The sequence below is a fragment of the Equus quagga genome, chromosome 7, assembly GCF_021613505.1.
Source record: "Equus quagga isolate Etosha38 chromosome 7, UCLA_HA_Equagga_1.0, whole genome shotgun sequence".
NCBI lineage: Eukaryota > Metazoa > Chordata > Mammalia > Perissodactyla > Equidae > Equus > Equus quagga.
In genome coordinates, this window is record NC_060273.1 from 22052586 (window position 1) to 22108277 (window position 55692).

General features: G+C 53.2%; 5 protein-coding genes across 11 annotated transcripts; 3 read left to right on the top strand and 2 right to left on the bottom strand.

Moving 5' to 3' along the window:
• Positions 1 to 497: 497 nt before the first annotated feature.
• YPEL3 (yippee like 3) lies at positions 498 to 2590 on the top strand. The gene is made up of 4 exons (XM_046666448.1): positions 498 to 614; positions 720 to 763; positions 977 to 1085; positions 2501 to 2590. Exons 1-4 carry the CDS (start codon positions 498 to 500, stop codon positions 2588 to 2590), a joined length of 360 nt encoding a protein of 119 aa, XP_046522404.1.
• Positions 521 to 8312, top strand: TBX6 (T-box transcription factor 6). 2 transcript variants are annotated; one of them, XM_046668142.1, is made up of 10 exons: positions 521 to 614; positions 720 to 763; positions 2501 to 4248; positions 4334 to 4559; positions 5495 to 5762; positions 5844 to 5990; positions 6068 to 6138; positions 7269 to 7342; positions 7425 to 7608; positions 7691 to 8312. In XM_046668142.1, exons 3-10 carry the CDS (start codon positions 4131 to 4133, stop codon positions 7899 to 7901), a joined length of 1299 nt encoding a protein of 432 aa, XP_046524098.1. In that variant the 5' UTR covers positions 521 to 614; positions 720 to 763; positions 2501 to 4130; the 3' UTR covers positions 7902 to 8312. The 2 variants fall into 2 exon arrangements, with proteins under 2 accessions (XP_046524098.1, XP_046524099.1); XM_046668143.1 differs by lacking the exons at positions 521 to 614; positions 720 to 763 and adding an exon at positions 1026 to 1162.
• A 393-nt stretch (positions 8313 to 8705) lies between these two features.
• Positions 8706 to 16457, bottom strand: PPP4C (protein phosphatase 4 catalytic subunit). Of its 2 annotated transcripts, XM_046668235.1 has the most exons (9): positions 16364 to 16457; positions 15969 to 16129; positions 12140 to 12191; positions 11550 to 11600; positions 11229 to 11330; positions 10454 to 10627; positions 10235 to 10361; positions 9223 to 9412; positions 8706 to 9139 (listed from the first exon to the last, which is right to left on the bottom strand). In XM_046668235.1, the coding sequence occupies exons 2-9, from the start codon at positions 16064 to 16066 to the stop codon at positions 9010 to 9012; spliced, it is 924 nt and encodes a 307-aa protein (XP_046524191.1). In that variant the 5' UTR covers positions 16067 to 16129; positions 16364 to 16457; the 3' UTR covers positions 8706 to 9009. The 2 variants fall into 2 exon arrangements, with proteins under 2 accessions (XP_046524191.1, XP_046524190.1); XM_046668234.1 differs by having other exon boundaries at positions 15969 to 16445.
• A 2081-nt stretch (positions 16458 to 18538) lies between these two features.
• Positions 18539 to 24163, bottom strand: ALDOA (aldolase, fructose-bisphosphate A). 5 transcript variants are annotated; one of them, XM_046667395.1, is made up of 9 exons: positions 24013 to 24163; positions 21100 to 21226; positions 20803 to 21014; positions 20271 to 20325; positions 19981 to 20141; positions 19586 to 19669; positions 19292 to 19466; positions 18933 to 19132; positions 18539 to 18843 (listed from the first exon to the last, which is right to left on the bottom strand). In XM_046667395.1, exons 2-9 carry the CDS (start codon positions 21209 to 21211, stop codon positions 18748 to 18750), a joined length of 1095 nt encoding a protein of 364 aa, XP_046523351.1. In that variant the 5' UTR covers positions 21212 to 21226; positions 24013 to 24163; the 3' UTR covers positions 18539 to 18747. The 5 variants fall into 5 exon arrangements, with proteins under 5 accessions (XP_046523351.1, XP_046523353.1, XP_046523354.1 ...); XM_046667397.1 differs by having other exon boundaries at positions 24017 to 24106; XM_046667398.1 differs by having other exon boundaries at positions 24073 to 24094.
• A 19462-nt stretch (positions 24164 to 43625) lies between these two features.
• Positions 43626 to 48753, top strand: TLCD3B (TLC domain containing 3B). Its single transcript, XM_046665204.1, has 5 exons — positions 43626 to 43750; positions 44671 to 44754; positions 47383 to 47614; positions 48062 to 48157; positions 48466 to 48753. Exons 1-5 carry the CDS (start codon positions 43626 to 43628, stop codon positions 48751 to 48753), a joined length of 825 nt encoding a protein of 274 aa, XP_046521160.1.
• The last annotated feature ends 6939 nt before the right edge of the window (positions 48754 to 55692 follow it).

Consider the following 55692-nt stretch of genomic DNA (forward strand, 5'->3'; position numbering starts at 1 on the left):
CTGCCTTCTCCAGGTGAGGGACCCTCTCCCCAGGTGAACTCCCTGTATGAAGCCCCCCCCTTTGCCCAGCAGTTCAGATGAGGTCCTAGGGACCATCCAATTCCTAACCCCTCCATGCTCCCCCTAAACGAAGAACTGACGGCTCATCCATGCTAAAGCCCCTTCCTCCGACTTCAATTGCCAGGCCAGCAGGGGTGGGGCTGAAAGCAGGTGGGTGACTCATCCTGTGCTCCTCCTAGCCTCAGTTTCCCTATTGATGCAACTCCAGGCCTCCTCAGTGAGTCAAAACGGAGATGGTAGTAGCCCCTGGAGAGGCTGCTGGCTCTGGGGAGAGGAGACAGCAGCCAAGTGTGACAGAGTCCCAGTGGCCCTGGGTGTGCTTGTATGTGTGTGGCCCAGGTCCTGACAGCCCACTCACTTCCTCCCTGCAGGCACTGGGCTCCCTCTGCTCCCCTTGGGCTGCTCCCCGCGTGGGGCCACTGCCCCCGGCCCCCGCCATGGTGCGGATTTCAAAGCCCAAGACGTTTCAGGCCTACCTGGATGATTGTCACCGGAGGTATAGCTGTGCCCACTGCCGCGCTCACCTGGCCAACCACGACGACCTCATCTCCAAGGTAACCAGGTCACAGTTGGGGCTGGAATGGGAGGCTAGAGGGGCTGCCTGGAAGCTCCCCACCAATAGCCTTGACCCCCCCTTTTCTCTCCCTCCCCACCTTTAGTCCTTCCAGGGCAGTCAGGGGCGTGCCTATCTCTTCAACTCTGTGTGAGTATTTGGCCTCCCTTCTTTCTTTCCTTGACCTCTGTTGTGACCTGTGACCCCTGGCATCATGCTAAGACTCCTAGAGTCCCCTGGTTCAGGCAGGAAGCTGTTATTGCCCTTTTCTTGGATGCTAAGGACAGACACAGTTGGATACAAGATAGAGGGGGGCCTTCTGATGGCGGGACCCTCCCTGGGACTGCCCCCATGTCCCCGCAGGGTGAACGTGGGCTGCGGGCCAGCCGAGGAGCGGGTGCTGCTGACAGGTCTCCATGCTGTCGCTGACATCCACTGCGAGAACTGCAAGACCACTTTGGGCTGGAAATATGTGAGTCAGTGACCTCTGACCCCAGGCTAGCCTTTGACCTGACCTCACATCACCTCCTCATCACAAGCAGTCATCTGGTAATCTTTCAGAGTGTACAGGCCCAGCTCACATGAGTAAAACTATCTTTTCATTCTCTGACCATGTTCTCTTCTCTCACATCCTGCAAGGGCTTTTAGAATTTTTCCTTTAACGCATCCCTTTCCTCACAGACACAAGCATCCCCATTTTAGAGATGAGGATATAATCAGAATTACCACATACTGAATGCTTATGTGCCCTGCACTGTTATGTGCTTGGCATATATTATCTTATTCAATCGTTGCAACAATCCTATAGGTAGAGTCTATTCTTATCTCCACTTTACAGAAGAAGAAAGGAATGCCCAGAGATGTTAGGTAATTTGCACAAGGTCACACAACTGGTAAGTAACAAAATAGGGACCAGAATTCTAGTTTTGTTTTTTAACTCCAAACCCTTGACCCCCAGCTTCTATTGCCCTTCAGATGATCAGAAAAATTGCCCAAGATCCCACAGCAACCTGGAGTTTGGGTCTCTGAGCCTCCATTTCCCCTGCCCTCATTGCCACTGCTGCTGTCCAGGGTCTGATTTCTCTTTCCTGAGTCTCATTTCCTTATCTGGCAGTGGAGGATACAGCCACTACCTGGCATCCAAGATTGTTATGGGGATCAGATTAGATGGCACAAAAGAAGATGCTCTTGAGAAACTGCAAGGGACAGGATTCTTGAGGTGTCACTTGGAGCTGTGATGCCTCTGTGAGGCATCTCTGGATGCCCCAGGCAAGAGACAGGCAGATAGACAGCCCTGACCTGAATTCACCCCTATCCCTGCCGCAGATTTGCTTTGTGTCCCCAGACAGGTGGCTTGGCCTCTGTGGACCTCTGTAAAATAAAGAGGTGGCCTAATCCAGAGGTTAAAAACTCAAGTTCTTGCGGGACCAAGCAGATACTGTGGATCTGCAAAAGGGGCAGCATAGACCTGGGGAGGACGGATGGTTGTGGCAGACTGGAGTGAGCATGGCCTGCCTATATTTTAGTATTTTAAAGTTATTTTTATTAAACTCTGTTGGCCAAACAAAACACAGGTATAGGCCAAAACTGGCCCTCAGGCTACTGGTTTGTAATTCCTGGATCTTTGTTGGAGCCATATCCTCTCTGTTGGAGAGCCAACATTAGTACTTAAAAAGTACCTGTGATTCATAGAGTTCTGTCTGTCCCCTGTTAGTGAGAAACCTGGCCCCGCCATTTACCGGCTTTGTATCTGTGGGCAAGTGGCTTGGCTTCTCTTGGTGACAGTGCCCTCGTATGTAAAATGGGGCCAATCATATCCACTCCCCAACCCCTATCCCTTTTGGTAAGACCCTTGCCCCAGAGTGACGGCCTCTCCCCTCTTTCCAGGAACAGGCCTTTGAGAGCAGCCAGAAGTACAAAGAGGGGAAGTACATCATTGAACTCAACCACATGATCAAAGACAACGGCTGGGACTGACCCCTGCCTCTGCCGCATGTGGCTCCAGCCCGGCCTGGCCGCCAGGGGGCGCCACTGGCTTCCCTCCACACGAAGGGAGCTCTGGACCTTCAAGGCCTCTGCAGAGGAAGGATCCAGCTCCTGTACATATATTTTATTGCATGCACTGTGACCTTGGGGGGGGGGAGCTCAGAAGGTGGACGACGCCCCCGCACCTCCCCGCGATCTGGCTGGCTTGGATCTCGTTTTTAACCCCTTCCTGCCCCGCCTGCCCTATAGATATGGCCTACGTGCTGCTCTCTTCGCCCCAGTGCACCATCTGCCCTGTGAACTTCTTCTCCCACTGGGCCCCTCTTACCCCAGGCGCGTCTGCTCCCCTTGTTCTGTAGCGTTTGTACATAATAAAACAATGGAGTGGAGACAGCCCAGGCTCATGTGGAATCCGGGAAAGTGGGTCTCCATGCAGATTCCTGCCTCTATAGACCTGTTCCTTTCTGAGCCCCGACGGGGCCGGGGGTAGGTACGGCGGTCAAAGCTGGGAGCCTGTATTCCTGGGGCCTGGCTTCAGCCATCTTCTCTAGGACCCAGGATGGGTCTTACTGCCGGTAGAGATTCCCGCGCTCACTCTGGGCTCCCTAGGCCTTGACCTCGGCTGATCTGCGTCTTCTCGGCCTTAGCGTTTTGCCGCCGCCTGGGGGCAGCTCTCCTGCGAGACCACCGCACCGCCAGTTTCACCGCCCCTCTCGTCTCAACTACAACTTCCAGCGGCCCCAGCGGCAACTGTCTGTCTCCTCCGCGCCGAGCCTCGGCGCTGGGCCTGCTGGGAAGTGTAGTTCCGAGGGCGCCTCAGCGCGGGACCTTCTGGGAAACCCAGGCGCCAGAGACTGTCGAGCTGTGGGCGCCTCTAAACTTTTGAGACTTGGCCGAGGGTGAAGGTTTTTCAGAATAGGAAGCAGGAAAGACTGCAGGGTTTAGGCCTCAGTTGCGGACTCCTCGAGGTCCCCACTGCCCGCGTAACAAGCTCAGGCCGCGTCCCTCCAGCTCTGCTCTTTCCCTCCCTCCAGTCATGCTTAGTCCCTCCAGCCCTGTCCTCCAAGTGAAGGGAGGTCACCTGCCAGAAAAGTCTGGGGGCCAAGATCTGTCCCAGGACTCCAGGCTCCATCCCAGGGTCCAGGTCCCGCCCCTCAGTAGCTTATCCCTAGCCGGGGCTCCCCCCGTGGGAACGGGGACCAGCTGGCCGGAAGCGCCAAACTGCATCCCTGTCCGAGCCCGGGGGATCAATCAGGCCGAGGAGTTAATTATGTAATGAGGGGGCAGGGGGTCGGGGCTAATGAAGCCTGGGGGGAGGAGGGGAGAGGGGAGGGTACCCAGGTATCCGGCCCCCTCTTGGACCCCTTCCAGGCCCCAGGGGTCTCCACCCCAGCCCAACTCCAGGGCCCCAAAGAGGGGAGGGGCTGTGATCCTGGGTCTGGAAGAGGCTGAGCTGTGAGCTATAAAGGGGGCATCACTCAGCACTGGGGGACTCCAGGCAGCGTGATCTGAAGCCAAACAGGACTACTCCATGTACCATCCACGGGAATTGTACCCCTCCCTGGGGACTGGCTACCGCCTTGGGCCCCCTCAGCCTGGGGCAGATTCCAACTTCCCACCCGCCCTGGCAGAGGGCTACCACTACCCCGGTGAGCTTTGGGATGAGCTCCTGTGTGCGGATTGAGGGGGCTGCTGTGGCCCTTGGCTGGCTCCTCATTCTCCTCTCATCTCCAGATCTGGACATTCCTAAACTGGATTGCTTCCTCTCCGGGATTGAGGCTGCTCCCCGCACCCTGGCTGCTCCTCCACCTCTGCCCCCAGCCCTGGGCACTGAGCCAGCCCCACCAGCCCCAGAGGCCCTTCATTCACTCCCTGGCGTCAGCCTGAGCCTGGAGAACCGGGAGCTGTGGAAAGAGTTCAACTCCGTGGGAACAGAGATGATCATCACCAAAGCTGGGAGGTGAGGGGGCTAGGCCAGGATCAGAAGACCCAGGGTGTCCCTGGTGGGGGTCTCTTGGGAACGGCAGAGTTCCTGGTGATGGGGCTAGGTTTGAGGGTTTCTAGGGGGAATAGAGCTCTGCCTAAGTTCACAGTGTGATTGTGGCCTGGGTCATTCTGTGGCCAGGGTCAAGTGTCAGTCTGTGTAGTCTGTGGCTGGTTTAGGGACCAACCTTTGGCAAGGGTCATAGGTCAGTCTAGGCTGGGGTCAGAAAGTATGACTGGGTTATGGGTTAGTATGTGGCCTAGATCAGGGGGTCAGTCTGTGGCTGGAGTCAGGGTTCAGACTATGATTAGAGTCAAGGGCCGGCCAGTGACTGGCATCAGGGAAATCTGTCCAGGATCAGGGGTCAGTATGTGACCAGGTCCTGGGTCACCCTGGAGGCAAGGATGTGGTCAGTGTGTAGCCTGTATCCGGGTCTTTATCTAGGCCAGGAGCTCAGGCCCTAGCATGGTAAGTCCTCTGCCCCGCTGAAGGCGGAGCATTTTTTCTCCTGAAGCACATTTGTCCAGGTGCTGTAGATTCTGGTGCTGGAGATAGGGTGAGGAGGCCAGGGTAGAGAGCAGGAGGCCCCTGGCAAGATTTCCAGGAGAACAATGTGTCACCCCTGTTTCTTCAAATGGAGTTTGAGGGGCCAGGAGTCAGGAGTCGGGGCTCCGCTCCTAACCTGTTGTATAACCCTGGTCAGATCACCTGTCTGTCCTGTTTTCCATCTGTGAAATGGGATGAGACAAGCTTCCAACTCTAAGATCCTGCCCTCTGAGTTCTGATTCCACTTCCTTCAACATTTCTCTGACAGAACTGGGTGAGCTAGTGGCTATGGCCCCTTGCCGATGCTGGGCCCACCTATGGCCAGTGGATAGCTCCAGGCCCCTCCTATCCCCTTCCCTGTCCAGGCGCATGTTTCCTGCTTGCCGGGTATCTGTCACCGGCCTGGACCCCGAGGCCCGCTACCTGTTTCTTCTCGATGTGATTCCAGTGGATGGGGCTCGCTACCGCTGGCAGGGCCGGCGCTGGGAGCCCAGCGGCAAGGCGGAGCCCCGCCTGCCTGACCGTGTCTACATTCATCCTGACTCTCCTGCCACTGGTGCCCACTGGATGCGGCAACCTGTGTCTTTCCATCGTGTCAAGCTCACCAACAGCACACTGGACCCCCATGGCCATGTGAGGCCCAGGCTGGGACCCTAGAATGGGGGTTAGGGGTGGGGCCCAGGACAGGGGTCACTCTCGTTTCTTCTCTCCCAGCTGATCTTGCACTCCATGCACAAGTATCAGCCCCGTGTACACTTGGTGCGGGCCGCCCAGCTTTGCAGCCAACACTGGGGGGGCGTTGCCTCCTTCCGCTTCCCTGAAACCATGTTCATCTCCGTGACAGCCTACCAGAACCCACGGGTAAGTGACCCTGCTTGAGGGGGTGGTGGCGCCCTGCCCAGGCTGCAGGAGCTTTGACCTTGAATGTGTGCCCCCAGATCACACAACTGAAGATTGCGGCCAACCCCTTCGCCAAGGGCTTCCGGGAGAACGGCAGAAACTGTAAGAGGTGGGCATTGTTCATTCACTCACTCGTTCATTCAACAAATGTTTATTAATCACCCACTATGTGCCAGGCACTGTGCTGGATGCCAGGAACACAATGGTAAATAAGCACATTTATTCACTCACTGATTCAGCAGACACTTATTCAGCACCTGCTGTGTGCCAGGCACAGCTCTAGGCCCTGGAGATGCATCAGTGAACAAAACAAACCAAACCCCTGCCCTCATGGAACTGATACTCTTCTAGTGGGCAGACTAGACAGGTAAACAAGGGAAATAAAATATTATATAATATGTTAGGAATAAGTTCTAAAGATTAAAGAAAGCAAGGAAGGGCTGGAGTGAGGCGTTCGACTAGAGGCCTGGAAAGGTCCTGAAGGAAGTATGGGAGGAAGCCATGTGGATATGAGGAAAAGCTTGCCAGGGAGTGGGAACAGCATGTGCAAGGGCCATGAGGTGGGAGCATGCTGGAGTGGAATCAGAGGCAAGTTGAGAGGTGATGCTCCCGCTGGATTATGTTGGACAGTAAAGGTTTAGTGAAGACTTTGGTTTCTATTCTGAGTACTGCCCCCTCAGAGCCGGCCTTGCCCTCAAGGAGCTTACAGTCAGGCAGAAGACAGAGACATTACTCACCCTAACAAATGTAAAAGTAGAACTGTTGACAAATGTTATCAAGGAGGGTGTGTGGTGCTGTGGGAGGTCGGGAGGACTTCCTTGAGGAAGTTCTACTTGAACTGAGACAAGAAGGATGAGCTAAGTTGGTGAAGAGGAGACAGAAGAGGATTCCAGAGTGGAGCTGAAAGGCAGCTACCGTGGAGATGGACAGAGTGAGCAAGGTAGGACGAGCTGGGTTCGGACCATACCTTGCCCTTGTAGCTTGGGAAGGAGTTGCTGTTGATTCTAAATGCAATAGGAAACCACTGGAAAGTTTTAAGTGGGAAATAAATCCCAGCTTGGCCACTTTCTAGTCATTTAATTCTCTAGCCTTCAGTTCCTTCATCTGTAAAATGGGTATAATAACGGCACCTACCTGATATGGTCCCTGGGAGGGTGAAATGCCTGGCACCTGGTAAGTGCTGTTATTACCATCATCATCACCATCATCACCACCATCATCACCATTATTGTTCCCCAGGGAGCGAGACGCCCGTGTGAAGAGGAAACTACGGGGCCCAGAGCCAGTAGCCACAGAGGCCTATGGGAGTGGAGGTGAGTGTAGTCCCAATGGTGATGGAGACAGGCCTGAGATGCTGATCCTCCTTAGCCCAACCTGTCCCTTTTCTCCCCCCAGATGCTCCAGGTGGTCCCTGTGATTCCACATTGGGTGGGGATACTCGTGAGTCAGATCCAGAGCAGGCCCCAGCCCCTGGGGAAGCTGCCCCTGCCTCAGCTCCTCCATGTGGTGGCCCCAGTGCTGAGGCCTACCTTCTGCACCCTGCAGCTTTCCATGGGGCCCCTGGTCACCTTCCAACCAGGCAAGTGAGACAAGGGCACAAGGCTGGGCTGTTCCAGGCCGGAGGTCCCACTCCCATTCTGACACCTCTCCCCCCACTTCAGGAACCCCAGCTTCCCTGAGGCTCCAGACTCTGGGCACCCAGCCCCCTACTCAGCTGCATTCCTGGAGCTGCAGCCCGGGCCAGGGGCCTCAGGATACCCAGGAGCTCCCCCAGCACCCTTTGCCTCGCATTTCCTCCAAGGGGGCCCCTTCCCCCTACCTTACCCTGGACCTGGGGCTTACCTCGACGTAGGCTCCAAACCAATGTACTGAGCTATTGCGAGGCCCCTCTGCCTCCCTCCTTGTCTTCCATTACAAACCTCCAGTTCCCTTCCCCCAGGCCTATAGCCCCACTTCCACTGGCCCCATCCCCCACACCAAATGGCTGCGTTGGGCCTCTCCTCTCCACTTCACACTTTGATTTCACTCCCACCCCCCTCTGGCTTCAAAGCTCTGGCTAAGCTGCCGAGAGTCCAGCTGGGGCCAGCTTCCCCTTCCCAGCTCTCACCTCTCACCTCCGTGTGAATGGAGGGAGGCTCTGCCTAGCCAAATGGGCGTCGGACCAGCACTCCCACCTCCCGGGCCTCACCCTTGGGCTCCTCACCCTGTCTCTTCTCATCACCAGAGTATTTTTGTTAATAAAACTCTAAAGACACTGGTGCTCTGGAAACATTGGGCTAATGGTGTTTGCCATTGGGCGGTGCTGGGTGAGCAAAGGTTTCGTGGGGAGACCCAGGCCCGGACCCAGACTTGCCATTTCCAGTTGCTTGACCTTGTGCACATAAATCAACCTGATCTGGGCCTGTTTCCTCTTCAGGAAAATCAATGTCCTGACATTCACCGTTTTGAAAATTAAAACAGGCCTCTGAGGACCCAGCCCTCTACCTGGCACTCAGGAAGCCCTCAGGAGAGGTCGCTGTCACTGGATGGGGACCAGGAGGCTTTAGGCAAGTTGACCGGCCTGAGCCTCACCTTCCGGGCAGGATTAGGGCTCTGGTGCAGTCAAGGGCCTCACTGGCCCTTGGTCCCAGGGCAGCATCGCTGCTCAGTTCCAGTCAAGTCTGACCAAACCCAAAGACCATTTTTCTTCTTTTATTAGAATTTTTTTCTTTTCTTTTTCTCAAAATTTTTATCTAAAAACAAAAACGAAAAAAAATTATTGGAAACTTCATAGTTCAACTGGGGAGAAAGGAGAGGAGGAGCATGGAACTGAAGCTCCAAGCCTCTTCAGAGAAAGTCCTCACCCTCGAAGTGCCCTCTTTAGGGCGAGAGCAGAGCCGGGGACAGCACCCCTCCATGCCCAGCCTCTGTCTGGAGAAGAGGGCAGAGTCACAGTGGTCCAAAGGCCAGAGGGGCTGGAGGGGGACAGGGGCCAAAGGGGTCAGAGGAAGTAGTCGGCCACGGGCTTCTTGGAGGGGATGCCCCGTGTCTCTTGGGGAGCAGCCTCGAAGATGATGAAATCTTTCTGGAGATGCTCGTCCAGCTCCAAGATGGCAGCCACATTCCCACAGCTGGAAGTGAGAGGACAGCAGTGTTAGAGTGTGTCAGCCTACATCCCCACCCCTACCTTGACCTCCTGGCCCAGGCAGCTCACCGGTAGCAATAGTTGGGTGCCGACCACACCGTGAGCACAGTCTCATTGAAGTGCCACTTGTAACCTTCCATCACCAGTTGGTGGGCACGGCAGATCATGTCAATGTCGTTGGCTGCATTGAACTGGGCTACCACGTCACTGCCAAATAAGTAGCCAGCCCCCCGGGGGCTCACGCCCCAGCCAGTTGTGTCTGAAGCAAATAAAGGTACGGATGGGGAGAGGGTGTCTTCAAGGCTTCTCTGGTTGTCTATTGCCCTTCGAAGGAGAGTATCCTCTCCCCCTCCCTCCCTGAGACCCACGGGGCAAGAGCACAGGGCCTGAATGTGTTCTGGGGGATCCTGGGAGATAGGACAGCAAATGTTGAAGCAGATAAGCTCCAAAGAAGAAAGAATTTCCTGATAGTTGGAGCCACCTCATAATCAGAGTGACCATGTAATTTGCTGTCCAAACAGATACACACAAGAGTGAAAGGAGGTGCTCACAATCATCACGCTGGAATAGCAGGTGTGAACAAGGGCTGTCCTGGCCAGCCCAAGTACCCAGGCGGGGGCACGGCCGTGAGGGACTGGAGGCTGTGTGTGGTACAGCAGAAAGAGCTCTGGACTGGCATCTGGGAGACTTAGCTTCAGTCTTGGCTCTGTTTCACACTAGCTGGGGAACCCCACAAAATGAGGGGCCCTCAGTGGGAATCTGACCTCTACAGAAGCACCTTCGCATTCAAGGAGCCAACAGTTTTGTCCTAAACAAGCCTCTAGGCCATGATATACATGCCCCAACTCCCTCTCTGAGCTCAAAGTACCCAGCTAACCATGCTCCACTTCCTCATGGAGGGCGCTGGCTGGTCAGCAGGTCGAGCACAGAGACCAGTGAAGACTGGCCCACTCTGCTCTTCCCCAATTGCACCTCGCCTGACTGTCCCTTCAGCATACTTACTTTACGCACAGGACTCCCTCAGTCTCTCCCCAAGCAAGGGTAGAACCCGCCGTCCCCTGCTCCGCCCGCCAGCCCTCACCTTCAGGGTCGGACCAGAGCAGATCACACATGGGCCCGTCGTGAGGCACCTCTTGCTTTCGGTCAATTGTCCGGATCTGGTCCAGGGTCTGGATGGACGGGGAGAGACCCCCATGCACGCAAAAGATCTACAGGGGAGAGCACGAAAGGAGGGAACAGAGGCTGAGGCCCAGGCCTCTCCCATCCCACCAAACCCCATGAAGTCCTGGTGCCAGCCTACCTTGCCATCGATGATGGCCGAGAGGCTGAGGTAGTCAAAGATCTCAGTGCAGTAGCGCCACACCGTCACCGAGCCATATTTGCGTAGACACTCATCATAGAAGCCGTAGACCTGAGTGATCTGACGGCTCTCATGGTTGCCCCGGATCAGGGTGATGCGGTCAGGATAGCGAACCTGGAGGTAGCCATCAAGCCAGGGCTGGGGTCTAGGACCTGTCTCCCCAGCATGGATCTCCTCACATCTGCCAGCCCCACTCCATCCTCCTCACCACTGCCCTGGCCCAGATTCATGTCATCTCTTACCTGAATCATGCTGCATCCACCTCATAAGCTCCCAGTCCCTCCTCCAGAGGATGCAAAGCTGACCCCTGCCCCATCAACTACAAACCTAATGGCTTCTCTTCCACCTACCAGGGACAGACCAAGTCCTTAGCAAGACATTCAAGGTGCTTTGTCATCTAGCCCCTTACCATCTCTCTCCCACCAATGGATACTGTATCCAGTTGAACTCAACTCTTTGCCACTTTCTGAACAGTGAGCCTCTATTCCTCCCCTACAATGCCGCCCCTCTGACCTCATCCTCCAGGGGCCCAATCAGATGCCCCCAAGTCAAGGAAAGCTTCTCTGACCACCCCCTGCCAGGCAGCATCTGTCCCTGACCGGCAGCAGAGCTCAGAGTTGGGGCTGAGTGGCGCAGGAGTTGAGGGCAGAAAGGACGCAGATGGGTCAGGCCTGAGGTGGCCTAGGTTTGGGCTCCAGAAAACAGGGGTTCTCACCTTAAGTGCCAGCAGCAGGAGGAACGTTTCGACGCTATAGAAACCACGATCCACAAAGTCCCCCATGAAGAGGTAGTTGGTCTCAGGGACATCACCTCCCACCTGGGGGGAAGGACGAGGTTCTGCTTGGTCCTAACTGTCCCCCACCCACTGTGGTGGCCTGTTTTCCTGTCAAGTTAAGGCCTGTCTTTCATGAAGGGCCCAGCTAACTAGAGGCCTCCTGCCCCTACTCCACTCACCAAATTCCAAGTTTTCACTCTCAATAAAGGCTCTTCCAGCCAATCCCCCAGGTCACCTTTCCCAGCGTTTCCCCACACTCACTCTGAACAGCTCCTTGAGGTCATAGAATTGTCCATGGATGTCACCACATACCTGGGAAGCGAGAAGGGGGGTCGGAATTCACTCGGTCCGAAAGCCTCTGCTCCCAGCAGCTAGCCTTCAAACACCCACTGCTTTAGGAGATCCTTATTGCTCCTGGCTAAACCTCTACTTCTCAAGGTCCAAACTCTACTCTCTCACCCCAAGTTAGCCGGGTCTGGAATCCGCCCTCATCCCACAGTGAGTGCCAGCTATTCTGTGGGCAAGCTCTAGAGCTAGGTCTTTCCAGCTAGACTGGTAGCTCCTGGAGGACCTGGCCCTCCTCTCCCCACTCCTCTCACGGTAACCCAGAATAAAGGTACTAATAACACAGAAAACACAGAAACACGGGGAGAAGAATCAGTCACCAAATTAAGAGTCCTTCTGCCCTGGCCAAGAGCATCCCCCCAACAAATCAAAAGACCCTTCCCATAACATCCATTTCTTATAGCAAGGCTGCCCTGAGGATGGGGAGGGGACAGATACATGGGGCTTTCTGGGCTCCCTGGGATGAGGGGTAGACTTTTGGAGCCTGAAAGACTAAGGGTACTCACTGTGACTGGCGAGTCCACTCTCTGCACGTTGCTTTCCTCTACCAAGATCTCTCTGGAGACAGGAGAAGACCAGGGTCACCACAGCCAGGCCAGCCCAGCCCAATTCCTGACCTTTTCTGAGGGGGAGGGGAGGATATGGGGTGGTCCTTGAACCTCTAGGGGGCAGGAGCGAGGTGTGCAATTTCCCCAGGATAGGCTGACCACAGCGCTCACTGCTCAACACCCTTCCACGGCTCCCGGCTGCCAACAGGCCAAAGCCCAGGCTCTTGTTCCAGCATCCAAAGCCTGCCCAAGTAGGACGTGACTCTCCCGGCCTTGACCCTCCCTGCTGCTTCCTTTCATGCAGCCAGCACTCACAAAGAAAATCTATCCCCTCCTCTCCACACAGAGCCCTCTCTCCGTTCATGTTGCTCTCTCAGCCTGGAGCACTCTGAGACTGTGCCCCTGGCTGGGCTCTCCAGATCCTCTCTACCCATCATAGGGGCCTTCTCCCAAAATGTCCAAAGGCACAGGGGGGTCCCCTGGGCAGGCTAGTCATCAGATGTGATAGGCCGTGATCAGATGTGCTCCCCGTCAAAGTGATATGCTGTTGCTACTTTCCCATTATTTATTTAGAGGAAGCAAGGACTTCGTTCTTTCATTCCTCCTTGCAGTGCAGTCTACTTCTCCTTGAGTGAGCATGACATACAACTACTTTGTCAGTTATAGACACTCAATTTCAGTAGTACCATATTTCCAGATTTCGTCCTCGATAACAGTGGTGGTGAACATTCCAGTTCACATCATGCACCAGGACTGTAGTAAGAGCTTTGCATGGATGATGCATGCCATCAGTCACCCTCAAACACAGGCACTTGGATGATCCCCACTGCTCAAATGAAGTTAACTGGCCACAGTCATATAGATGGGACTTGAACCAAGACAGCCTGGCTCCAGGGTCTGGCTCTTATACAGCTATCCTGATGTGGGAGGGCCCCAAGCACTGCTTCAGGCCCCTCTCTTTCTCCCACTAGGGGAGGAGCTCCCTGCATGTCCCTCAGGGTGCTCTGTATGACAAAGGCAGCTCAGGGAGGCATGCCTTGGCTTTCTGGGGATGGGAGGAGGCACTGGCGGTGGTCCAAGGGGCCACAGACAAGCAGGCTCTCCCACCTGTATTGCATCTTGTGTTGAACATCCTCCCACATCAACTGCTTATAATGACCTTGCCAACTGACTAGAGGAGGTTCCTTTCATCCTCATCTGACAGATAAAGAAACACGCTTAGGAAAAAAAGGGAGAGCATCAAGGTGACAAAGCTGGAGAATGGCTGAATTGGACCTCAGTAGCCCAATCTCTTGAGAATTTATGCCAGCCCTTTCTAAATTCTGGGTCAAAACCCCACCTGAGTGCCAGTAGGGCCCTAGCATGGTCATGGTGGAAGGCCCAGCCTCCAACCCCAGCTCTGTCACTTGTAGCATAACACCAGCTCTCCCAGAGCTCACATCTGCTCACCTTGACTTCCACAATGAACACTATCTTTAGGAAGTGCCTACGCAAGTGCCACGCCCTGGTCCTGGATATGCAGAATCTCATTTGAGCTCCATAATGATTTCAAAGACTTGGAGAGGTAAAGTGACTTGATCAAGGTCATATTGTTTATAGGTGACAAAGCTGGGATTCATCCTGGAGGCCACCTGATTCAAAATGCCAAATATGCTGGCATTTTAACAGGAGGAGGTCCAACTCCCACACTTCAGGCCTCTAGAGTTTCACAGGTTTGAGTCTATGTACGCTCTGAGCAAGCTGAAGCTCTGGACTGCCGGCCTTGGCCTGGACTCCTGGTGGGTCCCCCAGGAGGCCATGGCCAGGTGCTAGAGTTGGCACCCCTTCAGATTGGGCCTGGGATAATAGTGGCCAACTCAGGCCTCAGCCTAGTACCTCCTAGCTCCATCTCAGTTTCAACTGCACAAGACTCTCCCACCCCTCAGTCCGCTATAGCTCCCTACTGCCTCCCACACAGTCTAAATGTCTCTGCCTGGCTGTCAATGAGCACGGAGTATAGTGAAAGACCCGGATCCAAGACCAACCTCCCCTCCAACCAGCGGCAAGACATTATCTTCTCTGAGGCTCAGTTTCCTCTTCTGTGAAACCCTCACCCCTGCCCTGCCTATTCCACAGGGCTGCTGCAAAGAGCAATGGAGACTGAATACATCTCTGTTTTTCTGAAATCTCCACAATGCTATCCAAGCATTAGCTACTACCACCAACAAATGGATGTAGGCCCTGTGGAGAGAGAAGACTTATTGGAAAAACAACAGTGCCAGGCAGCAATTGGTTTAAGTTCCTAAAAATGCCAATCAAGACTGAGTAATCGGGGATGACTAAAAACATCTTGGGGTCTGGTCAGGGAAATTTTCTCGAGCTGGCAAAACATAGAAAAGCCATAGACAAGGATTTAAAAAGGGGCCTTGCTTGTTCACCAAACCCATGCAGGCCCTGATGGCCACCAGTTCAGAACCCAGCTCTGCCACTTTCTCTCTGGGTGACCTTGATCAAGTCACTAGTCCTCTAGGGGTCATGGCTTCCTGTTCTGTAAAATGAAGTAAATAATTCCAACCTCACGAGACTGCTGTAGGGAGGAAATGGACTAAGTTCTTTGCTAGTACAAGGCCAGGCTAATAATAGGCCTGTTGTTCAATAAATATGGGATAATTCTGCTGGCTCTTTTCCCACAATTCCTCACCTTGGTGGAAGCCACAGTCAAACAGGAACTCAGAGGAGGCAGGTAACTGGTCTCCTCGCTGTCACCTACACATCTCAGGGCCTCCACTCCTACTATCATCCTGCTCCCATCAGCTACTCAAATTATTTTCATCTTTCAAGACCAACTTCTCTTAAAAGCCTTCCCTGATGACTTCAGTTCCTATCACCACTGTCCTCGTCCTTCACAGTAACAACAATAACACCTAGAAGACTGCTGAGTACTCACTGTACCAAAGCACTATGCTAATCCCAAGCACCAACTGACTGACTCTTCACGACCATCGTATGAAGCGCTATTATTCCCACTTTACAGATCAAGAAACTGAGTCTCAGAGACCTCGAGATCACCAACACAGCTAGTAATTAGCAGAGCTCAGATTCCAAACTAGAGCCATGGCATTCTAAAGTCTGGGCTCTTAACCACTACATCATTCTATTTCCCACCTATGAGTTGGGCCCCTCTCCATATCATGCTTAATTCTACTCTGGCTTATTTGCTACCATTTCTTAGGCTCCCACACTGAACGTGAGAAGGATCTACTCCACCTTCTTGCATTATGGCCTGAAAAGGGACAGGACACGGAGAACTGGCTTCAGACTCCATTCCTTACTTGCTGTAAGGGAGTCCTCACCTGTAAAATGGGGACAATACCACCCACCTTTAACAGTTGTCGTTGGAACTGAAACAATTTTATAAACCAGAGTCTTTACCTCTTCTGCCTTGAACTTTTGTTCTTGCGGACATTCCCTTTTGTCACCTTATTCTTCAAAGTCTACCCGCAAAGTTCAGTTCCTCCAAAAAGCCTTCTCTGTTCCCTCGACAGATACAGTTGTTTCCCTAAGCTTCCCAAGTACTTTCTATGATTCTCTAAGTCCACTGAAAATATATCATCTAATACTTTTAAATGTCTTTATCCAGGTCTTTCTTCCCCCAACAGGCTGGTTGTTCCTCGGGGGAAGCGGCCCTATTCTGCTCCTCTCCGGGAAAGCTTCCAGAATAAGCCAGGCCCAAAGTTCTCAGCTGAGTCTGCCCCAGGCGGGAACCCCTGGGCAGCAGCCAGGCCTCTCTTGGGGCCGCCGGGCTCACCTGGCCTTAGCGCACAGGGCCTTAACTTCGCTCTCCTTGATGAGCTCGCAGCGCCGCAGCTGCTCGATCTGCCGGTCCAGGTCGCTGATCTCCGCCATGACCCCCCCCCGGCGCGGGTCAGAGCCGGGGCCACCGCCCCCTCCGCACCGCACAGGGGTCTCCTGGGAAGGGCGAAGACGAGCCCGCGGTTCAGAGTGTCCGGGACGGGGGGGAGGGACGCCGGGGGGGGGCGCAACTCAATTCCGGAGCTGGCCCGGCCGCCCCCACCCCCGCCTCTCCTCACAGGGCCCCCGGACCCCCCGCGTCCCGCGACCCTCGCCGCCCCCGGCTAACTCCCGTCGAACCCCGCGGTCCCGCGCTAAGGACGGTGGCCTAGAGGAGTCTCGGACTATTACCGCCCCTGCGACTCCGGCGCCCGCTCTCGGGCTCCCTGCTTTCCTCCTTCCCTCCGATTTGGACCACCGCCACCGCCGCTCCTACTTCCGGCCCCGCCGCGGAAGCAAAGTGAGGCCAGTTCCGCCGCGCGCCGGACGTGACGTCATATACACCCCCCTCCCCCGCCGCGCCCTGAGCCCTACCTCACAAGCCTAAGAACGGCTGAGTGCCAAGGGACCGGATGTCGGCAGCGAACGGGCGGAAGTGATTGTGGGCTAAGCCGATTGGCGCTGTGAGCGCTCTGAGGGACCCCGGTCCAGTCCCGTCCCATCTCGGTTAGGGAAGCTGAAGCCGAGCCGGGGCTCCGCCTTGTAACTTGATGTTGCACGTTTTTGTTTACCAGCTTTACTCGGCCTCCCCCATTACAATCCCTGACGGATGGAACTTGCTTTGGTTCACCCTTGCGGCCCTAGTGCTTAGAACAAGGCCTGGCACAGTAGGCATACGTGGGTATTTGCTGATGGATGAAGGAATCCCAGTCCAGATCTCTTTCCCTGGCCCCAGAGAAATCTCTGCCATGGAGGAACTCCGAAGTTAGAGGCAGAAAGGAGTTCACCTCCCCCACACCAAGCCTCTGCCTCAGTCAACATGACCTCCCTAATTCTAGAATGGTCCCCTTGATGCCCCTCAGTTACTTTCTGTTTTTTGTTTCTTTTTTGAACAGGAGAAACTGGCTCAGAGATTAACTTGTTCGTGCTTACATAGTTAAGAATTTTGGGTTTGAATCAAGGTTAAAATTTGAACCCAGGAAAGCTGCGTTCTCAGTTCTAGTTTCTCCTCCTTCTGTCACTTACTTTCTGGAGCTCCCTTTGTCACTGTAAAATAAGAAGTCCAAAATTCCCCCAACCTAGTGTGTGAAGTCTTCTGCTTGCCTAGTCTCTTTGCTGCAGGCAGAGGAAGCAAACTTTAAGAAAACTTCAGTGTCTGAGCCCTTTTGGAATGTTCTTTTTGCTATTTTTGACTGACATTCAATTTTTATTTGCTTTACGTTAGATTTTGTTTCAAATAGTTGAGTGAGGCTAGGCACGGAAGTGAGGGCAAAGTTTAGAGGGGCCCTAGGAAAGGGTTTGGTTTTGGATGTAGGCAACAGATGCATATGTGCACAGAGAAGCAAAGGCCCAAGTCCTTAACCTCCTAGAAGGTCCTAGGTCAGTCAGTTCAATGCAGATCACGATAGGGATTCAGTAGGTCCACAGATCAGAAAGGTCAAGATTTTTATTTCTCTGGAGGGGAGCTCAGACAGGAAAGGGCCCATATCAGGAAATGTGAGAAGCGGCCTGACTAACTTAGGTCCTTAGTTATGACTAGAATCTTTAATAGGTGAAAAGACCTGGTGTAGTTGCTTCTACACCCCAGCCTGGGTGATTGCGGAAGGGTTCAAAGCATGGCATAGGGGTTTAAGTGCAGGGCCCATTCTGGCTTCATGGAGCGCAGCCGCTAGAGGTTCAGTTCTTAACCTGGAACCTGAGCTCCACACTTCTGTATGCCTGTCTATCTGTATTGTTGAGTGAGTGTGTTAGAGACAATTCCAGGTTCTTCAAGGGGTTCCACAAGCCCAAAGACTACGAAGCCAGTTCTAATCCCATCTCCTATTAAAATGGGAACACGGACAAGCTCAACAGTATAGATTAAGGAGATATGCATTCGTAATCTGTTTCCACCAAGAAACAGTGCAGTCTTAGGTAATGTAGCCTTAAGGATGAATTGAGAATAACAGCACCTCTCATACAGGACACTTATGTTGCCTGGCTCATAAACTCAGGAAATCTTGGCTTTTGTCAGTGGCTGTTTTTCTCACAGGGACCTTCTGCATCCATGAATTCTGGGTGTAAAAGTGAGGCTGAGCCTGCAACCTCGTAAGACTAGCAAGTCACACACACACTCCCCAACTGTGAGCCTTATCGGATGCTGCTGGTAGAAAGGAGTGGAACACTTGGTGGTTGGAATAGAATTCCACAAGCTCTCCTCTTGAAGCCCTGGGCAAGTATAAAACAAAGCAGGAAGGTCCTATCCCGCCCCCTTCACCTTTTCCCTGCCCAAGAAGGAAGAACACAAAACAAGGGCTCTTTCTTCTGGGCTCTGCCACCTCCCCCAGCCCTGCCCTGCCCCGGACACCACAGAAATGAACAAGAGACTCCCCCTTAAATAGTTGTTTATTGGCAGTGGGCTCGAAAGGGTGATGGAGTTAGCATACACAGACAATACCACAGACCAATGTCACCAGGGAGGCAAGGAGGATGGGAAAGAACAGCCTAAAGCCCTGGATGAGGCCCCCTCTTCAAGAGTGAGAGTGGGAGGAGGCAGGGCCTGGAGTGTTGAGGGGGCAGCCTTAGAATACCTCCACTTAGTAGGCATGGTTAGAGATGAAGAGGGACTCGCTGGCTGCAGCCCCAGCGTGACCACTTGGGGTGTATTTTCCTTGGCAGGCGAGGCTGTTGGCCTAAGAGGGGAAAGAAGCCAGAGTAAGAAGGTCTCTTCTCAGAATCCCATCCACCCCAGCACCCTGCCCGCCTCCTGCCCCATCCTTACCAGGGCTCGCTTGACATATTCCTCCTGGGCAGCCTTCAGGTTCTCCTTCTTCCCACCCCAGGCCTTCAGGGCAGAGGCCTGCAGGGCTCGGCCATAGGAGAAGGTCAGGGCCCACGGCTTCAGCAGGGGGCACTTGTTGATGGCGTTGAGGTTGATGGATGCCTCCTCCTCACTCTGGCCTCCAGATAGGAAGGTGATCCCTGTACAACGGTGAAACAAGGAGAGGGAGTGTAGTCAGAGATCCAGGGGACTGGCAGGAGCCCCGAGAAGCTGACCTGGAAATCAGACCAAGTGAGCATAAGGATTGTGGGTACAGTTTATCTATCTCCTAGAGGTCAAGATAAGGGTGTGGGTCTCACCAGTGACAGCAGGGGGCACCGTGCGACGCAGTGCCGTGACAGTTGCCATGGCAATCTCCTCATGAGAATATTTGTGGGTGCAGGCGTGGCCTGGGGTTACCATATTGGGCTTCAGCAAGGTGCCTTCCAGGTAGATGTGGTGGTCACTCAGAGCCTTGTAAACAGCAGCCAGCACCTAGAGCATGGCAGGACCAAAGTGGGTGGGGTGGAGTTGGGGGAACAGGGGTCAACCCCAGGGACCCTGGCCCAGCTGCCTAGCCCACCACACACTGCCCAGGCAGCCAGACAACCTACCTTCTCGGTTACATACTGACAGCGCTTCAAGTCATGGTCCCCATCAGGGAGGATCTCAGGCTCCACGATGGGCACAATGCCATTCTGTGGGGTAAGAAACAGGGTAGCTGTGAGGCCTCCTAACCCAGAGCCCCACCTACAGCTCTCTACAGCCATCGGCCGAGATCTTATCTCCATGATGGAGACTCATGGCTGCACAGCCCTCAGCACACTGTAGGCGAGAGGTATCTCTCCAGATCCATCCACATAACACAATGTGTTATGCTTGCAAAGCCCTCGGCTTGCAAAGCCCTCGAGTGAGGGAGGGAGGTATCTTGGCAGATGGGTGGCAGGCTAGCTGACACTCTGGAACCAAATGACGTGGGAGGTGGCCTGTTGGGGTTCTGCAGGCCCACCTGCTGGCAGATGCTGGCATAACGGGCCAGAACATTGGCATTTTCCATGATGGCAAGGGATGAGGGAGTGTGCTCCCCAATCTTCAGCACACAGCGCCACTTGGCAAAGTCTGCTCCGTCCTTCTTGTACTGGGCACAGCGCTCAGACAGCCCATCCAGCCCTGAAGAGGGGACGGAGGAGTCAGAGCACGGCCGAGGAAGGGGCAGGTGGCTCCCATTCACCCTGGCCACCCAAGGGGTACTGACCCGGGTGGACTGGTTGGTAAGGCAGGGAGCCAAACAGTTCTCACCTTGCGTGGTTGTCTCGCCGTTTGTTCCTGCCAGGGGTACCACGCCCTTGTCTACCTGTTGGGGTGGGGGCAACAACATAAGACAGGGAAAATGACCTCTACTCTAGTACCCTTTTCTCCTCTGTAGTCCCAGTCTGCCCCCAACTTTACTCAATCTCTCAAGTGGCATCTCATGATTTGCAAATGTTTTCACTTACAGCCTCTGATCCTATGACGCAGGATACACAGGGATGTTATCTGACAGAGAGTATGGGCTCCTACCATTTCCTAACTCTGTAAGCAAAACACTTCACTGCCTTGAGCTTCTGGTTTTTCATCTGTACAATGAGAGTAATACAAGGATCTACAAGGATTAAAAACGCCACGCACTTCCCATAAGTTTCGAGCTTTTCTTATCCATGCTTCAGGGGTGATCTGTGACAGACTCCACTGAAGTCTCCAGGCTCCCAGTGTTCATCCCCTGGCCTATTACTCGGGGTTTCTTTCCCCCAGATCCATCTCAATCTCATATCCTGAGGCCCAGCCCCCTCACCTTGATGCCCACAACACCGCCCTTGGATTTGATAACTTGGGGGAAGGGACGCCCATCATCTGCTTTCTGGTAGAGCGTCTCATGGAAGAGGATGACACCCCCAATGCACGGATTCACGCGGTCGTCGGCAGTCAGCAGCAGCTGGCGGTAGAAGCGTCGGTTCTCCTCTGTGTTCTCAGTGCCAATGGATTGCAGCCGCTTGGCAATGCTCCCTGGAGGGGAGCCGCACATGAGAATAAGGGGATCAGCCTGTCACCCCCAACCTTGGGCCCTCCTCCCACTGTCTCCTGCCCGTACCAGTGGACTCATCTGCAGCCAGGATGCCCTTGCCCGGAGCCACGATGCGGTGAGCGATGTCAGATAGCTCCTTCTTCTGCTCCGGGGTCAGTGCTGGATATTGGTGAGGCATGGTGGCAGTGAGTTCCTGGGCAGAAGAGACAGGTGGGCGAGAACTGCTTAGCTGGGTCCTCCCATGGTCTCCCAACGAGCAGGGCCACTTGCCTGGAGGTCAGGGCAAAAGTTCCCTACCTCCCCTGCCCCACACCCGCAGGTCTTGGGGCACTTCCTGTCCCAAGCTCTCCCCCACGCCCAACTTCCCTATACTAGGCCTGCCTTCTGTACCTTTCCTAACTCTGTTTGTTGCTGGGTGTTGCCCAGCTGAGGGTGGGGTTGCGTACTGGCACCTGGGGTAAAGGAATAGGCCAGAGCCATGGACAGACTGGTCATGTAGAATCTGGACCCTTCTGGCTTGCGCTTTGCCATGGGGTTACCTTGCCTAGAAGCAAAACCGAACTGGAATATTTTAGAATTTAGAGGGGCTGGCCCGGTGGCACACCGGTTAAGTTCGCACGTTGCGCTTCTTGGCGGCCCGGGGTTCGCCGGTTCAGATTCCGGGTGCGGACATGGCACCGCTTGGCACACCATGCTGTGGTAGGCGTCCCACATATAAAGTAGAGGAAGATGGGCACGGATGTTAGCTCAGGGCCAGGCTTCCTCAGCAAAAAAGAGGAGGACTACCAGTAGTTAGCTCAGGGCTAATCTTCCTCAAAAGAAAAAAAAGTAGAATTTAGAGGTTGTGCATAAGGCATAGGGCCCAACCCTCTCATCTGAAAGGACCCAGAGAAGGGGAAGGTCTGTGCTTCAAGCCACACAGAAACCTCAGGGCCGGATCTGAGATTAGAATCCGGATCTTCTGACTGCCATAGGGCTGTTCCTTCCAATCCACCCAAGATCCCAGGGCTGGGCCAAGCTCCCACGCCTCAAGGACATCCCAAGGTCAGCCCCCCCGCCCCCGGAGGGATATGGGGAGGGTGTTAAGGGTGTTAGGAGAAATGTAGGAGGGTAATCAGAAGCCCAGGAAAGGGTAGCAGAGGAAGCCCAGCCGAGGTGGAGGAAAGGGGTGAGGTTTGCCGTTCTCACAGCTCATACTGACTAAGAGAATGGAGGAGAGGCAAGCGCCCCACCCCTTCCCCTGAAAACTGCTCCCGTCTGTTCGCTCGGCTGCAGCTGTTCCAGGCTCAGAATCAAGGTCACCCGATAAGGAAAGACACGGAAAGTGTTAATGGGGCATCATGCGCCGCCAAGGGGTTTCCCCTCCTCGCCATGGGTGCCTGTCTCCCAGGGCAGGGACCAACCACCCGCTTTCGGGAACTCTGAGGCAGTCTATGAGCTGGCCCCCCACCCATCGCTGCCTCTTAGGATCCCTTCAGAGGCAAAGGGTCCATAATCTTTTGCACCCGGTGTCCTTACAAGAAAAGGGGAGAGGGAACGGCTCTTCATTTCGTCCTGCTTCCTCCCCCGCCATGACTCAGCGTGCCAAGCCGTGGCTGCACTGCACCACAAACGGAGGACGCTCAAGCTGGAGAGGGCTGGGGCGTCTGGGTTGGGAGCATGCGTGTGTGAGTGGCGGTGGTGCGGGAGATGCTGGGACCGGGTGAGGGGCTCCGCGCCGAAGCCCGACCCGCCACTGCCCCCAGGATCCTTCTCCACGGTCCCTGACCTTCGCACGTGGCGAGGGGCGCTCACCTGGCACAGGAGAGGGGCGGGTTTGCGGAGTGGAGCGGTGGAGGCCGGCGGACTGGCGAGCGGAGTGAGGGAGCGAACACGGCAGTCGTCACCAGCACCCTGCTTCTCCGGCGCGTTCCAAGAGGAACGCTGCCTATTGAGCTCCCGAGGGGGCGGCGCACGGGGCGGGCAGGGGAGAGGAGGTGCCGGGCCTTATAGAAGCACCGCTCCACCCTCGGTGGGTTTTTTTTCCTTTGTAGGGAGTCGGGGGCCCCGGCGTCCAATTGCAGGCGAGGAACCGTGCAAGAGGCGGTCCCCGAAAGGCGAAGGCTGGAGGCGGCGCTTGGGCGGAGACAGAGCAGCGAGAACACGATCCCTCCCCCGTCCCCTTCGGACGTGACTCGGCCCACATCTCGCGGGTCGCCTGGGCCCTCCCCTCCCTCTCCTTTTCCCCCCTGCCTGGCGCGCTGTGGGGCGCCGTGACTCAGCCGGGTTCTGGCACCGAAGGGGGTGGGGGTAGGGGAAAAGCGAGTGAAAGAGCCCGAGAAGACGGAGGTTCAGCTTGCCCTCCCAGGCCCGGCCCAGCAGCCCGCGGCAGCCCCAGCTTCCGGCCTGCGCTGATGCAGAGCGTGTCACTTTGTAACAGAACCCGGAGGTCAGGCGTCTGCCGGCCTTGTCCGCAGGCTGGACTTGCGGGCGCTGGGGCGCGGGGCTGACCCCTCTCTCTGTCACTAGCCCAGGCGGAAGAGAAGGAGAAGGAGCACAGGGAGCGCAAGGAGGCGGCTGGGGTTGGCGGAGGGCGGGAGCGCGGCGGCAGCGGTGTCTGGCGAGCGCCCCCGCCCCATCCGCGCCCCTTCGGTGCCGGGCTGGCTCCCGCGGCTTGGAGGGCCAACCTTGAGCGCGCGCACGCCTTCTCCGCCCGCAGCCGGGGCGAACCGGCCTGAAGCCCCGGCCGCCACGCACAGCCAGATGACGTGGAAATTGGCCGGTCACCGTTTCCCTCAAGCAAGTCTCGGGGATGCGGGGCTGGAGTCCCTGCGAAACGTTTCCCTTGGACTGACCTTCCTCTCCAAAATAAAATCCGTCCCTGAGCTGGTCAGCCTCCCAGATACTTTCCGAGGCGCCCATCTTACCGGCCAGGTCCCCTCTCCTAATCTGGATCCCTTCAGCCCACCCTCACCCCCACTCCGTCCTGCTGGCGCCCACCTACGAGGAGGCTGAAGAAGCGGGCAGAGCCTGGTCAGCAGCGAGTGAGCCCGTGCCTACCTGGGCTGGGTTATAAGGCAGCTCCAGCCCTCCCCCAAGCCAAGTGTCCCCGACATTCTCCAGTGACCCCTGCCCTTTCCTCGCCACAGATCCCCTGGTATGGACCTATATTTAGGGAAACCTGAAGCCCCTGACATTCACGCCAGCGTGGAGCCTAAATTGAGGGAAGGGGGAGGAAGCTGTGGGCCTGCCCTATTGGGGGAGGGGGGAGGGCGCCCTGCCCACTTACCGGTACTTCAGTAGAAATTTCTTCTCTTGAAATTCAGACTGAGGCCCTCAAAAGGTTGTCAAGAGAAATCAATCTTTGGATAGAGATCTGTGGGGAGGGAAGGAACAGTACCAGGACTTAGATGGTTTGGCGTTCCCTGCTTCCTCCTCTGGTACCCCCTCCCCTGACTCTGGGCCTTGACAGTGGCCCTTGTGATTCTCTTGAGCTGGTTTCTTTAGATGGAGAGCAGATGCACAGACTACACTCACACCTCCAAATAGCCAAGATCCATGGACCGGGTGTGGCTGAGAGACCCCTACATCTGATACTCAAGGCCCAAGCTCCTCCCATACTGCTGTCTGTGGTGAGCAGCGTCCCCTGCCCTCAACTTTAAATATAACAGCTTACTAGGGGAGGAGGAGAGGAGGACAGGAGCACCTGCCAGAGCTCTAGCCCCTCTCTCTTCTGGCCCTCCAAAGGGGTTGCAGTCCAGCTAGCCAAGGGCTCTCTGAGTCCTGCTCTGCAGGGAGCCAGTCTCTCCACGGCTGGTTCCCAGGCTGGTGAGCTGGACAGGTCATTTGTGGTTCCAGTGGCCTGGAGAAAATTGTCCTGAGGCCTCTCAGGAAAGAGGTCATGCGGGCCCTGGGGGCTGGCCTCTCCCCAAAGGGCAAGGACTCTGGGTCCTCATCGGAGCTTGATCTCAAAGCAGAGACAGTTGAGGCTCTGGCAGTCAGGAAGTTGGCACGCACAGGCACAGTCGCAGAGTGGACAGCAGCGAGGGCAGCAAGGGGCCCAACCCTGAGGGAGAGGAGAAAGGGGTGAGGGAAGCGGACAGGAGGAAGGTGGACCAGAGCCTAACGCTGTTTCCCTCTTAGGGGAGAAGGGAACAGGGAGGCCTGGAAAGTCCCATTTGCTCAGTGGAACAGAGGGTACCATCCTCCATTCTTGGGAACAAATCAATTCCCTGTGCTGTTGAGAAATCAGCAAGGAGGCAACATTCCAAACAACTAAGTTCAGGAGCTGGAAGAAATTATTCAGGGGGTTCGCTCTTTCTCCATTTTATAGGCGAAGAGTCTGAGAACCAGAGATCAACTGGCCCCGGTCTCACTCTAGGTCCCAATGTTTGGCTCAAAGATGCTTCTACTATATCCTCGTGGCCTCGTGCAATTGAAAGTCAGTAAACAGGGAAAGCATGGACACATTTTCTGTCCATGATGAAAACAACTTGCTGGTTTTGTGGACTTCTTCCTTGGCATGAGCACCTACTCTATGCAAGGCACAAACTGCATTCATGAATGATTTAAAAAAATCTTTCTGGGGCCAGCCCCGTGGCTGAGTGTTTGAGTTCGCACATTCTGCTTTGGCGGACCAGGGTTTCGCCGGTTCAGATCCAGGGCGCGGATGTGGTACCGCTCATCAGGCCATGCTGAGGCGGCATCCCACACAGCAGAACCAGAAGGACCTACAACTAGAATATACAACTGTGTACTGGGGGGCTTTGGGGAGAAGAAAACAAAGACTGACAACGGATGTTAGCTCAGGGCCAATCTTTAAAAAAAAAAAAAACTTTCTCATTTTCTTTGAAAATGGCAATTTGCATATTTTTAAAAAGAGTTACATCTCTTTTATTTATCAGAACCTTGAGTAGAGGGGCCACTTTACAAAAGAGGAAATGGAGGGTCAGAGAGGGGAGTGATACCCAAAGGATCACAACTAGGGAACGTGCTGGGGCGGCCCGGGCCTGCCTGCTTCCAGTCCTGAGAGCCCCTCAACCCTACTGCCTCCCAGGCCGGGAATATCAGCTTCTTTCTGGGTCTGCTAGGGGAGGGGCAGTTCATCTCACATCTCCGCTGAGCTAGCCCGAGGACTCATGCTCAGCAATGAATGTTGAATGAATGGATGAAACAAAACATATCATTTTTCCCTCTTTAGGCAAAAAAGAAAAAAAGAAAGACTTCTCAGCTCTCAGGGGAAACAGTCTGCCTCTTGGGAAATAGGAACAGCATGTCCTTAGAGACAGGACTGGAGAACCAGCCCACTCCAGCTCACCCCTCTCCTGCCCTGGGACGAGGAGGATCTGCCACTGCTTCAGGCATGGACTGGAGTCAGGCCAAGTGGCAGGGTTGGGGCACACCCAGGATGTGTGACAGAAGATTGGCTCCTTGAGGCCTGAGGCAGAGCTAGTGACAGTCACAGTTGCACAGCTCACTCAGACACCGGGCCAAGCCAGGAATAGGGGAATGACCTTTTGAACAGCTGAGGTTTCGGGGTGCAGTGTCAGATGACTGGTGAGATCAGATATGACTAGGGGCTCCACTGAGCGGAGGGGACCTGCCATCCACTGGGCTGGTGTTACTGCCAACAGAATTCTCTCTCAAGGAGGAGGCTGGAAGTGTCATGGTGGAAGAGAGAGCGAAGTGGTTTCCTTGTGTTTGATGAGGGTCTGGTTCGGGGCATCTCTGGGGATGAAGTTGGCTCTGTGGGTTTTTGGAGGACCACACTGTCATTGTGTGTGCAGAACTGGGGACTGAGAGAGGCTCTGCTGCTGTCACCTCAGAGAAGAGAGTATTAAAAGCATTTCTTGGCTCTGGCCACTGGAAGGGTTTAGACCTGGTCGTTAATAACTGGCTAATGGATTTTTCATCTCTCACAAGCAGCCATGTGGCTTCTGGAAGGAATCTGCTGTTTAAGTACCTTAAACAAGGACTCCATGTGATTGTTAACCCTTGTGTTTTTCTAGGCTCTGCAGTTTTTCACTCTGATTTCTTTCACTTTGATTTTGAAGGCCAGCCATCTTTATTGGTTAGAGCTTAGGCCCCAGGTTGAATCTACTTCATGCCCAGGTTTGGGTAATTCATGTTTTGAGCCTCAGTTTTCTCATCTCTGAAACAAATATAACACCTACTTCATAGAGTCATTGTGGGGAATCAGTGGAAAGAACTAAGTGCAGTGAGGCCTGGTGCATAGGGAAAGCGCTAGGGAGCGCTAGGGAAAAGGGGCTATTCTTCTTGTCATGGCTCTCTTGCCCCTCAGCAGTAGTTCTTAACACTGGTGTGGATCAGAGTCACATGAGAACTTGTTAAAATTCGCAAATTCCAATCCCATCCCAGACTAACTGAGCATGGGGCCTGGACGCCTGGCTCTCTGTTTAAGCCTCAGACCCACTTCTGGTCACACACAGGGCTGAGAAGCGACCACTGCACTGTATCACATCATTTCTCATGCTCTGCTAGAAGTGCCTGCTTATTTCTCTCCGTTCTTCTCCAGAATGCGAGCCCTGTGAGGGCTGAGACTGTGTCTGTCTCATTTCCACTGAGCTCCCGGGGCCCAGCAAGCGCCTCAACGACGACTCCATAAATCTTTGGTAAGTGAGTAAACAAGCGGGTGAGTAACTAGATCCTCACAACATCTCTGTGAAAGAAGCAGAGCAGGCAGGTTTCCTCCCAGAAAGAGGAAGAGAAACCTGGGTTTGTGTCCCGGCCCAGGCCTCAGGCAAGTCATTCAAGCATCTGTAAGCCTCAGTTTCTACAGCTGTAAAGTAGACATGAGCTTTGTAACATCAGTGGTTGTTACTGTAACTTAGGGAAACTGGATAACAGAGACACTTTAATGTACTTTGTGGAAAGACAGTTCAAGGACAGTATGACTCTGGGCTACCCTCTGCCATTCTAGAACCCTTCTTGGCTCTGGTGGAAGCCAGGCAGAATCAGGCCCTGAGGACTCCAGGTTTGGGATTCCCTGCAGCCCTGGAGAGGAAGGTGGGAGGAGCCCACCTTCTGTGCTGGCAGAGCACCTCACTTCATCCTCACTCTCAGGGAGGAGGACAGGTCCCTGACTAGCCCCTTGCTGCCGACAGAAGAGAAGGGGGCGTTGTCCCCATGACAGGGAGCCAGAAATAATTTTGTAATTCAGCATTTCCTACAAAATAGGAGTTTTAGGACCCATTGTCTTCTTTTTCCCCTTTGTCCCCTTAGCCCCAGGCCTGGGACCCCTCTCCTGGCTACCTCTGGGAAACCAAAAGCAGATTATTTCAAAGAGGAGCGCTCTTTGCCCTATAATTTATTTTGAAACTCAAAACATCTCCCAGGGATTTACAGCAACTACAGTCGTCCCAAGCTATGAATTTACTTGGTCTTTTATCCTCACTCTTCCCTCCGGGGAAGGGCGCCACTTGAAGGGCAGGAGCTTTGCTGTCTAAATCCTGAGCCCAAAATAAACACTGCCCAGGAAGGTGGTCAATTACCTGTAACATCTTTAAACCCACAAATGCCAAAATAGCCTGTCCTCTGCAAGCCAGGCTTCTCCCTGAAGATTCCGTTTCAACACACTATGGAGCAATTTGCTACGAAAACTCTGCTGTGTAACACTGGAGAAGTGACTAAACTTCCCTGAGCCAATTTATTCCCCTGCAAAAGGAGGATAAAAATCCTTACCTATCTACATGGACAGCCAGGGACAGGGGACCAAGATGTGATGCCAAGTAAAAAGGGCAAGTGGCAGATGGGATGAAATAATGTATGTAATAGAACCCCATTTTTACCCAGTAATAGTACGATACAGCAGTGATGGTACTGTATTAGTATGTGAGGGACACACATAATACGTAGCAACCTTGGTCCGAGAGCTGGTTTTTAAAGTGAAGTGTACTTTCTATGTATTTCTACATGCATACTTTGTAATCAATGCTTTTGTAATCAGGAAAAAAATCCATATATAGGTTTTTAAAAATACCCAGCTCTCAGGGTTGTTGAAAAAAATAATAATGTCAGGGGCCGGCCCCGTGGCAGAGCGGTTAAGTTTGTACGCTCCGCTTTGGCGGCCCAGTGTTTCACTGGTTCGGATCCCAGGCGCGGACATGGCACCGCTCATCAGGCCACACTGAGGCAGCATCCCACATGCCACAACTAGAAGGACCCACAACTAAAATATACAACTATGTGCTGGGGGCTTTGGAGAGAAAAGGGAAGAATAAAATATTAAATAATAATAATAATAATAATGTCAATAAAGTGGCAGAGTCTCTGGAACACAGTACACATCAACGAGCAGAAGGGGCTCTGTCTTTTTTCTTATCTACTATTTTCAAAATTGATTATGTGCCCTACATGTTACACACCTACCTTTCTCCAGCTGTCAACCTATTTTCTTTTCTCCAAGTAGCTTTTATCACCAGAAAGTATCTGATATGTTGTTTCTGCTGTTTTTGGCTGTCTCCAGCTGACCCTGTATGTGGAACTGTGCCTGGCCTAGAGTAGGTACTCAGTAATAAAATTGTTGAACAAAAAAATGCATGCACCGATGGGCCTAGATCAGGGCTCAGGGGGTCAGGGGAGAGGGTGGGAACTCACAGCTTCGGTGGGCTGGAGGCAGCAGGCATCCAGGCAGTGGGCTGGGCCAGGCAGAGGGAAGTCACAGGCTTCTGCGCAGGTCCAGCAACAGTCTTGGGGCCCAGAGACACCTTGCTTCCTGCAGGGGGAGCTGCAGGCTGTGCAGCAGCCCTGGGCCTAGGAGACGGCAGGGCTCAAGATCCGGGAGAGGCAGCAGGGAGGGACAGCCAAGACTCGGTTTTTGGGAGAGAGGCAGGAGAAGGTTCAGCTAGGGACAAGAGAGGAGGGACTTCCTGGTCCCACAAAAGGGACAGATGTGGGGACTAAATGGCAAAGGAGCCCCAGGGTAAGAGCCTGCAGATGAGGGGCAGATTGACTGGGTTCCTCTTTCCTAGAGCCCACCCTTCAGCCACCCCACCACCACCAGGCCCCTCACCAGCAGGCAGTGCCTAGTCAGCAGCACTAGGCCCAGCAGCGACAAATAGATGCCCACAGCGATGAAGACGATGGCAGGGATGGGGAGCAGCAGGGGAGGAGTGCTGACAGGAGCCGGGGTTGGATTCCAGGGGCTAGAGGAGGCCTGGATGAGCACAGGAGGAAGGGGTGACAAGGAGGTGGGGAGGGACTGCAGGAACACAGAAATACCAGGAGGGACACGGAGGTGGCTAGGAAAAGGGGAGGAACAGCCACCACATGGTGGGGAGAGATGCCTAGGACTACACTGCCTTGTCCTCCAAACCTGCCTTTTTCCCTGTCATCTCCATTGCAGCACCATCAAGGACCTGTTGGTCATTCTAAACTCTTCCCACACTTTTTGATCTTCCTTTCAGAACGCCTCTCTGACCGGGTCTATTGTCTCTAATTCCACTGCCACTACTTTACCATCTTCAGCCCATATTACTGGCCTCTATCTTCCAACCTGCAATTTTGCCCCCTTCCACGCCATTTGTCCTTGTGTATCCCTCCCTTCCTTACAATCCATCAATGGCTCTCCCAACTCAGTCCCAACTTATCTCAGGGACAAAGGCCCCACACTAGCCCCGACTACCTCTCTCCCCCTCCCTCTCTCCACTCTAGCCATACTGAAGTCCCAGCAGTTCGCCAACTACCCTATCCTCTACCTCACCCCCAGGTCTCCGCCCATGCTGCTCCCTCTGCCTGGAATGCCTTTTCCCCTTGATTACTTGGCACACTCCTCATCTTGCCAGGAAAGGCGGGAATGTGCCCTCCCGTGGGAAGTCCATCTTGGCACTGTCTGCCAGCTCTTGTCCTGAGCTGGAAGGGTCTGTGTTGGGTAAAGAGCCCCCTCTCCAGTCCGGGCTCGGCTCGAAGGCAGGCACACTCAGGGTGAGTTTAGGGCGCTGAAGGGGCGGCTCCTGAGAGCGGTAGGGGCCTGGGACTCACGTCCATGGGGCAGGACAGCGCAGGTCAGTTCAGGAGCTGCAGAGGAGAGAACGTCCTGCACCTCAGAGGCTGGGAGGGGCCACTGCACTGCGCTGCCCACCCTTCTCCTGTTTCCCGTCTGGGGAAACCGAGGCCCAAAGATGGCCCCTGGTCGGGAAAGTGCGGGTCGGGGGTCGGGAGATTCCGGGCGACGCCTCCCTCGCACGCGCCAGCCCGACCCAGGCCACGCCCCGCCGCTGTCCCCACACTCTAGGCTCCCTCCGGCGACCCAGCCCCATCACCTCACCCTCGAGGCCGTGGGCGGTTCACGGATTCTGCGCCGAGCTGGGTCCGCTCGGCCGCGGAGGCTGCTCCAGCCAGAAACCTCCCTCTGCTTCTCGCTGTTGCCATGGGGATCAGAGCGCGGCTCCTACGGCGGCCGCCGAGACCCATACCTCCTTCTCCTCGCCTCGCTTCCCTTGCCGGATCCCCCGGGGCCGCTAGCTCTTATACGTCGCGGTCTGCCGGACTTTCCCTCACTTACTGAACGGAAGTGGCGAATTAATTCCCGCCGCCACCGCCTGAGTCGGATCCTCATCCTATGCTGGGTCCTGCGGTGCTACAAAGGGAAGACTCAACTCCCGGGCTACACCACCAACTTGCTGTGTGACTTCGGCCAAATCACTGAGCCTCGCTGAGTCCATTTCCTCATCTGTAAAACGGAGAAGTGGCTGCCTCACAAGGATATTGTAAAAATCAAAGCTACTTGTTAATTGTACGGAATTATCCTCAATATTTTTTCAATCCAACCCCACTCATTTTTATTGACAGTGCCCTAATTTAGGACTTCATCATCTGGTCTCTTCATCCTTCACATCACTGTCAAAGTGATTTCCTCCCACCCACATCAGATCTTGTTCCTCTTATAATTTTTAAACCCCCAAAGGCTCCCCACTGACTCCAGGATAAAGCCCAAATGCCTCAGCCGACTGTCAACACAATCGGCTCCCGGCTCACGTATCTTCCATTTATTCATTCACAAAATGTCCCACTGGGTGCCAAGCACTGCTCTAGGCTCTGGGTCTTTAGCAGAGAATAAGGCAGACAAATTTCCTGCTTAAATTCCCCTGGGGGAGGGGGATTAGATAATATGTAAACAAACAAACAACATTGTTTTGTGCCCCATCAGCTCTTTCAAGTTTCCCCCGTGGGGTCTGTTCCGGGTTCTTGAACCAGTGCACACAGTTTCACAGCTCCACACCTTTGCAGATGCTGTACCCTCTTCTCAGAACACCCTTCCCATTTCCTCCCTGATGAACTCCTTCCTCATCCTTCAAGCTTCTGCTCAATTTTGCGTCAGGGAGGTCTTCCTGCCAACCTCAAACACTGGTGGCTGTTTGGGGCTGTTCTAGCACTTATCACAAGGTATTTGAGTTCTCTGCTTTGGTGCCTGGCTCCCCAATTAGACTGGGAGTGCCTGGGTCTGATTCATCTCCATGTCCCAAGCCCTAGCAGTTGGCCTGGCCTTGGGGGCCTCCAGTGAGAACTCACTGATTATAGAATGAGTCAAATCCAACTCTCTCCACCAATGAAGTCTTGTTCTCCAGATGCTTGCTTCTCTTGGCTCTCAAGGCACTCAGACCTCCCTCTTCCATTCTTGACCTTTTTGGGTCAACACGCACACTTGCACACTCATGTAAGCACACATCCCCTGCAGAGGCGACAGACTTCATACACGATTGCTGCATCCTGGCACCTTCCCCTGAAAGCAGCGTCACCCTGTAGCTACTTTTGTCCATGTTCTCCACCCCAGTGTTCCTCACTACATCTGCCGCCCCTGGGGATTTCCTGTACCATGAGGCAACCAGAGAAATTGCCAGAGTCTGTGTCCCTGGTTCTCAAATCCCCTCTCTGACCTTCAGCCACACTGAGAGGGTTCCAGCCACCTCCTCTGCCACCCCCAGCCCTCTCAGAGGGGACTTCAAGCCCAGAAAACAGGAGTCTAGCTGTCCCCAATGTCACCATTGTTGATTCTAAGGCAGGGTCAGACTGTCTTCTTGGGGGGTGTCTTCTTATCTATCCCTAGCTTCCCTGCTGAATCCTGAGGGCAAAGATGAGGCCAGTTCCCGCCTCAGCACCAGGAAAGGCCTCAGGTGACACATACTCCCTCCCTCTCCTCAGCTCCTGCCAACAGAGAGACGTCAGCCTTGGCAAGGCCTCTGGCCACGTCTGTGACCTGCAGTGGTCACTCTCACTGCTGCTGGTGTTCTGTTCCTACCATGGGCTCATACATTATGCAGGAGGGCGGACTGCACCAGGCCTGCTCACTGCAAGGCAAGCCATTAGGAGAGGTGATGTATGCACCCTCTGCCAGGGCCCCACTTCTACCACAGGACATCATTTGTTGGAGGCAGGGGGAAACAAACTTCACAACAACTGAATAACCATGAGGTCTCCCTCCACCTCAAGTTCAAAGCTGGAGATGTCAGATGTTATCAAATGCAGTTTTGCACTGACCCTGGGAAAGGGAGAAAAGGGTTATGTGCTCCCAATCATCGTGGGGTGGGTGGGACACCTGAGAGGCCCAGAAAACCCAGAAGATGAAAGCAGCCTCAGCAGGTCAGGGCTGGGGCGTGGGAAGGAACCCTGGCAGTTCTGATTTTGATCTAATACTTTCAGCCCCTCCCATGGCCATCAGATAATACTGCCTCCCAGAGACTAAGAGGAGGTCCACAGCCTCCTTACTATGAAAATGAAAGGCCTATGCTTAAGTAATTACCCTGGGGAATGAGAAGCTAAGGTGAGCTGAGCTAGAGCAAGCATCAATAGAGGCCTCTTCACAAGCTTGATCTTATTTAATCCTAACAGTAGACCTAAGCGGCAGAAATTATTATTTCCATTTTATAGCTGGAAAGAAAATTATGACCCAATTTAAAAAGAATTTTAGAACAGGGCAAGATTTAGGTTTGAATTCTAGTTCTGCCATGATGTGTGTCTCTGACCTTGGGGATGTCAGTAGACCTCACTGAGCCTCAGTCTTCCTACTGAGGAAAGTAGGGATTACATCAGAGACGTGATGATTAGAGAAAATGTACGTGGAGTCCCTGGCATAGAACAGGGGCTCATTAAAAAAGATCACCACCACCATTAAAGAATATCACAGCGGAGATCCACACTGGGTCACACAGGAACTGTGCTTTACACATATGTCACTCATCATCCCAGCAGCCACATGCAGAGGTTCTGCTCTTGTCTCCATTTCATAGATAAGAAGCTCAAGGCCCAGAGAAGTTAGATCACTTGTATACGTTCTACTGGCTAGGGAGCAACAGAACCAGGATTCGAGCCCAGAGGCTCTGAGAGGTTCTGATGCTTGGCCAAGGTCACATAGCCAAGCTATGGGAGAAAAAAAGGGCCTGCACCTTTAATTTTCTCACTTCGACTCACCTGTTGTGCCCCTCAGCTTTTGCTATTGTACAGATAAAGGGTGGGACTGGACTTGCTTGGAACAGTACCTAACCTGGGACAGGTACAATAAAAGCACTAAATAATAAATGCTCTGGCACCCTGGCCAGGACTCTCCCCAGAGCACGGGTAGGGGGAATCGGACCCTTCCCCGGGTATCATATGGGAAACAGGCCACTTCTGGCTGCTTATTGTTTACTTATTCACAGCCTTCCACGATATTACGCCTGCACACCTCCGCAGGGCCGAGGCGGCGCTGCCCCCAGGCGAAGAGGATGCCCAAGGCAGCATTTGGACAGAGGAGCCTGAAGTAGGAGGAAACGGTAAACTCCAGGCGCAGGGTGAACTGTGACAGGTCTGTGAGGACCGCATGGGCGTAAGACAGTCACCTGGAGAGCCAGGCCGGGGCGGGAAAGCGGCGGCCGAAGTCGCTCGCGCCTGGGACGGGCCCTCGCGTGGCGCCACCCCTGGCTGCCCCTCTCCGCGCGGATGCTGCCGGCTGCCTTCCAGAGGCGTGGGTGGCCCGGGGCCGCACCTCCACGCTGGAATTGGCTGGCGTTGTCTCCCTTCCTCGGCTGGCATGTTCAGGCACTCCTACAACGCCCAGACAAGGGACCATCCCATCTTGGTTTATTTTAGACGGTATACTGATTAGCGGGAAAGCGCGGGTGCCCACATGAAAGCTATTCTCTTTTCAATTCCCTCTCAACACTTCTGACTATTCCAGGAGAAAGTCTCATTTTGCTGCCAGAAGCCCTTTAACACCTCTCTATCTCTGCTTATCTTGTCTTGTCTTTTCTTTAACAAAGAGAGAGCAGGCCTCCAGCTCAGAATTGGGAGCAGGTGATAGTATCTAGCTAGAATGTTAGAACAAGTTTTTTCACTTTATTTTTTTGTTTCCTTCTGTTTACTGGTGATACTGATTTTCTACTTTTGGTGGAGATAAAAAGTTTTCTTTTAAAGTACATGGTTAAAAGCAGATACTCTGGCAATCAGACTCCTAAGTTCAAATCCTAGCTGTGCCACTTACTACCTGTGTGACCTTGGGCAAGTCACCCCATCTCTCTGTGCCTCAATTCCTTCATCTGTAGAGAGAAAGTAATAATGGCATCTCCTTCTTAGGTTATTGTGAGGAGGATTCTATTAGTTAATATATGTAAAGGGCATAGATTGAAGCCTGACGTCTTGCATATGCTGTATCAAAGTTTGTTATTATGAGGTCAAATGGGACAAACAAAGAAACAAAACCCCTGCGGGTTAGCGAGCCCTTCTTTGGACCAATCCCACCAGTTTCCATGTGAGGAAACAAAGCTTTGGAGAAGATCATTAAGAAGCTGAGCTAGGATCTCAGTAGGTCTCTGGATTCCCCATCCATTTACCAGCCACTTCAATCTTCAAAAATTAAAGTAACCTCTCAGCCTTGGCTTATTCATCTGCAGAATGGGACTAATACTATTTCATTGGATGAGGGAACAGTGTGCGTAAAGGCGGCTCAGAAAATGAGTATGACGGCTCCAATACATTCTCAACAGGGGTAATATTGCCCCCAAGGGGCAGAAATTGGTTCTTGGAAGGCAAAAAAACTTACTCTTTTTTTTTTAAGATTTTATTTTTTTCCTTTTTCTCCCCAAAGCCCCCCAGTACACAGTTATATATTTTAGTTGTGGGTCCTTCTGGTTGTGGCATGTGGGACGCTGCCTCAGCGTGGTTTGATGAGCAGTGCCATGTCCACGCCCAGGATTCGAACCAATGAAACACTGGGCTGCCTGCAGCGGAGCGTGCGAACTTAACCACTCAGCCACAGGGCCAGCTCCTACTCTTTTTAATATATAAAGCACAGATATACACTATATCTGTTATCAAAATGTCAGGAGGAGTGACAATTAGGAAACAAAAGGTCTAAAAAAGCCTCCTCAGGGGAGCAATAATGAAAAAAAAAGTTGAGAAACACTGCTTTAAACCAAGGTTTTTCCAACTTGGGTTGTTTCCCACAAGCGTATTGTGGAATCTGCTTAATGGGTCATGATCAGCATTTTGGGAGAAAACAATGACGTAGAAAATGCCACAGTGCACTGCCCATAATAAGGATCATCAGCATCGTGAGGGAGTTTGGGTTCAGTTCAGTGTGTATGTTCGCGTGCTGAGTTGTGAAATAAAAGGTATCTCCTATGAGTCACTGTAAAAAGTCGAAAGCCACTGCTCCAAACAACTATTTTGCTTTTTCTCCCCTCATCCTTTATTTCTCAGACAAGCCTGTGCGGCCTTGGACTCTTTTGCTTTAAACGGGAAGAAATTGATAACGAAGAAACGCGCAAGAGTCCGGATTCCAATGAAACTGGGGCCTGACGATCAGCTCATGGCCCAGGATCCTTCCCCTCTTCAGGCTGTATTCCAGGGTGAGCCACAGGCACGAAGGAGGAGGGCCTTCCCTCAGCACGGAGGCGAGGACGCCTCCCACTGTGCTGCCTCTTCTCATCTCCTTCTCTGCCTCTCCCTGGCCTCCTCCTGCTTCTCCCAGCTTGGAAGGCAGCAGTTCGGTTGACCTGAGTCTCAGTCCTAGCTCTACCACGCACTATGCAACCCTGGGCCAGGTCATTTCGCTTCTCAGAGCCTCAGTTTTCTCAGCTATAAAATGGGAGATCGTTCATAAGATTGTAGTCATGCTTAAATGAGAGAATGTATAGAAAGCATATTAGTATTTTAGTGCCTTATATACCACGGATGCTCATAATAATAGTAGCTAACAAGCCCTGGACCCCGTGCTAAGTAGTTTATATGCATTATCTCTATTTGATCCTCAAAATGAGCTTACACAAGAGCTGGGAAGGTAACAGGGCAGACTCCAGGCAGGCTGCCTGGTTTCAAACAGTTCAGTATTTTTCTGTACGCTTGAGGGCCATCTCTATTTCTTTCTTTGTGACTGCACTGTCTCCCTTTTAAAAAGGAGCTTCCCCCATAACCCCACATAATGACTTCTGCTTACATCATATTGGCCAGACCTCTAACTGCAACGAAGACTGGGAAATAGAGGGTTTTTTTAAAGATTTTATTTTTTTCTTTTTTCTCACCAAAGCCCCCCAGTACATAGTTGTATATTTTAGTTGTGGGTCCTTCCAGTTGTGGCATGTGGGACGCCGCCTGAGCGTGGCTTGATGAGCGGTGCCATGTCCACGCCCAGGATTCAAACTGGCGAAACCCTGAGCCACCGAAGCAGAGTGAGCAAACTTAACCACTTGGCCACAGGGCCGGCCCCCGGCAATAAAGTTTTTTAAATAGACACATTTCAGTCCCCAACAAAATAAGAAAAATAGTGAGAATGGATCCTGATTAGGCAACTACAGCCTCATCTTCAACTATCTTATCTCGCTCTTGGTTTAACCTTTAATTTTCAGAGGCCTATCCAGAAGGGAAAAAATGGAGCAACTACAGAAGCAAGAAATATTAACACAGATAAGCTCTGAAAATGTGACTGAGATGTCTAAATTGTACTCAATGATGTTTTGTTTCTTTTTTTATTTTTAAACTTTCAAGTTCCTTTAGGGAAATGAGTTTATGAGTTTTCTACATCTTCTTAACGTTATAGAGACCAATATATTCAGAAAATATGATTGAAAAAAAATCCTACCTCATTTACTTTCTGACTGTATAACCTTGGGCAAGGTACCAAACCTCTCTGTGCCTCTGTTTTTTCATCTGTCAAATGGGTACAATAATAATCCCTACCCACAAAGTTTTGAGGAAATTATTTTATTTTTGTTTGTTTGCTTTTCTGTTTTTTGGGGAAGATTAGCTCTCAGCTAACTGCTACCAATCCTCCTCTTTCAGGATGGCCCTGAGCTAACATCCATGCCCATCTTCCTCTACTTTATATGTGGGACGCCTGCCACAGCATGGCTTGCCAAGTGGTGCCATGTCCGCACCTGGGATCTGAACCGGTGAACCCCGGGCCACTGAAGCAGAATGTGCGCACTTAACCACTGCGCCAGTGGGCCAGCCCCTGATTTTATATTTTTAAGCATTTAGATCAGTGTCTGGTCCACAGTAAATGCTGCATAAGTATCATTTAATGAGTTGGCATTACTATTATCCTAACTTCACGGATGAAGAATTGAGGCCCACAGAGATTGGCCCACCATCGTTCAGGGAATGGCAAAGCCCACATTCGTGTGGCAGTTTTAAAATTCCAGCTTAATTTCAATAAAGTCCACAAATTTTAAGAGTCTGCCTTAGAAAGTTCACATACATTTACACCCATGATCAATATAAGGGCGTTCCCAACACCTCAGAAGACTCCCTGAGTCTCCTCTCTGCCAATCCCTCCCCACAAAGTCAAACGCTGTTCTGATTTTTCACCAAAGATATTTTGCATGTTTTGAACTTCATCCAAACGGAGCCATACAGTATGTTTCTTTTATTATCCGTGGAGTCTGAATTTGACGCCCAGATGGTCCCACTGTAGACACTGCCGTCTTAACTATTATCCTATACTGCCTTTTAAAGCAACAACTACTTAGGCTGTTCTTATTTCCCCCCCTCCCTCCTCTTCCTTTCCCCTCTCTCAGCTCCGCCCCTGAAACACACCTGTCCATCAAGCCATCAACGAATTCTAATTGGTCAGTTCTACATTAGAAGGCTTTACCCCCCCCCCCCCCCCGCCCCCCGCAACAGAATAGGCTTCTCCGCTAGGAAGCACGTGATAGGGCACATGTGTCAAGAGGTGGGCCAATGGGAGGATGGCATATTCCAAACCCTCCACCAGACCGCCAATGGGAGGGTGATGTTCTGCCCTCTCCAACTGCCTCAGCGAGCTGCCTTGGCCTCGTGACCTTGCAGTTTGACACCTTGCTTATATCCTGAGAAGGTGCCCTCAAAGCCGCTTAAGGGGTGCAGGATGGCAGGCCCTGACTCCTTACATTCCTCTTAGGCCTTCCCCACCCCTCCCCTCTCTGGAGTGGACGGGCGGGGAGGCTTTTCCAGACAAAAATAACATATGTAAATATATATGTTTTCAGGGGTTCTCCTACTGTTTCTTTTCTTCTTTTTTAATGGCTAATACTTTGGTTTTTCTTTTTAAAGAAATATTATTTTTAAATTTCAATATCTTTACAATTTGAACTCTCCTCTTCCTTTTTCCAAGTTCTGGGTGCTGATGAGAATCACCAGCCTTCCTCTCTAGCCTCCACCTTGCCCCTCAGAGGTGAGGATCTAGGAGAAAGCAGAGGTGACACAAAGAGCTTAGGGTAGGGGGACAGAGGATAGAATGGAGTGGAGTTAAGAAAGAGCAGGCTCGGGGTGGCCTGGTGGCGCAGTGGTTAAGTTCGCACGTTCCACTTCTCGGATCCCGGGTGCGGCCATGGCACCGCTTGGCAAGCCACACTGTGGTAGGCGTCCCACATATAAAGTAGACGAAGATGAGTACCATGTTAGGTCAGGGCCAGGCTTCCTCAGCAAAAAGGGCAGTAGTTAGCTCAGGGCTAATCTTCCTCAAAAAAAAAAAAAGTAAAAGAAAGAGCAGGCTCATCATTAGGTTTGAAAGAGAAGGAGAAGGAATTTTAAGACGTGAGATGGACTGGGAGGTATAGAACAGCTTCAGGGATTACAGGGAAAAGGAATGAAATGGTTGGCATTAGGTTGTCCAATTGCCTCGGATGAGGGATATTTAAAGTGCAATAAGGATCCCAAAGAGATTAGGGAGGAGCTGCGCCTGGTGGCTTTTGATGTTTACAGATGGATGGATCCCATGGGACATTGAGTTATTGGAGTGAAGGGGGTCTCTTGAGTGTGAGGGACGCTGTGCGGAGGTGTTCACATGGCCGTCTCTTCTCACCTTCTCTACCCCAGAGAGGCATGACCCTGCTCTTCGTACTGGGCTGCGTCTTCTTCCCGCTGAGCTTCACTGTTCTCTGCTGGGGCCTGCAGAACCACTCCACCCTGCGGATGCAGAGACCCGAGGCTGTTTTGGTGGCATCCAAGTAAGAAAACAGAGAGAGGGGCCCCTTCCTGGGGCTGGGGCTGGTGAAGCTGATCTACTTTCAGGAAGAGTTAGTGGAGAGAGCAGAAGCAGAGTGTATGTGTGTGTGGGGTGGCGTGGGGTGGGGGGGGGGATTAGGAGTCAAAAGACCCTGGCTATGGGATCTTTTGCATGTCATTTAACCTCTCGGAACTTCAGAGCCCTCATTTGTAAGTGGGTTTAATGAGAACGTCCACTTTCCATTCTTCATGGAGATATTGTATGATGTCTATAAAGTAGGGGTTGCAAACTCCTGCAAGTAACCTAAGAGACGTAGGCTCTGTGGGGACTGCATGAAATGTGGGACTCATGTTGAAACATCACACTGGAGGCAGGGAGCAGCGGCTCGGCTCTCGCCAAACAGTATGCAATTTGAATGTGGGCCCAACGTTGTCTGATCTTCTAATTCTTTCCTTCAAAATGTTGAGCTTTTATGTGAAATCTCCTAATTTTCAAACTGACAAATAACTTAGAATTTAAGAAAATACTATACTGGCAACACCATACTGGCCAAACAAAACATGTTTGTGGGCTGGATTGGGTCCCTGTGCTGCCAATTTGTGACTTATTTGACAAAATGTAATATACCTGTGAGCTATCATCAAACCTTAGGTAGGAGAGGGAGCGAGCAGAAGGCAGAATTTACTTGGGTGTCTAGGTGAGTTCCTGAAAGATGAAAAGCTACCTCTGCCTGCTTAAATCCACATCATCCAAAGTGAAGTCAGGTTTGTGGTCCTCCGATGAGCAGTCATGGCGGCCTACCATCAACCATCCTGCCCCCAACTCAGCATCTTCCTGTAGCTTTGTTCATCTTTGGCTTTGGAGACATGCAAACACGGGTTTGAAATCCAGCTTTGCCAATTCCCATAAAGCTGTCTTATCTTGGACAATTTTTTTGTCTTTTGTTTTTTTAAATTTCTAAGACTCATTTTCTCGTCCATAAAACAAAGATACTACCACCTGGGAAGATCAAGTAAGAATGAACATAAACTGTCCCGGGCCCAGCACAAAGTAAACACTCAGGAAGTTGGGTCCTCTTTCCCCCTAAGTGCAGCCCTGAGGTCAGGAAGCTAGGTCCACTATTGTCTCTAAAATCACCCCTAATTCCTTCTGCCTAAGGCCAGAGACATCTCAGGCTCTGTTTCTGATGCCTGCCACTAGAGGGCAGCACAAAATTGCAAATCCCAGCCCTTTGACTAGCTTGGGGAAGTGGAATGGGCTTGCAGAGGCAAATTATAGGGTTGCTAATTGAGGCGTGTCTTAGGGCAGGCATGAAGACCAAAGTATGGTTTGGATAGCAGGCCCCACATCATTCAGAAGTCCACAGGACAGGGATGGGAAGGCCTAATTTCAGGGAGGCAACTTGAAAGGGTTAGGAGCAGCTTGGAGGCTGGTCTGGTTCTGGCTGGGCCTTTGACCTACAGCGTGACCCTGGCCAAACACTGGGCCTGGTTTCCTTGCAGTTGAGTGAGGGGCTTGAGCCAGCCAATCCATGGGGTCCTTTCCCACTCCAAACAACTGTTCTGTGAAGTCGAGTAGAAAGGGGAGTCAGGAGCATAATAACCCTGGAGAAAAACACAGTGACCGGTGCTTAGGGAAGGCCAGGAGAGGCCAGGCAGCCTGAAGGCAGTGGCAGGGGCATCCTTGGGCTCAAGGTGGGTTTGCAGAGAGGCAGTTTCCCTATCCTCTTCAAATCCTGCAGCCACTATGACACCTACTATGAGACGGTTTCTGCCTCTTCTTAACTATGTGACCTTGGGGAGGGTCACTGAAGGCCTCAGGACCATTTCTTGACATGTAAAAAGAGGACAAGAACTGTTACCTCAGTGCTGGTACCACAGTTAGCCAGAATCATGGGACGGTCTTTCAGGAGTCAGGATCTAGAGACACCTCATGTATACCTAGAGCTTCCCTTCCTCCCATTGCTGTGAAGGACCTGGGGGGGGGGGGGTCTCTGAGTCTGAAGATAGGTTTTGAGGTGTTTTTATTCTCATCCATTCCTTAAACTCATCCTTTGGAGGCAGCAAGATGCACCACTTTCTTCTGCTCCCTCCTATTCCGATCCCCTCCAGGGAATCCTCTCTCTCTCTGCTGGAGTGGGCACCCCTAAGCTGGGACCCCAGCAGGCCACTGAGGAACACGTTGGGAGGGTTGGCAGAGGAGGAAATGGCAGGCATTTGCAAAGTGCTGGTGGCGAACAGGGTCAGGTCCATCTGGGGGCTCACAGCCCCCTCCCAGCTGGCCAGGGAACCCTGGGCCACCTCCCTCCCCAAGAGGAGAGCCAACCCTCCCCTGGTCCTTGTCCCCAGCAGCCCCCTGTGCTGCGGCTGCTGTCTCTTTAAGGGCCTCCCCCTCCCTCTTTCTCTGCTCCCCCCATCTCTGTCGCAGCCGCTGCTGTGGCTCAGAGCTGCATGGGGAGATGCTGCTGCAGGTCCGGTTTCTTGGTGTCTGGTCAGTGCCATCACTTCCCCACCCGTCCCTCGCCCTCCCCAAGCTGGTGCCTTCCCCTCCCCCTCCTCCTCCCCACCGAGGGGGCAGGGGGCTGGGCATGAACTCTCTATAATGCCCTGTGCAGCTTCCGCACTGGGCAGCAGGGACTGTGGCGGCCTCGAGAGGCGGGAGAGCAGTGCTGACCACTGACCACTTGCCGGGCCACTCCTCTGTCTCCCTTCCCTCCCTCCCTCTCTCCCTCCCTTTCAAGGGCTGGCACCACAGTCCCACCCCCCACTCCGCCTTCTCGCCTTCTCAGGCCCTCCCAGTCTCTCCACGTAAGCCCCCCCTCCCCACCTGCTCCAGCTCTCCCTCCCCTCCCCCATCCACATCCTCCTCCTCCGGTACCCTCTCCCTCTCTGTCCTCTCACCAAGTCCTCCCTCCTCTCCTCTTTCCATCCCTCTGGCTCACTGTTCTCCTGCTCCCTTTCTTGGATCCTCCCTTTCCCTCGTCTGCCCCTTTCCCCAGTCTCATCTAACTCCCTTTCTCCCTTCCTCCGGTCTGACTCCCCTAGCCCCCACCCTCCATCTGCCCTGTCCCCTTTGTGCCCCTTTCTCTTTTTCTCTCTCCTTCTCTGGCTTGGCGTCCCTTCTCTACCTCTAGTCCCTTCAGCTTGGCCTCCCTGTCCCTCCACGGCTGCTCATCTCCCTGCCCAAGGCCTGAGCCACCATGCTGGCCCCAATGGTGGCTGGGGGGGTGGTGTTCCCCGGACTCTTCCTCCTCTCCAAGAACACACTCCAGCGGCTGCCCCAGCTGCGCTGGGAGGAGGCCGACGCGGTCATTGTCTCAGCCAGGTAAACTGCATCCCTCCCCCTCTGCCCCTGTCCCCTTCCCAGGCTTTATGAGGATGGAAGGGACCTCAGCCCTTCTCTGGACCCTTGGCCCAGTGGGGACTGAGGGCTCCTGGAGTGGCCAGTGGGCTTTACCTCCAAGCTTCCTTCTCTCCTCACTGCCTTACTTGCCATCCCAGGAGACCTCATCCAAACCCTGCCATATGGTCTACTAGTATTCAGGCTGCTTTTCTTTCCTTTCCTCATTCACCCTCCCACCCTCCAAAACAGGGCCCGCATGTGACTCAAACATTCCTATAAGATATTAGGGAACCAGCCATGGAGCAGAGAGCCATGTATTGTTCAGGGCATGTGTTTAGGGGGACAAGGGACAGAGGAGTGAATGATAGAATTCTGTACAACGCTGGAATAAGGGCCAGAGTTGGGGAGGGGAGCATGGCGGCAGTCAAGGGGAGAGCGGGGAAAGTGGTCAGGGGTAATGTGGGGTCACTGAGGGGCTGGTTGGTGGCCAGCATGATGACTGGGTGGCTGAGTGGTGCAAGAACAGGCTCAGGGCTTCCCCTTGCCATCCTGTGTTGTCCCCCTGCCCCTGCCCAGGAAGGGGCCTTGTTATCAGCCACACATTCTCAGCACTGTCTCACCTCAAGATGACCTCCCTGGTGTCCTCCTGAGAGGAAGGTGACTCAGTGTCCACAACTGAGGGAAGGGAGATGGCAGTGGGGAACAGGGTGAACTGAGTACAGCAGCTAGGCAAGCCCAGGGGCCTGAAGAGCAGGGTGAGCCCTGGGCAAGGCAGCCTCAGGGAAAGATGGGTAGGGACCAGCCTGAGAAGTGACTGAGTCTGAAGCACAGGAACTGGAAAGTAAAGAGGAGACACCAAGGGCGTATCTCCTCCTCTACCACTGCTCTTTCTTCCTCCCTAGGCTAGTGTCCTCTGTCCAAGCCGTCATGGCCTCCACAGCTGGCTACATCGTCTCCACCTCCTGTAAGCACATCATTGATGACCAGTAAGTGCTGTGAGACCACATCTGTCCACGTTCCAGCACCTCTGTGTGTGTGTGTGTGTGTGTGACCCTGAGTATCCCAGGCCTTCCAGGGGACTCCTTCAGTGGTCACTTGGGCCTGAGCAAGTTAACTGCAATAGCTGCAATTCAACACCTGGGGATAAATTTATCCTCATCCTGTCCTTAAAGGTCAGAACCAGAAGGAGGAATGGGGGTCAAAAAGGATTCTCAAAGCAGCTCCTAGACTTCCTGGCCTCTTGTATCATAGTAGGTTCTGAACGTTGTCTTCTCCCTTACCTTTTCCCGTCTTTACACCCCTCAGGCCCTGTTTCCAACCAGCATGCAACTGAGGTGCCTCCCTCCTCAGGACAGGCTCACCCCTCACCTCCTCCCAGAATCCAGGTGTCCAGCCCCAGCTCTGTGCAGAAGAGGGAGATGAGAGGAGAGAGATGAAAATGACAAACAAGGCCACTAATGGTTAGGCAGTGGGGTGTGTGTGTGTGAAGAGACCAAAATTTGGCACTGGCAGCTGCTGCAATGCCTGGTGCTTGCCGGGAAAGCCCAGGCCTCAGTGGTGGGGCAGGAGGAGGAAGGAGAGGGGCCCTGTCCGTGGTGCTGACGGGCCAGCTCTAGGTGACCCATGGGCTGCTGCAGTGTTGCCTGTGAGGGTGCTGACGACATCCCATGCTTAACTTCTGGCCCTGCTCCCTTCTCTGGCAGCCACTGAGCCCCAGGGACACTGTCTGGATGACCCTTACCTGGAGGCGCCCCCTCTTCCCCTGCAGATGAGTTCCCTCATCTGTGGAGTGAGGTCCATCCCTGCCTGGAATAGCTGCTGTGAGGAGAAATTGAGTTGTGTGTGTCAAATGCCCAGGGCAGTTCTGGCTCATACACAGTGGATACTTAACTCTTTCTTCAGACCCTTCCTGATGACTTGGCTTCTTCCTGCCCTCTCCCCACTTCCCACCCTTGGGTCCAAGATGAGCCTGGATCCCTGCACACTTCCTCCTCTTGCCTTCTTACCGAGGTCACCTTCCGGCTCTTACATTTCTTTCCCCCCAAGTCTGTTTTTGTCCCTCCTCCCTTTAATCCTCAGGTGGGTGGGAAGGATCAGGGTTAATCCAGGGGCAACAGCTGTTCCTCCTTCTGAGCACCTCATTGCTGAGAAGGGGGTTAGCCTTTCACACTGCAGCCCAGGGCCTGGTGGTCCTGGTCCCCTCACAGCCAGTGGTCCCAGTGTGTCTGCTGCAGCCAGCTCTCTCTGGGCCTCTCCCTGCTCTAACTTCTCTCAGGCCAGTTGGACCCCTTTCCATTTTCCTGCCCTCTACCTGGGCTGCACCTCCCTTCCCTCTCTCTCTCACTCCTGGTCACACACTCCAGCATGGGTCTCAGCTTCTCTTTTCCTGAAATCATGCCTGTTAGAGTGGGCTGCCTGCTTTCTTCCAGGCCAGCCACCCCCAGGCTCACATTCTGCTTCCATCTCACCCCCAGGCCTTAGCTGGCCTCCCGCCAGGGCTCACTCCGCTTCTCCCTTCAGCAGCTCATCATATTTGGTCTCACTTCTTTTTGTGTGTCACTTCTGGATGACTTTGCTTTTGTCCCTCCACCTACCTGGGTGAGTTCCCCTGGGCCTGCCTCTTTGACCTTCCACCCCCATCTCAGACCTGTCACCGGACTACAGGATTTAAGAGAAGGTGCTCAATGTGCTGACTCAAGAAGAAAAATGCAATGTTGCATATTCATGCACTTTTCATTCTTGTTTACTCTCAAAGTACATAGAACTTTATCTGCTCTTGGCTCCTTTCGCTCAGCATTTTCTCCCTAATGCTTGGCTGGGCCTGAAAAAACAAGAGATTGGGCCACATTCAGGCAGAACAAGCACCACTGACAGCACCACCAACTCGCCCAACGGGGCCTGTCTGTGACACCTGTCTTGAATCTTCTAGGGGACAGCAGGGCTGAGAGCAAGAGCTATGGGGCCAGACTTCTCATGTTTATTCCTTGGTCAGGTTACCTAGCCTCTTGGTTTCCTTATCTGTAAAATGGGGATGACAACCATACCTACTTTTTATAGGGCTTTTGTGGGGCGTAAATAAGTTTATGCAAAAAAAAAAAGATTTAGAATATTAGAATAGTGCCTGGATGCAATAAGCAGTCACTTAATGTTAGCAAATATGATCTCTCTCCATCTCTCACCTCTTCTGCTATTTATCCTGACCTCGGCTGTCTCTCATATCTCACCTGAGCTTGTTTTCTCACTCCACCTCTGCCCTTGGGTCTGTGGCTGTCTTTGGTCTGTCTGCTTTTTTCTCCCACCAACTTGCAGACAGAGAGAGAATACGAATGCGTGAATAGGAAAAATGGGTGGTTCTGAGGTTAGACAGGCTGGGTGTGAATCCCAGCACTACTGCTTACCAGCTGTGTGACCATGTGACCTTGGGCAAGTTTCTCGCCCTCGACCTGTGGGTTCCGTCATGTAACTTGGGAGTCCACTTCCATCTCCGGTTGTTGTGACTATCACTTGAGATCTGACTCATGTGATGCATCTACACTGACCCCAGCACCTGGAGCTGCTCTGTCCATCTCCCGTCCTCCTTGATCCCTCTCTTTCTCTTTTTCTCTGCCCAACAGACACTGGCTTTCCTCTGCTTACACGCAGTTTGCAGTGCCCTACTTCATCTATGACATCTACGCCATGTTCCTCTGTCACTGGCACAAGCACCAGGTCAAGGGGCACGGAGATGAAGCAGGGGCCAAAGCCCCGGGCAGCACCTGGGCTGTGGCACGCGGCTACCTGCACAAGGAGTTCCTCATGGTGCTCCACCATGCCGTCATGGTGCTCGTGTGCTTTCCGCTGTCGGTGGTGAGTTGGGGATGCTGAGAGCCAGGGCCCCCATGTTCTGCTCCTGCCAGCACCGCAGAAGACGCTGAAGCCCTGAGTCCAGTTTGCAGCAGCCGGGTGGGCCCAGAATGCAGGGTCCATCGAGGATTTACTGAGCACCAGACCAGCCCGACAGCAAGAGGGTCTGCGGTCAGCCTGGCCTGCTGGACCATACCCAGCTGTGGTGCTTTGGGGCTGCTGTCGTATGTCTCTGAGGCTCAGTTTCCTCATTTATAATATAAGGTATAGAGTCTTACCTGTAGGGTTGTGGGAGGGACACAGTGAGGTAAGGCTCCTGGCTTTGTTACCGCACACTGTTCAGACTTTCAGAGTTAAGCATCTCCGAAAGTGACAGAGAGGAGAGAGGGAGGGCAGGCACTACCCAGGAATCCAGGGTGAGGCCAGGCTGTTTCCTTTCTCTCTTCTCAGGTGTGGCGTCAGGGCAAGGGAGATTTCTTTCTCGGCTGCTTGCTGATGGCAGAGGTCAGCACCCCCTTTGTCTGCCTTGGCAAAATCCTCATCCAGGTGAGAGGGTACCTGAGGCTATATGAGCCTGACAGAAGGACACGGGTAGGGCAGGCACTTTTAGGGACTTTCAGGGATTCTTTAAAGGACAAGCAAACTGTCAGGTCTGGGAGGGGCTTTGGGCGGGGTAGAACAGAGGCGGCAGAATGCGGGGAGGCAGCTTCTTGGGCCTTTAAACTGGCTCCTGTCGCGACGGGGAAAGGCAGGGAGGTGGGCGGGGCGGGGAGGCGGGGCCCGGGGGCTGAGCCGGGGGCACGCCCCTGCGCCCTGACCCCGCCCCCTGCTCTCTGCCCCGCCCCCTCCCGCAGTACAAGCAGCAGCACACGCTGCTGCACAAGGTGAACGGCGCCCTGATGCTGCTCAGCTTCCTCTGCTGCCGGGTGCTGCTCTTCCCCTATCTGTACTGGGCCTATGGGCGGCACGCCGGCCTGCCCCTGTTCGCAGTGCCTCTCGCCATCCCGGCCCACGTCAACCTGGGCGCCGCGCTGCTGCTCGCCCCTCAGCTCTACTGGTTCTTCCTCATCTGCCGCGGGGCCTGCCGCCTCTTCCGGCCCCGGGGCACCCCGCCGCCCTCTCCTTGCCAGACCAAGGACTGAGGGTGGAGCCAGGGGACTCTCCCCACTCCCCTCCCCCTGTGGGGACAAGGCCCTGGGCTGCTGGGTGGGTGGGGGGAACCAGGGGCCTCTTGCTCTGACAGCCCCAGGAGTGACAGATGGACTCCAAAGGGGTGGGGACATCTCCCCTCAGGGCCTGAGTGAAATGGAAGGCAGGGAGAAAGGACCTCTTCTCCCCACTGTGCCTGAGCTGAGGGTAGCGAACCCCTTCCTGCATACCCGCTTCTTCTATACCAACCCTGGGGCCCTGGAGAAGGGAAGGACAGAGGAAGGGGCACCACTTCCCATCCGCTGAGGGCTTGAGGGCTGTGAGGAGACCGATGGGGACCCAAGGGGACCAGGAGTCAAAGAACATGGGGGAGGCCCTGATACCAAGGCCATCCCAGCACCCCTGCTGCAAACTCTCTCAGGTCCCTGTCATCTTGGAGGGAGGGGACCCCAACGAATCCCATGGGCCTCGCGTGGGGGTTGTTGCCCCCACAGCTCCTCTCCAAGGGAGGCCAGCCTGAGGAGTCTTATTTATTTATTCACCCAAATTCAAACTAGTTTGTTGGGGTGGGGGGAGGGAGGTGGCTTCTCCCCCCTCAGCCTTCCCAGCACTGAGTAACCCCGGGGGCAGGTGAGGGGCGCTGAGCCCTTCCCCGTCAGGCTGCACATCTTGCTCTTGGGCCCTGGCATGTCCCTGGTGCTACACATCTCTCAAGGCTTCCTCCAGTCTGGGGTCAGGGGGACCCTGGGAGGTGCTTTACAGACTGCTAATAAAGATGATCTGCGTGACCGCCACCAAGGCCCTCTTCACCCAGTTCTTTGGGGCTGGGAAGGGAGCAGTGGGGGCAGGGAGGGGACTGGGAATAGAAAGCACTGATGACCATAGGATGGGGCAAGACCCCCTGGCTGATCACTGAGCAGTGAGGGAAGAAAAAAGCAAGGATGTTTATTCATCACCTGGAGACGAGGGCAGTTTTGGGCACTCGGCAGAGTGCAGGGCCCTTGTCCAGCTCTTTAGGCCCCTTTCTGGCAGCTCCTATGGGGTATGGAGATCAGAGGTGGGAGGTCACACACTGCCTCCCTAGGCTTTTGGGTCCTTCAGCCTTTTTCAAAGAAGGCTGAGGTGGGTGGGGCCAGGAGCAGGGGGGAAGTCCTTACATGTGTGTGCAGAACTGGAAAAGGAGGAAGAAGAAGGCCAGTACCAGAGCACCCACCAGGATGTGATGGAAGAACTCAGACTTGGAATCTGCTAGACAAGGAGGGGAAGACGGGGACTCTGGCCTCATCGCCAACAGAAGGGTCAAGGGCAGCTTTCCTCCAGGCCCTGGCAAGGAGGAAGGCCCCTTCTCAAGCTGGTTCATACCTGAGTTATCAAAGATGACAGGTCTCTCTCCAATAAACTGGGCCAGTGCCAGGAGCCTGGCTTTGTCCAAGTCTGGGTAATCAAAGAAGTCAGTTCTGTCTATGAAGAGCGGAGGCTCTGCTTCTGGGGCCAAGATCTTGGCACTCTCCGGGCTGGGTGCTGAGGGCCCAGAGCAAAGTCTATGGCAAAAGCTGAGCAGACCCCTGTCTCCCACCCTAAGAGACTGAGGCAGACCCACGCAGCCTTCGCATGGCTATGGAGGGGATTGATTTTGTTCCAAGAACTTCTCGAGGATCAGCTCAGTTCTCCATGGGAAGGCCCACGTTGGATGGGGAGGATGGGAGAGAAGCATGGAACACAAAGAGAAAAGCCCAGGCTTGGCACCCCCTGCCCCTCAGGGGGCTTGACCCTTTCCTCCCAAGCCTTCCTCCTTCCCACTGCTCCCAGGACAGCTTCCCACCTGTTTCTGTGGCTCCTAGCCCAACCAGCCACACCCACCCCCACACCCACTGCCACAGCCTCATGACCCCTCCACTCCTGTGGCAGGGGTGGAGGCTCTATGATGTCACAGCCTGGAGCCGTTCTGATCATGAGCTCTGGGGTGAGGGGAGAGAGAGCTAGGAGCTGGGAGCCTTCCCCTAAGCCTCCGACTCGGGGAAGAGGAGAGATTGGGACCCACAGAGCCTTCATCCTTTGGGATGATGCTGAGGATAAAACAGTAACAGTGGCAGCCCCAGAACTTAGAAATAGGAAGGGACTTGGTAGGACAATTTTGCTGAAAGCCTGACTAAGGAAAGCTGCATTTGTATAGCAGGCAGTTTGGGGTTGGGCAGGCAAAACACCTCCGGTTAACCCCAAGATCGACCACAGGTAGCATTTACTGAGCATGTTACTAGGCCAAGTACTTTGCATGGATTGACTCACCTAATCATCACAACCCTTAGGTAGGTACTGCCCTCATTATACAGAAGAGAGAACCAAGGCACAGAGAAACAACGTAATGTGAGCAATGCATACTTCCAAGGGGAGTGTATTTTCCTCCATGAGGCTCGCCCTGGCCTTGTGTCCCCAAATTCAGAGGCACAGAGGTCTACCCCATTCCCTCAACCCCATCGCTTAGTGCTCAGCTGAGGACTACCCTGGAGCTGGGAACCAAGAGAAATAACAGGCTTTTCCCACTAGATGGCAGCAGTGTCCATGCCTGCCTGCCTGCCTGTTTCCCTCTTTCCACCCCAGGAAGGCACGGCTCCCATACTCCAGGCCCTCTTTCGGCCTCTTCCCACAGGTTGCATCAGGTGCTGCAGGCCTGGAGTATTGCTGGGGGAATGGCAGAGGAAGTCCCAAGGCAGGTCTCTGGGTCATGCACAAAGGCTTAGCAGGCTCCCCTCTCTGGATGGGCTCCCTCAAGGGCCATCCCACTTCTTTCTAGTCCCCGATTTTCTCTTATTTGTCACTTCTCAACAGCCACTTTCACTCCTGCGGCCCCCTCTCAGCTTCTTAGAGTTAGCTCCCCTCTGATTGGCAGGTAGGCCTGTCTGTCACAGATGTGTCCCACCCTACTTCAAGACCAAGGACGCTTCAGGGTCTCCTGTTTTACTACACAGATGCCTGTTCAACAGCCTCTGACAGACCCAGTTCTATGACATCCCCCACGCCAGGCATGTGAATGTGACATGTATGAGGACCTCTGCCCTATTGCTGAAGGCTCCCTCTGCCACTGGATCCCCACGCTTCATCTTTCCTGCCCTCAGAGACAGCCCACCCATTCTCACAGCAACCCTGGGAGACACCTGTCACTGTCAGCTTTTAAACCCTAAATAAGAAAAAAGCCCAAAGAGGAAAAAAGAGGGGAAAGAGGAGGCAAAGTAACATCTATGGGGCCTCGTGGGGCTGGCTCATGTGGGCCTGTTTCCCCTACACTGATCCCTTCTTTTTTTTTTGCTGAGGAGGATTCACCCTGAGCTAACATCCATGCCAATCTTCCTCTGTTTTTCAGTATGTGGGCCACCAGCACAGCATGGCTGCTAACAGAGTGGTGTAGGTCCACACCCGGGAGCCGAACCCAGGTCACTGAAGTGGAACATACTGAACTTAACCACTAAGCCACCGAGGTTGGCCCCACTGATCCTTTCTAAGAAAGAAGAAGAGACTTAAGCAAAGTCACAGGCATGTTCGAGGCAGCAGGGACTCCACCTGGTTCTGGCTCTGGGCCAGGGCTCCCCCTCAGCATGTATGCAGCTGCTCCTCAGTTTGGCTGGGAAAAACCGGCCAGAGCCCTTGGCCTTTGGAGTAGATGTTACAGTCTCCTCAACTGCTTCAAAAGAATACAGCTAAGCTCTCTACCAGACAAAGCCCTTCTGACACAAGCAGTGAATTGTCCATTCATTTATTCATCCAACCATTAAATAAATGTATTGAACTGCTGCTATGTTCTGGGCTCCATTTATGGCTTAGCTAGAAGTCACCAGGGCCTGATCACAGGGGAGAGAACTCATGGATGCATAGCATTGGAGTATAGATATACAACCCCTAAGGGGCTGTCTATACTTGCTGTCTCCACTCCCCACCGCTCCACTGAAGCCACTTTTGCCAAGTCCACCAGTGACCTCTTAACTTGCCAAATATAGTGGTTACTTCTCTGTTCATTCTGTCTGTCTCTCAGCAGAGGGCACACCTCCCTGGCTCCAGCCATGGGAGCCATGCTCACCAATTTTTGGGACTCCTCCTTCTCTAACCAGCTCAGCCTTGGACTTTCTCTTTTCTGTCTATACTGTTTCCTGAGGTGATCTCATCCAGTCTCATGGCTTTAAATACCATCTATATGCTGATGACTCACAAATGTATATTTCCAGTCCAGCCCTCCCCTCTGAGCTCCAGACTCCTCTACCCAACTTCCTGCTTCATGTCTCCGTATCTCCAAAAACATCTTAAACTCAATGGATCCCAAATGAAGCTCTCAATTCTCCTACACCGAACCTGCTCCTCCTTTCTGTCACAGTAAGTGGTCTCACAGAGCCTCCAGATGCTCTGCTCACACAGTAAGTGGTCTCACTGATCCTCCAGATGCTCTGCTCAACACAAAAACCTAGGAATCCTCTCTAGACCCCTCCCTATCTCTCTCCTGACAAACTCATAATCAAGGCCTGTTGGCTCAATTTCCACGTAAATCTCAGCTCCATCCATTTCCCTCCCCCTCTGGTGCTGCCCCTTCGTTCAAGCCAACCCCATGTCTCGCCTGGTTTATTGCAACACCCTGTGGACTGGTTGATCTCTCTCTATTCACTCTTCCTTCAGCAAGAACAAACCAGAACACGTGGATCCACTACTTAAAACCCTCCAATGGCTTCCTGTGGCTCCTGTGTGAATTCTGAACTCACCCTGATCTGCAAGGCTTTTGCCCAGCCCTGTTCACCTACCCACCTTGGTTCTTCCCACACTCTCCCTTCTTCAGCACACTCCAGCCTTTGCACACACCTCTGTCTAGGCCACTCTTGTCCCCACAACTGACCTGCCTAACTCCTTCCCATCTTCCAGGTCTTAGTGGAGACCACACTTCCCCTGGGACATGAACCTGAGCTCTCACAACCTTCTGACCATCCCCTGTCACGGCACCAATCTCACTGCACTGGTCCGTGTATTTGTCTGTCTCCCCTACAAGGCTGTGAAGCCAGAGATCGTTGATCTTAGTCATAGTTGTATCACCACGGTATATAGTAGAGGTTCAATAAATATTTATTGATTTAATGAATGGCCTTTCCACCTCTGGACACACCAGGCCTCATCACTGTCTGCATTTTCCCCTGCAGTTGGCTCAGGCTCCAGACTCACCCTCGCCTTCCAGCAAGGCTTTCTGGCGGCATACTGCTGGGTCTGAGCTAAGCCCCACGAGAAGACAGCAGTGGAGGAAGCAAGACTCTGTGGCTCTTTGCCTAGCCCGCCCCATTCCCCTCACTGTAGACCCAGGTCTGCCTCTCGCCAAACACACCAGCTCTGGTCCTGGATGGCATCCCCCTTAGTCCTGCCTCCTTTCTTCTTCTGGAGAGCACTGAAAGAAACCTAATGGTTGCCTTTACTTAAAAAAGATATTATTTTAGGGGCTGGCCCCGTGGCCGAGTGGTTAAGTTCGCGCGCTCCGCTGCAGGCGGCCCAGTGTTTCGTTGGTTCGAATCCTGGGCGCGGACATGGCACTGCTCATCAGACCACGCTGAGGCAGCGTCCCACATGCCACAAATAGAAGAACCCACAACGAAGAATATACAACTACGTACCGGGGGGCTTTGGGGAGAAAAAGGAAATAATAAAATCTTTAAAAAAAAAGATATTATTTTAATATATTCTTTTGAGTAGGTAACATATGCACATGGTACAAAATTCAAAACGCACAGAAGGATGAATGTTGAGAAATAAGTCTTTCCTATTCCTGCCCTCCTCTGCCTCACAGCAACCCCTTCAGAGGTCACCATAGTTACCCCTTTCTTGTGCAGTCTTCCAGAAATAATTTATGCACAAATAAACAAACATATATAAGCTCTTTTTTTCCACTCAAATGGAAGCATTCCATACATGCCGCTCTGTACCTTTTTTGAGTTAACACGAGGTTGTGAAGATGATTCTGTGTAAGTCCATAAAAAGCCTTTTTCTTTGTCATGGCTGCATACTATTTCATTGGATGAAATTGTGTCATAACTGATTGGACTGGTCCCCTACTCTTGGACATTAAGGTTGTTTCCAATCTTTTGCTATTGTAAACATGCTGCAGTTAATAACCTTGAACTTCTATTATTTCACTCATGGGCCAGCATATCTATAGAATAAAATCCTAGAAGTGGAATTTCTGGGTCAAAAAGTCTATGTATTTGTCATCTTGGTATCCACCATCAGAGTGGCTTCCACAGAAGTGATGCCCACTTACCCACAGCCTTGCCAATATTGTGTTAACAGATGCTTTGAATTTTACCATTTGATAGGTGACAAGTGGTATCTCAGTGTAATTTGACTTTGCATTTCTCTTTTTAAAAAAATCATGGTAAAATCCACATATCAATATTTATATCCTAGCCATTTTCAAATAGAGTTCAGTACTGTTAAGTATATTCACATTGTTGTGCAACTGCATTTCTCTCTTTTAAATCACAATATTTAGTCTTGCCAGCTTAGTGCCAGGTCCAGCTTGGGGCAGACTGCTCCCTGGTGGTGGGGAGACAGTAATGTAAACAGGCAAGACCAGCGTTACCAGAGCTGGGTCTGAGATAGCACTGGAAGCTGGGGAGTTGGGCGAGATGCTCCAGGAAGGTTCCATGGAAGAGGTGACCCAGGATGACCCCTGAAGGAAGGGAAGGTCTTCCAGGCAGAGGAACTTGTGTGAGCAAAAGTCCAGAGGCCTGAGAGATTCAGGTGTTTTCTAGGAACAGCAAGAAACGTTCCTGAGAGCCAGCGTGAGGAGTGGGGGTGACGAGATCAGAGAAGTCATGGTCTTGGACTGAAGGGCCTTGAAGGCCACTGTTAGGACTTTGTCTTTGGAGAACGGCAAGTTTGGGGCAAAGGAGGGCAAAGATCAAAGGTTGGAATTA

Coding starts and splice junctions, on each gene's coding strand:
- PPP4C (XM_046668235.1), bottom strand. CDS start 16,066: ATGGCGGAGATCAGCGACCTGGACCGGCAGATCGAGCAGCTGCGGCGC. Junction 11,601..12,139: donor GAGTGGACTCGCCAGTCACA/GTGAGTACCCTT, acceptor CTCGCTTCCCAG/GTATGTGGTGACATCCATGG. Junction 10,628..11,228: donor TCCTGCTGCTGGCACTTAAG/GTGAGAACCCCT, acceptor GGCTACCTCCAG/GTTCGCTATCCTGACCGCAT.
- TLCD3B (XM_046665204.1), top strand. CDS start 43,626: ATGCTGGCCCCAATGGTGGCTGGGGGGGTGGTGTTCCCCGGACTCTTC. Junction 44,755..47,382: donor AAGCACATCATTGATGACCA/GTAAGTGCTGTG, acceptor TCTGCCCAACAG/ACACTGGCTTTCCTCTGCTT. Junction 47,615..48,061: donor TGTGCTTTCCGCTGTCGGTG/GTGAGTTGGGGA, acceptor CTCTCTTCTCAG/GTGTGGCGTCAGGGCAAGGG.
- YPEL3 (XM_046666448.1), top strand. CDS start 498: ATGGTGCGGATTTCAAAGCCCAAGACGTTTCAGGCCTACCTGGATGAT. Junction 615..719: donor ACGACGACCTCATCTCCAAG/GTAACCAGGTCA, acceptor CCCCACCTTTAG/TCCTTCCAGGGCAGTCAGGG. Junction 1,086..2,500: donor CCACTTTGGGCTGGAAATAT/GTGAGTCAGTGA, acceptor CCCTCTTTCCAG/GAACAGGCCTTTGAGAGCAG.
- TBX6 (XM_046668142.1), top strand. CDS start 4,131: ATGTACCATCCACGGGAATTGTACCCCTCCCTGGGGACTGGCTACCGC. Junction 4,560..5,494: donor ATCATCACCAAAGCTGGGAG/GTGAGGGGGCTA, acceptor TTCCCTGTCCAG/GCGCATGTTTCCTGCTTGCC. Junction 6,139..7,268: donor AACGGCAGAAACTGTAAGAG/GTGGGCATTGTT, acceptor ATTGTTCCCCAG/GGAGCGAGACGCCCGTGTGA.
- ALDOA (XM_046667394.1), bottom strand. CDS start 22,581: ATGAAGAGCCGTTCCCTCTCCCCTTTTCTT. Junction 20,326..20,802: donor GCGGTGTTGTGGGCATCAAG/GTGAGGGGGCTG, acceptor CCACCCCAACAG/GTAGACAAGGGCGTGGTACC. Junction 19,133..19,291: donor GGTGCCCCCTGCTGTCACTG/GTGAGACCCACA, acceptor ACCGTTGTACAG/GGATCACCTTCCTATCTGGA.